The following is a 71,842-nucleotide window of genomic DNA, read 5'->3' on the forward strand; positions in this document are numbered from 1 at the left end:
TCGGGTTTGCTTGAACCTTTGATAAAAAAACTGATCTGATCTGAAACTACCCAGCTTACAATCTCTGAGGTAGTTGTCACTAAACTCGGACGTGATGTGGCACACATGTGCCGTGTGCCTTTACTTTTGTAAAAAACTGGTATCGGGAAAAGTCTTAATATTTCTTTTGATTAGCATGCAAGAAAATGTGATCATTACCTATGGACTTTCCCGCCAGCGTGGAGCTTGAATTCACAACCTTGAGATTCAGTGTTCAAGAGTCACAGAAGAGGTCGGCCTGGTCTTCAGTTTGCCAACGATAAGCTCTGGCAGTGCTCCTCTGTAAAGCAGATTGTTCGGATCGGTTATGTGGGACGGCACTTCGATACTAAGATCGTTTGCAGCACACGCATGGTTTCCCCCTTCACGCAAAAAACATAGACAAAGGAAGCTCTCTTGTCTTGGGCTGCTGACTCCCGGATTTAAAGCACTCTAGGTGCCAGCTAAGTCTCTAACAAGCACACTATAAAGACAGGAATTACACTTTGCTCACGTCACGCATGGAATGGCGAGGCTACTTGTATTCATCCAAAAATGCCAAGTTTCCCACTGGTGATACACACAAGGAAATGAATGTACATTTCCCGCCCCCCCCCAAATCAACCAGTTTAAAATCAAATACCTTCCTCCTCATCTGTAGGTGGAGAGATTAATGTCAGAAGAAATACAGGTTTAAAAGTCAGGAGCATTGATAGTCCTATTTTAAAATGACACTAAAATGCTCACAATATATTAAAAAGCTCTGTAAAATGCAATAATAATAAAAAAAATATTAAAACAAGGTAAAAAGAAATAATACACAGCTACAAAGCTCAGGAATTATCAATGGGAAGTTACAATGGGTTGATTGTGTTTCATATGATTTAAAAACAAAATGTTTGAAAAATATCCACTTACAATATGCTAAAAATGGCAAGAATACTTAAAACAGGTGTGTATTTTTTTTTACAAAAATAAATAAAACAAGTTAAAAATAAATACTAAATGCGTTTAAAATTCAGGAATGTAATTGGTCAGATGCTTACGATGAGTGATGCTGGTGTTTCGTGTGATTTAGCGAATTCAAAAAAATATTCAAGAGCAAGAGCTCGTATGAAAGTTCGTAAGTATGTACGTATACATTCGAAATTTTTCATTCTTCTCACGATGGCACACCTGTGTCTGTAAAACAGAGTGAAAGCTCTATTCACATTGCGAGTATTTCACAGCCCTGGTTTTACATAGATCTTTTTTCTTTTCTGTATAAATAAGTATAAAATAAGTTTTGCAACGCACCAAAAGTCACGTCTAGTATTCTTCCATCTACCTTTACAAGTAAGGAGCGTACATACTCATATGGCGAGCGGTCGTCAATTATTTTTCTCAGCAAGTGCTTTATACTCCGCTCAGTATCATCTGTAAAAGTATAGGCACCAAGGCCTCTGGCGATGTACAGAACAGCCGATAAAATTCGGGCTAAACTGAGACACTTATACATTTCTAATGCGGCAAACAACACATCTTTGTACTGTAACATGACCAGGGGAAGGGTCATTCATAACAGGTATTTTCGGAATGACCTACTTAAAATACTAGATATGGACCTTAGCAAAATGGCTGCCAAAAAGAATCAGCTGACCGGTAAATGGAAAGGGTCTACCCTGAGAAACAATGAGACACAGCTGAGCCGCATCAGGAACCGAAATATAAGTGCCCCGGAGGCAGTGAACAGGGCGGAAGCCGATAAGGTGAATGCGGTTTGGAGGAAAGAGGTGTATGTTAAAGATTGGGCTAAAGAATAACGGACTACTGAAAGGAGAAAAGGTTTATGGTTTTTGGATTATGGACACTGGATAAGGATACATCGCGGATTGGCTTTATTACGGACTTTTGGAACTCGGATCGGATCAGGATTAAGGGAAAGGATTACGGACTGTATTTGGAAGATAGTTGGAGGAAGAAACACCACGAAACTCAGGAAAGAAAAGTGTGGTGTGAGTACTACTTTCATTTACATAAACTTTCCCCCGGAGACACCACAGTACCCATCCGTGCACCCGACAACTAGGCATGTGTGACCCCGTTGACCTGGATGATTAATCAAACAGGCCGCGCATTCTTCAACCACAACCCCCTTAAAACAATGGTTGAAGGTGTAACATACCACCGACTTTACAATCTGATCTATAGCATCGGGCTCATTAGAGCCATCGTTAGCTAAACTAGGTTGAACATCATCATTAATCACATTTTGGCGAGCACACATGAACAGACACGAAACATTCAAGCTTGATGGTAGTTTGAAGATTGATGCGTCGACCTCTTCGTTATTCTATTAAAGGAAAAAAGAAAAGGAAGGCTTAACAAAATAAATAGGCATGCTTTTTACCTAAAATATTTACAATTGTAATGCTTCTTTTGTGTTAGAGTTTTTCGTTTGCTTCGAACTTGCTGTGGTTTAATATTTACCATTGGTAGCAACTCTTCATCAGTCGTTGACGGACCCCCAACACCTGAATCACCGTCAGAGTTCACATGACAGCCACTGAGTGCTGGGTCAGCTTTTGCTAAAAACAAGACAAAGTGTTGAAAACGAAATACGCTAAACCCAGATTGAAACGACAATTCCACTATCAGAAAAAATATTTTAGCAACCTACTTCTTCAGTTTACATAGCAGAGGAATCCGATGATTCACTACTCAAAGAAGCCATCTTCGCAGCAGTCAATATCGGGGCCTGACAGCTCAAGTGTCACACTTCAAAACCGGCAAGTTGGCTAATTTAAGCATAAACTCCAAATTTGTAACCATGCCTACATAGCTCAAGACAGTTTTCAAATGGTTGTGATGTTTTAGAACGCCCCACCATATCCCCCCGCCCCAAAATCACATGCGTTTTATTGAGAGTGAAAAGTAATCACGTTGAATTAAAATATGTAAGCTTATTTCAATGACAAATTCTCAACAACTTTTCAAAAGTTTGAAATGATTTTCCACGTACTGTGAACGTAAAGTCTTTAAACCTTAAAAATATTAACATGCAACCCAAGCCTCAAATGATGTGTGTTTCTCTAGAAAAGAAATTACATTGAATCAAAAAATGTAAAAATTATTTTATCTTTTGAGAAGAGCATTGTAGGGCGGGTCTTTATATTTTAGTGGATAGGTCATAAAAGTGTTAAAATAATTGAATAAGACACATTTAGCAGCGATAACTTATAAGCACGAGCAAAAATTGATATTTATAACGCTTATAGATTTTAACAATATAACAGACTACTAAAATGTTTACTTTTAAAATAAATATTACATCACAACATGTCAACACCCAGGCACCTGCCGTTAAAGGTTATGGGATGTAGAGATACAGTATATAAGGTTCATGATAAGAATAAAAAACGCTCATGCTAATACACAAGCACCTGTGGCTCACCAAAGCTGACAAATAAAAAGCCAAAAAGACGCACTGCACGTGTGAACAGGAGAATAAGCGAGTGAGTGGAGATAGGGTGCCTCCTGCAATTAAAGGCTTACAGCACCTGGTATTCCCAGGCGGTCTCCCATCCAAGTACTAACCAGGCCCATCCCTGTTTAGCTTCTGAGATCAGACAAGATCAGGCATGCTCAAGGGGGTGTGGCCATAAGTGAGAACAGGGCTCACTGACAGCTCCGTCACCTCTTTTATGACGCTGCTTTTTTTCCCTTCCGTTTTTCTCTTCTTCCCACGTTCTCTCTCTTCACTCTCTCTCTTCACTGCCTTCGTCCCCGCTCTATTTCACTTCAGCCTTTCACTCTTGCTTCCTTCCAATGAGGACGGAGCTGTGGGAGAAAGGGCGCTATAGAGGATCGCTGTGGAGAGCTGCTGCTGTGCTTTGACATCTGAGCTCTGTGGAAAACGATCTCAATACAATTATGAAAAACGCGACTTCTTGATCGCCAGCCGAACAAGTCTCCACAGCCAAAGCGCTGTGTCTCTTTTCAGCTGGCGATAAACCTTTCCTTGATCCTTTGCGGACTTTTAAAACTGTTCATGATCAGAATAAAAAACGCTCACGCTAATACACAAGCACCCTTGTCTCGCCAAAGCTGACAAACAGACGGAAAAGCCGCACTGCACGTGTGAACAGGGGAATGAGCGAGCGAGCGGGGATAGGGTGCCTCCTGCGCTTAAAAGCTTACAGCACCTAGTATTCCCAGGCAGTCTCCCATCCAAGTACTAACTAAGCCTGTCTCTGCTTAGCTTCTGAAATCAGACAAGAGCAGGCGTGCTCAAGGGGGTGTAGCAGCAATGCTTGTTTATAAGACAGAATTAAGAGCCCCCATCTCTCTGTTCATCTCTGTTGTGCAGCCACAGAAAAACTATTCATGCAGGCTGATTTAAAGATTTAAAGATGTTTTCTTTTGATAAGGGACAGCTCCCAAAGGGGGATGCACTTAGCTAAGCCTGGCTATCATGATCAATGGTCACCCATTGGCGCCTATCTGTCTAGGGAGTGCCAGATGGACATCTGGACTGCATTCCTAAGTGTCAGGAGTAAGTGTCTCATATCTCACCTTGATCAACCAATCAGGGACTGGTAGGGCCGAGTAACCCACGTGGGACTCTGATGCCTATGGAACTTTCAGCCAATGAACGAGCTGAAGTTCCTCCAGGTAAAAACAGGCAACACAGAGAGCCTGAGAAATTCAGGAGAATTCTGAATTCTGAATTCTGTGGACTTTTCTAAAGGGAATTCAAAGGAGAATTCCAGGGCAGGACGGCCCAGGAGCAGAAGGCTCCCAAAGGCAGGACATTCTCGCAGCGCGCCTCCTGACCATCCTGAGACTCAGCCCGGACAACCACGGAACGGCCAGTGTGTCCGAGTGCCAGAACTTTCCTTTGTTCTAAGAGTCTAGAGCGGAGGTTGCCATAGAGTAACCAGAGGATCCACCCAAGGTTAGCACCAGCAGCAGGCCTCGTGAACAGGTCAGAACTGTGGACAGCTGAATCACTATTCAGAACTAGCGCTTCTTCAGGAATGAACCGGTCCTCTTCCTGACTTGCTGGGACCCACAGTCATCTTTTCTCCTGTGCACAAACTTTGCTAGTTAAAGCCAACACTAACTAGGCATTGTGCTGCCTTTTTTATCTGGAGGAACTACGGTAGTTCAGTGGCTTAAAGTTCCGTGGGCATTCGAGACCCACATGGGGTTACCCTGCCCTACCAGTTCCTGATTGGCTGATTGAGGTGGAGGATGAGTAACAGTGACCTCTGACCTTAGGGTTGTAAACCTTGGGATGAGACTCTCCCATGGAATCTCCCAGACAGTAAGGCACCAGAGATGACCATTTATTAGGGTGGCTGGTGAATCTCAGCTTTGGGAGCTGTTCCTTATCAGGAAACTTTGTCAGCTAGAAAAACACCTTAAATGTGAACCAGATGGAATGGCCTCTCTGTATCCAGCTGCACTGAGCTGAGGGAGAGAGGGACTGGCAAGGGAGCAGCAAACTTAATTCCTGTATTTTAAATACGCCTTGCCGCTACAGAAGTGTCCTTAGAAGAAAAACATCTTCTATGATAGTGGTACAGTCCATCACGCCCCTCCTATAGCCTTTCAAAGAGAAAAAAAACTGACAACAAAGTATGTCTATGTGTGGTAATCAACCAGGTCTTACAAACATTCTTAAACCCTTCCACCTCCTTTCACTGCAAATGATTTGTACATGTTAGAAGGTTAATTTTGGCTTCTGATATTATGGTGGATTAAGAGTCCTGAAATCTTTGTAGAAGGACAAAGATGAAAGAAAGGGCAGTGTAATCATGGCCAAGAGAAGGCAAATGTTGGACTATCTGCTTGGAGTGAATGGAGCAAAACGTAGGCAATTCCTTGAGCAGAACCTGCTTCATCCTTCAGACTGGGGTTTCTGAAGATCTGTACATTTGAACTTTCAAAGTGACTAAAGTAAAGGAGTTTTCCCTTTTTACCACATAATTCCCACAGATCAACACTAACAGAGAGCCTAATTCCAGCCAGGATTCAATCACTGTCTCTCAGGCATCCCAGCAGTGGATTTCATGACTTCAGAAAGCCATCTTCACCAGTGGAGAACTCAATGCTCTGAGGTTTACTGGCAGAGTCTCACACTGGGTAATGTTAGATGTTGATAAATAATGTCCTATGGAATTCTACTACTGATAACTTCTACTATGGAACTGCGATGTGTCCTGAAAAAAATCTTTTATGATAGTGGTACAGTCCAGCACAGCCTTTAAAAGAGAAAAAAAAACTGACAACAACAAAGTAAGTCTGGTGTAATCAACTAGGTCTTGCAAACATACTTAACCTCTTCCAGCTACCAACATTACAAATGCTGTTTACTCATTAGATGGTTATTTTTGGCTTCTGATATTATGGTGGATAAAGAGCCCTGGAATCTTTGTAGAAGGACAAAAGACAGAAAGAAAGGGCAGTGTAACCATGGCCAAGAGAAGGGAAATATTGGAGAGAGCTTTTTTCATACACTTTTTATCATTGTTTTTCTAGCCCAACAAAGATTAACATATATGAGCAGGCGTCCTGTGTCAAATCCAATCTGCCTCCCTTACAAGCATACAGGAATGTCAGTGAATTAAATATTGACATATGAAAATACACAAAAATATGCAATCACACATATGCAGTTTGAGCAAACATAAGACAATAACCAAGTACCACAAACTACCAGGCATCTAGTATCATTAGCAGTTCAGGTGGGGAGCTGCGTCAGCATGTGTAGGCAGCAAAGGAACAAGTAATGGGTCTATTCCATGCTTAAAAGAGAAGAAGGAAAACACAACATTTCAGCCGTGGAGCCTTCTTCAGGTGTGAGGGCTTCACGGCTGAAATGTTGTGTTTTCTTTCTTCTCTTTTCATCTAGTGTCATTAGCCTTTTAACAGTTCCTGTCAAAATAAAATAGAAATGGATAACATTCTAGAGAGAGTTTGAAATACCAAGGTACAATTTAAAACATATCTCTTCCACTACAACCACAATATTTTGGAGAGATCGTTGAACCTCACTGTTCTGACGTGTCCGTTAGCCTCCGTCCTGCTTCAGCAATGAATGTGGCGGGGCACATTTTGAGGGAGATGAGGTCAATCAGGTGGCAGGAAAACCACGCTATGCTTTTTTTTGAGATCCTGAAAAGGACAGAAGGGCCATGTATATGTGTGCAGCTGGATATGTAATTGCAGGTGGCGTAGCAAATTCTGCTGAAGCCCCACTGCCTGGTGTGGACGGTAGCTGGGCATGTTGCAGCAGAATTGTGCATGTGAGATCAAGGGGGCATGTCATGTGTTTCAGCACCTCACTCCCTTCAGAAGCACATGATTCCCTGAGTTCTTTGGATGACCTGTGGACCGATCTTTCACGATGAAGAATTCCTTAAGAAGAATAGATCTCGGCCCACCATCCCAATGCCTCCGTCTCAAAACAGCAACCTCCCACTGCCCTTAGTCTGCAAGGCAGTCCTTGCAAGTGCGATGATGACGCCGGGACCTTCGTTGCCTGTTGTACGAGCTGAATTTTTGTGCTCATCAATTCAACGCTCTTTCCATCAACTCATCTTGTCTTTTGACGCTTCGTGTTTTGTGCTCCTTTGACTATCGGCATATCAGGTGACTGCAAACACTGAAGTTCTTGCTTACGGAGTGTGGTACTGTACTGTCATGTTGACGTCGAGTGAATCTTTCTTTGGCAACATGGGCAGGCTGACAGCAGCGCGAGCAAAAGTAATGGCAAATTTCTTGACTTATTTCTGAATGTGAATGTTCTTTAGAAAAGGGATGCGGCGTTGCTTCTCCCCCGTGTAAAGGTCACACATTCCAGACGTGGTTATGAGCGAACAGTTGCCGCAAGTGTTTGAAAAGAGCAAAAGAGGAAGCAGCCCTGCCCTGTGTAAGGATCAAACTCACGCCCTTCAGATTATGAGACTGACACACTACCTACTACGCCAACAAGGCCAGCTGCGGCGGACATGCTGGAAAGTTTGCCTCACATGGATTTCACTCGCCTGTTCCCTAATCTTGCGACACCCTCTGCTGGATGTTGCATTTGCCTTTTGATCTCACCGATACTTTTTTGGTCTGTTTGTGTTGCGAGTCTGTCTTTCAGATCTCACCTAGCACAAGTCTCTCTGGCTGAAGTGACCTCTCTGCTTCAGCATCGTGCCCTCACTCATCCATTAAAAACGTCACTCGAACTTCTGACATGCTGACATGAAATGTCAAGAGAGAGTGGCGGAGACGCTTATGCCAGAGAGAAGATGAAAAGGGGGCGTGGCTGTGAAACACTTGACAGCTGCACGATGCTCTCCATGCAAGGCGTGACCACAGGCTAAAGGACACCTTTCGGCACATCAAGCTCTAAGCACACACCTGGAGGATGCGGGAATCAATCCTGCTACCTCTCGCGTGCAAAGCAAGCGCTGTACCATACAAGCTAAGGCCCCTCGCTGGGGCTTATGCCTCGGCGTCACCTAGTGCCGCTTGTTCCCCTCTTACCGGGCGCAGTTCACTGCCCATCGTCTGCAAGGCAGTCGTGTAATTGCGGCTTTCTTGACTTATTGATGAAGGTCTAACTGGACGAGCGAATGACGCCTCTCCTCCCGTCCTCAAGCTCGCTGACAGATTGAAATGGAAAGGGCTGCTGTGGCTCGTTGGTCTAGTGGTATGATTCTCGCTTAGGGTGCGAGAGGTCCCGGGTTCAACTCCCGGACGAGCCCTTGTGTGCTCTTTTCCTCCTCGTCCACAAGACTGGGAACTGATATCCACATCACTTCCCAGCGTCTGCTTATGGCAAACGATGGAATGTGACTACTGACTGAAAGAGCCTGGTGAATACTCATCACGTGGCTCAATGAGAGCGTGCAGTCAGCTGTCCAAGGCGGCAACCTCATTGCTCGTTCAAAAGAACACGTACTGAAAACTCATTACCACTATGTCGTAGATGAGCACCGCGATTGCTTGTTGTCATGTGTCCTTACTTGGGAAATGCAGAAGCAAAAACTGCCCTCTCTCAGCCACCGAAACGTGTGCGGCTCGCCTTGCGCTCTCTGCGCCTCGCATATTTGTGGAGCTGTCTGCTCTTCTTTCTGTTGAAGTACTCAAGTTACGGGGCGTCCTGCAGCCTATGATGTTCTCACTGAGAGCTTTCAAGATTTGAAGGAAAACTACGAGCTTGATGGCTCAAGGCGAACGAATGTGATTGTTAAGCAATCGATGATCAAAAGCACGTCTTCTAACAATTCGTGAGAGTATTATCAGCACTGTTTTCACTCAGATATACTTTTCACTTGCTAAGCTGACAAATTGGACGAGAAAATGCCGGAGACACACTCAGTACAGACTGAGGTTGGGAAGGAGGTGTGGCCCTTCAACGCTTGACAACTGAAGGACGTTCTCTCCGCAACGGAGGAGCACCTGTCAGAAGTCGCAGAGGCTAAAGGAGAACACCAGGCTCCTGGAGCCCCAAACTCAGACCTGGAAAATGCAAGCATCGATCCCGCTACCTCTTGCATGCTAAGCAAGCGCTCTACCATTTGAGCTAATCCCCCTAACTTCATGCTTCTCAGCATCATGTCTTACCGCCTCTGCCCCTCTTACCGGGCACCGCCCACTGCCCTTGGTCTGCAAGGCAGTCCTTTCAAGTGCGATGATGACGCTGGGACCTTCGTTGCCTATTGTACGAGCTGAACTTTTGTGCTCTTTCCATCAACTCATCTTGTCATCTTACAGTCTGGGTAATTGGAGACTGCACTGTTCTGCTTCCTAAGGTCATATACGGGTTTTTCGCATGAAGCCGTATTAAACAGTATTTCTCGCATTGTGAACATGTGCACACAGCGGTCCCCCGGGTTCCAGTTAGTGCGTAATTACGCATCGATGAAAAACCGGAGGTTTAAAAAACGAAATTAGCTCACTGAAAGTTTGATGTAGAGACTGTGGAAATTTCCACAAGTTGCGGTCTTTAAAATGCATTTGGTTTGAAGACGTTCTGTGCTTTCATTGTGAAGATATGGACAAAACAATATTCGAGCGTGGTAAAAAAAATGTCATAAAAATGACAAAGTGAAAGCTGAGAAAGCATTCACAATGCATTTTATACACAAAGCAAGTGTTTTTGTAACTCTAAGAGATTTCGCGAAAGCACTACAGGCGTGCCAAAATCGTTTTCGAACTTCAAGCTAACTTTACCCCGGTCATAGAGAAAGGACTGCCTTTGACTTCTCTGTGTTTTCTTTCACAGCGCTGTGCACCTTTTCATTGCTCTCACTTTCAGAGCCTCTGCACAGCACACAACTCGACATCAGGAAGCACATTGAAGTGAAAGCAGAAAGCGCTGCGACATGCACTGTGCAGATCCCGCCACACTAAGAGGTGAGTGGGTCTGTTCGATCACAGCGCTAGGCGAATCCCCAAACAGTGTGCATGGCAACAAAAAAACCTGCTCTGTTTCGAACCGGGGACATTTCACATGGGAGGCTAACATGATAACCACTACACTATGGAAATGGTGGGAAATTGTGCCCAGTGGCCCAGTGCTGAGTTTCGCCAATGCTATTCAGGGGCTATTCAGGGGCTATTCAGGGGCCAATGCTATTCGATGTGAATTGAATGCTATTCAACTCGCCAATGCTATTTAGGGGTGGAAAAGGGTGGAGCCGTGTGTGTCTTTTGTTCAAAGACACCCCCATCTCAGAGCCTACAGGCCTTCCTCCCGCAGGTCCACAAAGATGTTATTTTTTAAGAAGATCCTGCGAAAGTCAGCCGTCCGCCTCTCAGCCCTGCAGTAGGCCAGGCTGAGAGAGAAGCATTCCTTCACCCTGGCAATGTACACCCTGACAAGGTCTAGCTTCAGGCCATTGTACATCATGAGGTTCCTCCTCTCCCAGACAGCTGTCCTCGCTAGGCTGAGGAGGAGGTTCACTAAAATGGCATTAACCCACCCCCCCTCAGACCCGCGGTACCCAAAGAGGAACAGCTCTTTCCAGGGCACCCCATCAAGAACAGCTCCTCGAACAGAGCGAAACAGGCCATCCAGCAGATCCGTCAAGTACGCCCTGGCTCGAGCTGGGGGAAGATCTTACCCCAGAACACCTCTGAGACCGGCACTCTGAAGCGTTTCGCCACCATCAGCCTGTAGATGCAAGCCCCGCAAGTCTCGAGGGCCCAGGCAGTTTTACCCCGGCTCGCCCACTCCCCTCCTCCTCCTACCTGTCCTCCCTCTCCACCCAATCCATCTCCACCACCTCCCCTTCCCCCTCCATCTTCATGCTCTGTAATTCCCCCTCCGCCGTCCCTGCCCCATCCATCTCCAGACACCCATCCTCCATTCCTTCTTCCACCACTTCCCCTACCTCTCCTCCCACGACCATATCCAACTCCCCTTCCTCAGTCTCTGCCAACGGTGCCTGCCCGAGTATTGAAGAGGCTCCCTCACCTGGCAGGGCGGTGTCTTGTGGCCGCTGCAGGGCAACCGGGCGCTTCCCCTCAGGCTCCTCTGGGTCCTCGGGTGTCTGTTTGTCTGGGCCTATGTCCACCTTGCCAGGTTCTTGTCGCCGTTGCCGCTGCCGCTTGGTCACACGCCTCACAGCAGCGGCTTTGTTGACCCCAGCAGGCTTCTCATCCCTGGACCCAGAAGAGGGCCCTGCTGGCTCACCGGTAAGCTGGGGCACCGCTGATGGTGATGGTGGTGGTGGTGCTGGTGCCGTCACCTCCTCCCTCTGCCTCTCTCCCTGCACAGGCTGGGGTGTCATAAGCCCACTGGTACGCTGAGGGGCCGCCTCTGGTGGTGGTGGTGCCCGTAGGATCTCAGCTGCATCACACTGCACCACCGCCTGTTGTGGAGCAACCTCCCACCGCTTCTCTTGCGGCACAGAGTGGGACGCAGCAGGATTGTTAGGGCAACGGGGCGCCTCTGCTGGTGGAGATGCTGGCTGGTCCCCGGCTCCTTTCTGCTGCGCTGTACCCAGTATTGGAGGGGTCTCTCTCTGCCTCTCCCCCATCACTGGCTGGGGCGTTGCTGGCTCACTGGGGTCCTGGGGCGCCGCTGCTGGCAACTCTCCATGGTCAGCTGCAGCGGCCACTTGTAGTCCATCTTCAACCCCCCTCGGCGTTGTGGGCAGCTGCTCCTGTGGCGGCTGGATCTTCCGGCTCCGGCTCGCAGTTGCAGCTCATGAGCGCGTGGAGGCAGTCCGGGCACTTGGCAGCGGTGCAGTTCCTGGCGCGGTGGCCGGGCTGTCTGCACTCATAGCAGAGGAACTCAGGGCAGTCCTTGGCGATGTGCCCCGAGTCCAGGCAGACATGACACACCCTTTGTTGCTGGTCGTGGAGGACCCTGAAGTACTGGTCCCCCTCTGCCGTGGCGAAGCGGGTGCTGTACGGCAACGAGGCTACATGCTCGGGAAAGTGAATCCGAACAAACCTCGTGCCATCAGCAATGGTGGTCCCAGGGTAGTGGCGCATCCTGATGTCCGAAATCACTCTCACCCCCCAGCTACTCAGCTTCTCCTTGATAGTCTCGTCTGAGATATATGCCGGGAGGTGGAGGAAGGACACCACTACCTCCTTCGGCTCCAGCCAGCGGCAGTAGCAGGGTGTGCCCTGCACATCCAGCCCCACAGCCACCGCGTCCGCATGTTCTTTTGAGTCCAGAGTCAGTTCAAACTCTTTTGGCGTCCGGGGGCGGCAGACAAAAAGAGAGCCCTCCCCACAGACGCTGTGCACTGCTGCGATAATAGCAGATGGTTTCTCCACGCCGCTCACATCCACCACAACAGTATGCGCCCTTGCAAAAACCCGCCGGGGGGATCGGTCTGAAATCCTCATCCTTCTCTTTCCTACACCACTCTCCTCCTCCACTACAATAACATTCTCTGCCTCCATGTTTTTTCCTTCCATTAAAACACAAACAGGACTCAGAAAGCAACAAAAAAGCAACAACAAAAAACCAAAAGTCTCTCCCCTCCCCAAACAGCACTAGGCTGAAGGGGAGGGCTTCAAAAATCAACCAAAAACACCAAAAAACCACAAAAATTCACAAAAAACAAAGTCTTACTTGAGACAAACAAATCCTCTATTCCTCTCCTTCTTCCTGCTCTCACGCTGACTACGCCCCTGTGACATCAGAGGGCCTGCTCAAGGGGGTGTGGCCGTAAGCAAGAGCAGGGCTCACTGGCACCCTTCTTATAGAGAGGACAGCTCCGTCACCTCTTTTACCACACTGCTTTTTTTCCCTTGCGTTTTTCTCTTCTTCCCACGTTCTCTCTCTTCACTGCCTTCGTCCCCGCTCTATTTCACTTCAACCTTTCACTCTTGCTTCCTTCCAATGAGGACGGAGCTGCGGGAGAAAGGGCGCTATAGAGGATCGCTGTGGAGAGCTGCTGCTGTGCTTTGACATCTGAGCTCTGTGGAAAACGATCTCAATACAATTCTGAAAAACGCGACTCCCAGAACGCCAGCCGAACAAGTCTCCACAGCCGAAGCGCCGTGTCTCTTTTCAGCTGGCGATAAACCTTTCCTCGATCCTTTGCGGACTTGTAAAACTGTTCATGATCAGAATAAAAAACGCTCACGCTAATACACAAGCACCCGTGTCTCGCCAAAGCTGACAAATAAACAGACGGAAAAGCCGCACTGCACGTGTGAAAAGGGGAATAAACGAGCGAGCGGGGATAGGGCGCCTGATGCGCTTAAAAGCTTACAGCACCAGGTATTCCCAGGCAGTCTCCCATCCCAGTACTAACCAGGCCCGTTGCTGCTTAGTTTCAAAGTTCAAACGAGCTCAAGCGAGTGGAAAGCTCATTGGCACCCTTTTTATAGAGAGGACAGCTCCGTCACCTCTCTTACGACGCTGCTTTTTTTCCCTTGCGTTTTTCTCTTCTTCCCACGTTCTCTCTCTTCACTGCCTTCGTCCCCGCTCTATTTCACTTCAGCCTTTCACTCTTGCTTCCTTCCAATGAGGACGGAGCTGCGGGAGAAAGGGCGCTATAGAGGATCGCTGTGGAGAGCTGCTGCTGTGCTTTGACATCTGAGCTCTGTGGAAAACGATCTCAATACAATTCTGAAATACGCGACTCCCAGAACGCCAGCCGAATAAGTCTTGAAGTGGAAAGTAAATTGATTCTTAAAATGTAGAGAGCTTTGTAAACAAAATATATTGGTGCTTTTAGATAATATATTTCAAGGATGTAATTGTTGTGCTACAGTACGTGCAGAATTTTAGAAAACAGTGCGTCAACAAAGTACACTGTTTAGGTTACTTTAGAAGACAATGTACCAAAACAATATATGCTGTCTGGGTCGTTAGAATTAGCTGAAAGTAACTGATAAGCTTTGAATAACATATCTAGTGCTTCTTCTCTCACTTTTTGATGTAATCTGTTTTCTCTTAGGGAAAGGGGAAGTTTTAGAAGGGACAAAGCGCTGAGCTTTTTTACAGCGCAACGTCTTATAAAAACCCTGTACTGCTTGTAACAAATTGAGTCTCTGGTTGCACTTTGCGAAGTGGCAGCAGGGCTCGCAATATTGAAATAAAAACCTTACTCAGGTGAGAACTCTCTCTTGTGCCTTCCTTGATAGTTATATTTCCATGACACCGGTTTTAATGTCTGTAGATTGTATCTTATTTTTATTTTTTGTTTTGTTTCATGTTCATATTATGTGTTTTCACCCAGTTGACTCCAGTTAATAACAGTTCACCCAGTTAATAGCCACTTTTTATGCGCGAAAAACGGGTGATCTTTCCATCTCGTGATCAGCTTAGTATCTTTCTGTAAGTTTTTTTCTTCTTAATTAAACGTTTAAAATACATGAATTTCATAAAGACAACACACGTTTTGAACAGAAAAAAATCATATATTCTGTTCTCTTCCTGGTATGTATAACAGATCAGCAGGTCTTATTTTCCCAATTGCTTTTTTCCACTGTATTTATCATATTGGCTAGCCAATGTCCTCTCTTAGCTAGGTAATGTTACTTGTGGATGTGCTTCTGCGTTGCGTAGAAGCACATGTATCCATAGAAAGTGTATTATACTACTATTTGAGCTACAGTACATAAAAATAATTATATCGTTATTAATTTCTTTAGGTACGTGATTCCATATTATATTCCCTATTAATCAAATTCTAAAAGTATACTTTTGTTTACTCAGATAACGAGCACATTCACAGAAAATGTTAATATCTTACGACTTTTCACAAAGTATATAAACTTAAGATGGTCAGAAGGAGCATGTAAAAACGTTTCCAAAACGTGGTAAAATCTTACTACATGTAAGACTTTGATGCTTAAAATGTTTAGGAAGAAAGTGGAATACTGGTGTGTATTTTTTCTTTAAACTACCAATACCAGCCATATACAGTTTACACTATATGTTTATGTTCCTAAATTAATATAGTTTATGGTGGTGTATCGTGGTTGTAGAGGTTTGATGGGTTTACTGAGACAATTATTAATTGTAGCAGTAATCACGAGGTTGTTCGTTGTGGCTTTTAGAAAATCAATCGTCAGAACAACTAACAACGCAAACACACGGGTTCAATACACGAGATACATAAATTGTGCACCAAACATATACTAGTCTGCCTGGATACGAGCGGCAGACCTTACTGTGAGGGTTATCAATATACAAGGTATATAATCTCGAAGAGATGAGATGCCAACACAAAGAGATACACAACAGAGAATATATGTCAATATATATCGTTCGGTTACCAAATCGCTAATCAGTGTTATTAGCCACTGTTACTCTAAACTCGGAGATAAATACATTACTCATGAAATAAATTGATAACAACTTGTGTTGAGGTACAATTGAATTCTCGAGACGCAATGTAGAACATGGGGTTTACTTATCCACTGTGTATGGATTTGGAATTTCCCGGCACGATCACCAAGCCAGCTGACAGGCTCTGTCGCAGCCTCTGTTCCAGCGGTTGTCCAATGGGCATTGTCCCGGCGTCCTCTGGCTACCGGCCAACCAGTTGAGGTACAGCTCGGAGTAGGACGGGCGGAGGAATCTGACTGCGGCGCGCAGGGCAGTCGTTGCTCCAAGGAGATTTACCAGTAGTCCGGCTGGCTAGTAGAAAGTCTCTATGCACAGAGTGTGACAGCGAGTCCTCACAAGTCACTCTTTTGCCTGGGAAGAAGCTGGTTCGTTCCCGGTCCAGCGCTGCTTCTGAATAAGCTATTTAGGTTGTCGACGAGGGTCCAACTGTAGGCTGCCGTTGATCAAGCGGAGCATTCACGTTGGTAGAATTCTGAGTACGTACGGGATCCTCGGCCTTGCGCTTAGAACAAAGTCCAAGTCCCTTTGCAGACAACAGCAGTTCTCACATGATTGTCTCTGAGGATGCGCAAAAATGGCCAAGGAGAGCCCCGATCTGAGCTTGCGTCCCTTTTTGACCAAGACACAGATGTGTGCTGATTGGTTGAGAGTTTGGCGGGCATTGGAGACCCACATGGTATTACCATGCCCTGCCAGTCCCTGATTGGTTGATCAAGGTGAGATATGAGTCACTTACTCTTGACACTTAGGAATGCAGTCCAGATGTCCATTTGGCACTCCCTAGACAGATAGGCGCCAATGGATGACCATTGATCATGATAGCCAGGCTTAGCTAAGTGCATCCCCATCTGGGAGCTGTCCCTTATCAAAAGAAAACATCTTAAATCAGCCTGCATGAATACTTTCTCTGTGGCTGCACAACAGAGATGAACAGAGAGATGGGGCCTCATTTGGGAAAACAGGCAGCACCTGCAGCACCTGGTATTCCCAGGACGTCTCCCATCCAGGTACTAACCAAGCCCAACCCTGCTTAGCTTCCGAGATCAGACGAGATCGGGCACATTCAGGGTGGTGTGGCCGCAAGCAAAAACTGTGGCGCCTGACTCGCTACTTGAAGCTGTGTGTGGCTGGGGCTCCGTGCCCCCCGAGCGGGACTGAAGGATCGTTCGTGTGCAACTCTTTGGAAAGGAGCGTCTTTCCAAATCGCATTGCGTACCTGGATGTTGGCGAATGTGCTCCCTTGTGTTGGCTTGTCCCGCACTGGAGGAGAACAAACAAACTGCACGGAGGAGCACAAGGCAAGTCTTCACAAGACAAAAACCTCCAGTGCACAGCACTCTGAAAACATTTCTGGGCTGTCGCGTGTTTATTTCAGCACATAAAGCGCACCAGTCCAACACGTCGGCCGGGCGCGCGGCGCCTCCGCCCTCTTGTGGCCTTGCGGCGTCAGAGCAAGAGGCTCCTTCTCGCTGCCTTTCCGCTGTGTTGCAGAGCCCCGAGAGGGAACCTGGAGCACACACTTTGTGGGGGGCGGGGGACCACATTCACGCTCTGCCCCCGGTCTCTTGCGCGAGTACTAAATCACACGGCGCCAGCCAGCGGCCAGGAGACAAGTACAATATCGCGGGACAGGGGGGCCTCATCATTGATTGTTACATATGAGACGGGGATTAGGAGGAGACCCCGACTGATTGGTAAAGGGGAACACTTACACCAGAGAGACACCCCCGGCGTCTCTTTTTGAGAGACGCCCTGGGATTTCTTAATGGCCAAGGAGGGTCGGGACCTCGGTTTTACGCCTCCCCCGAAGGACGGCGCCTGTTTGTGCAGCAGAGTGTCGCCATCAGGATGCTGGGGCATAAGAAAGCCACACAGACCGCAGTGTGAGCGCTCCCTACTGGTCCCAGTCACACCTCTTGTAGGAGCAGCAGCAACCTGAGCTTTTCCGGGGGGAATCTCCCATCCGGGTGCCGGCTAGGCTCACACCTGCTGGGCTGCCGTGGTTGAGCCCAGTCGAGAGTCGCAGGGTGAGATCTAGTCACCGGGGAGAAACGATACAAGCGAAGGATTACTCGACTCCCAGCACTTGAAAAGACCGACAAATGACTCATTCCCACCGGAGCTGAATGTACCTGCATGTGTCGTGTCGTCTACTTCCCCCGCCCCGCTGTGTTTGCTGTATTGTCTTTGAAGCCAGCCCCCGAGATGAGACGGGCTGTTCCTGTGCCCCAATTAACACTTTACAGGTGCCATTCCCCGGCATTGTGGCCATTGTCGGTGGTCACACGTGATAAGATAAGGTGGAGGAGAGCGGGGCATGCCCAGTGCCAGACATTCAAGGAGGGGGCTGTGCGAGGTGAGGTGAGGTGCGACACGACGCTGCTAATGCGGAGCACTTGTTGAACTGGCATTGAAAGGACGTGTGCGCACGGAGCGAGCCTTCCCTGCGGCGGAGCGTGGAAACTTTCTCCCCGCGCTGCAGGAGTTGTGTGCGCTGCAGCGGTGCCAAGAGAACAGCACAGAAGGCAGCAGGCTCTGGAGAGCGGGTAAGAGACAAACCTTGTGGGCAGGCGAGCAGGCCCGTTTTTTGGAAATTGCTGAAAAGGCTCCGGTGTTTGTTCGGTGTGTGGCAGGCGCACGACGCGAGCTTGCGTAGTGATCTGCCGGTCTGGTGTTGTGCAAATGAGGCCGAATTGCGTCCCGGGACATGCTGTGAATGCACATTGGCGACTGCAGATGTGTAGGAAACGGCGCGCTCGTTTTCTTGTTTTGCCCACCCTTTTGAGTGTTAGTGTGGTGTGTGAGTGTGCGAAAGAGTGGGCCCAGCAGGAGGCAGTGGCGTGCGGGGCGAGGAGCTGGCCTAGGCTGCGCGCTTTGTGCTGTGGGTGCGGGCCGCTTGCAGTGCCTTATACAACTTATACTTACCTGGCAGGGGTGATACCTTGATCATCCTGTAGGTGGAGTAGTTGGATTGTTTTCTTGTTTTGTGGAAGCAGTGTTTGTTTTGCAGTTTACGAAATGGCAACTTTTGGATCCTGCAAGAATGCTGTACGTTTTGAGCTTTTGGATGACCTCTTCATGGATCGCATGCAGTTCAGCAGAAAAGTGTTGCAGAAGGAACTTGGCTTTGAACCTCGGCACTTGGATTTCATCTTTGCTTTCCCAGGTCAGAAAGCATTTGAGGTTGTTTTAGCTACCTATTCTCTGTTTGAACAATGTGTGGATGTGTTTGAGGCAAAAACAGGGAAAGTTCCTGTCCTTGAGAAGATCAACTTGCAGCCTCTGACACAGAGAGAGAGGAAAACGGTGCATGTTGTTATGTTCTCGGATCTGGCAAAGACGGACATTCACACCTGCCTTAACCAGTACTGCACCGTCCACCATGGAACTGAGGTTAGAGATGTTGACGGTATAAAAACAGGAGCAAGGAAATTCGAGGTTAGCTTGCTACCAGACAATGTAAATGGAGGCTTAAGGCACCTGCCCTCTACAATCCGGCTGGGCGCCTGCAATGGCTATGTTTTTTATGTGGGACAACCAAAGGTGTGTCGGCGCTGTGGTGCTGTGGGACACCTGGCATCGTCCTGCACTGTGAAATGCTGCAAGACCTGTGGCAAACAGGGACATTTAGCCTCTGACTGTTCAATGCTGCCTGTTCTGACTGTTCGGAATGACACGTTTTTAAGAACTGCCCTCATGCCTACGCCAATAAACTCAAAATGAGAAAGGATGAGGCAGTGCTTGTTTCAGCCAAACCGGCCCGAAAATCCAAAGCAAACAACAAGTCAAACAAAGAACCCTTGTTGGACAAAGACTCTCAGCCTCCAGCCAGGATCAGTCCTGCTGTGGCTCCGGGGCCGGTGGAAGAGAAATCCACTACGCCCCCACAACCGCAGACTGCACCAGACAAGCACGAGGGTTTGAAAACCCCCGAGAACAGCGAAGCCCCCTCCCCCACTCCTGCTCCTCAGAACGAGGGCCAGTGTGGGGCCCCCCGGTGGAGCGGGTCCAGCGAGGATACCCAGGATTCAGCGGAGCTGCTTTTCTCAGACTCTGCAAGTGCTACAGATGCCCTCCTCTCCTCCATCCAGTCCATCACAGAGGATCTGCAGCAGCTGGTGGGTGAGGGGGAAGAGGAGACTGGTGCATCGGCTGCACCCCTTTCCCCTCAGTGCTCCCAGGAGCTGGACTTGAGGAAAAGGAAAAATGTCTCTGTTTTCTCCCCGAGCGAGGAGGAAGGAGAGCATGGTGATGGGGACAGCTGGAACCCCTCCACCCCTCCCTCTACCCCCTTCCTTGAAATGGACTCCGTGAACGCTTTTACTGCTGCCACCCTGATGAAGGCTCATTCAGAGGATGGCTGGCAGGAAATTGGTAAGAAGAAAAAGAAAAAGAAGAAGGTAACAGGTGAGACAGAAGAGAAATGTGTTTTGTAAAGACTGGTTCCACTTTCTTATGTAATATGGCTCTAAACATAATTTCTCTTAACACCAGAGGTATCAATGACAGAGTTAAATGCCAGTCTGTCTTTGATTACCTCCAGCAGAGAGAGGGAGATGTGTTGATGTTGCAGGAGTGTGCTTTAGCCTATCAAGAGAGGTATAAAAGCTTTGAAGAAAGGTGGGATAAAGGGCCTTCTGTTTGGTCAGGGGACAATAACAACAGAACCTCTGGTGTCGCCATTCTTTTCAAAGGATGGGCATTCAAATTGAAAAGTATTCAGAGGGTCATAGGTCAAGGATGGCAGGTTGCTGTGTGTGGATGTCTAATGGGGGACCGTTAACCTGCGTCTAATCAATGTGTATTGTCCTACTGACGTGGGAGGAAGGGTGGAGCTACTCAAGGCACTCTCCCCCCTATTGTTATGTAGCACAGACGTGATAGTGGGAGGGGATTTTAGTTGTATCTTAGAGCACACAGATAGGCAGTCTAGCTCTCCGATAAAATTGGATTCCAGCTCACTGGCCCTGCAAAACTTAGTTCAAGACTTTAAACTCTCAGACACATATAGATGTATATATCCCACAACAGCAGGATATACATGGTCATGGAGGAATAGCAGCTCCAGAATTGACTATTGCTTTGTCTCAGAGAGAGTGAAAGTTGTTGGGGTCACTCTTCAGCCTGTCTTCTTCTCAGATCATCAGGCTTTAGGGTGTAGAGTGGAACTCCAGGGCGGGACTGTCTTTGGCCCAGGCCTCTGGAAACTCAACACAAAGCTGCTAGAGAACGAGGGGGTAGTATCCCGCTACAAGGAGAAACTATCACAGTGGCTGTCCTTGCAGTGTCTGTACAGGTCAGTAGAAGAGTGGTGGGAGGAGGTGAAGGTGAGGACAAAGGCCTTTTTCATTGCTGAGGGAAAGAAGGCTGCTGCCAGACGGAGAGGAGTGCTAGCCAGGAAACAGAGGCAGCTGCAGCGTCTCTACACGAGACAGTGGCTTCGATGTGCGCGAGGATATCACCCTTTTTAAAAAGGATGTCTGGAGCATAGCGGAAGAAAGTAGTCGAGGAGTGCTGTTAAGAAGCTGAGTGCAGTTCTTGGAAGAAAACGAGAAGTGTACTCGCTTCTTTTTCAGGAAAGTGGTAGGCTCCAAGTCTGTCATGGAAAGTGTAGTTGATGAGGAGGGAAGAGAGAGTACAGAGCTGAGTGCTATCCTCTCCTGCATCGAGGCCTTCTTGTCACGGACGTCCAAGAGGACTAACCATGGGGAGCAGGGGGGTGGAGAAAGACCCATATGCGTAGCGGCGAGACGGGAAAAAGGCCCAGGCTCATTAGTGCAAAGAGTTCAGGAATGCCGTATAGAAACCTGTGCCCTCAGGGAGCGGACGTGGGGTGCCCTGGTGCTAGGCGGGTCTCAGGACATCCGAACGTCAGTGCTGAGCGAGGACAGAGTACAAGACCCGGAAATATTTAGCCCAAGGGAAAGAGAGGGACAGGAAGGACAGCAGACCATAAACTAGGGACAGGACAGAGAAGGACCGCCCTCTGGCTGCAGAGGGCGTGACACTTCTACTCAAGACTTTACAGCTCTACAGAGGTAAAGGATGAAGAAATTCATTTTTTTACCTCAAAGCTAGAAAACGTTTTGATTGAAGAAGATAGGGAAGTACTTGAGGGGGATTTGACAGTAGAAGAGCTGAGAGGCTATGGAGAGCTTACAGAAGGTGGAAACTCCGGGTGCTGACAGGCTCCCTAAAGGGGCGTCTGCTTTTACTACTTGCACGAATGAAGGCAAGAAAAAGCCAATCGATGTGAACCAACGGCGCTTTACAGAGGAGTACTGCCTGACTGGATCGTTGATGAACGACAGAGGCCACTCCGACCTCTTCTCGGGTTTCTTCAATGACTTACTAAGGATCTTTTTCACATTCGCCCATGCAGGGGAAGCCAGTTACACCAAAGCAAACGCAGGAAAGTGCCATTCAAGCAGAGACCAGGAGGGACTTGTTTACACCGAGAGTGGTCGGAGAATGGAACAATGCGCCCAGCCCTGTTGCTGGAGCCGATTCTTGATGAGATCTTGGGCTCACTAAGAAGCCCCCGCTGGATGCTAATCTTTCTGTTGTTCTTGCAGGTCCTGCGCTGCTTTTGAGCCGACAGAGCTCGTCCTGGTCTGTCAGCACAGCCCAATTGCAAATGATCGGCTCCGGGTACAGAAGGAACGTGCGTTTGGTACAAGAGTGCATGAAGGCACCGGAAATACATTGGGAACAAATGACCGGTCGCTCAATACCTCTGTGAAGTACAGGAGTGTGCACAACGAGGCTGTTTCCGCCCGGTCTCGAACTGGGGACCTTTCGAGTGTTAGGCGAACGTGATAGCCGCTACACTAGGGAAACCTGCAGGGACCGCTGCTGGTGTCTCGCTTGCGTTTCGGGCTGAGAAAGGGAAGCGTCACTTTAGGCAGGGGGCGCTGGAGAGAGGAATAAAGGGCTCGATGAAACAAAATGCCGAAACCCGGGATCCAACCAGGGACCTTTAGATCTTCAGTCTAACGCTCTCCCAGCTGAGCTATTTCGGCGGTGCACAGAGCGCACAGCCACCTGCTCCAGCCTTCCTGTGTTGCGGCATGAGCGCACCAAGAGGAGCGGGAGAGTGTTGCAGGAACGTCACTCAGAAGGAAAGCCACCCAGCTGCGCCCTCTGAGCTCTGTCCAGCGCATCTTCCTCGCATGGACTCCTGCCTGCGACGGGCAGGAAACAATTAGCAAGAACAGAACAACACCCCATGGGTGTCTCATGACCACACCTTAGGTTGTGACACGTGCAGGTGTGAGGGGTTGCTGGGCTACTTTGGAGCAGAGCTTGGGCGGAGGGGGGGCGGGAAAGCAGACAAAGAGGTGACACATTTGTATGTGCAGAGACCTGAGCTGTTGTTGCTGCGGACGCTGTCTTTTCTGTTCTCGGGGTAGGAGTGAATGTTGAGTTGCCCTTAGAAATGAAGCAGAGCACTTCAACGGCACGGGTGTGTGTGTGTGCGCCCTGGTGATTCTGGGAGACAGATCAAACCTGGGCTAAAAGAGAGGAGGCTTAGCCCTCTTCCATTTGCTACTTCAAAGTTGTACAACCCATTTGTATCTGCTAGGCGGCGCAGCCGTCGTGCACAAAGAACGCTTTGAAAAGCGTCCAAAGCAAGTCATTCCGAGTTGGTCGTTTGTGTTTTCCGTTCAGACGCGAAATGCTGAAATGATCTCTCGGCTCCTCGGTTGTCATTTCTGCTCCGTAAAGGAATCACAGCCGCGTCGCCTTCCAGCACGCTGGGTCGGGACACGATGCCGGGGGTCGGAGAGTGCGATGTCTTCCTCGTTAGTATAGTGGCAAGTATCCCCGCCTGTCACGTGGGAGACCGGGGTTCGATTCCCCGATGGGGAGTAGCTTTTCTTTTACCTCCTTAGAGAAAGGACTGCCTTTCACTTCTCTGTTTTCTTTCACAGCGTTGTGCACCTTTTCATTGCTCTCGCTTTCAGAGCCTCCGCACGGCACACGACTCGACATCAGGAAGCACATTGAAGTGAAAGCAGGGAGCGCTGCGACATGCACTGTGCAGATCCAGCCACACTAAGAGGTGAGTGGGTCTGCTCGATGCACAAAGAACGCTTTGATAAGCGTCAAAGGCAAGTCATTCCGAGTTGGTCGTTTGTGTTTTCCGTTCAGACGCGAAATGCTGAAATGATCTCTCGGCTCCTCGGTTGTCATTTCTGCTCCGTAAAGGAATCACAGCACGCGTCGGCTTCCAGCACGGTGGGTCGGGACACGATGCCGGGGGTCGGAGAGAGCGATGTCTTCCTCGATAGTATAGGACCTGTCACGCGGACCTGTCACCTGTCCCCACCTGTCACGCGGGAGACCGGGGTACATCAGGACGCGCATTGAAGTGAAAGCAGGATGCGCGGCGACATGCACTGTGCAGATCCCGCCACACTAAGAGGTGAGTGGGTCTGTTCGATCACAGCGCTAGGCGAATCCCCAATCCCCTTTTGTGCGTGGCGACAAAAGAAGCCTGTTTCCGCCCGGTTTCGACCCGGGGACCTTTCGCGTGTGAGGCGAACGTGAGAACCACTACACTACGGAAACGGTGGTAAGACGTGCCCAGCGGCTCAGTGCTGAGCTTCGCCAATGCGATTCAGCTGCTTCCAGTGCCTTTATTGGAGTGCGCTGATGGACCGTGCTCTCTCTCCAGAGACCAGCACGCCTGTCATGGACGGAGCAGGAAAGGCGGCGCCACATTCTACAGCCCTCTTCACGCAATCGACGAAATCGGGCTACTGAAGTGGAGAAAATCGCCTCTCCAGAAAGTGCAAATATCATCTTGGAGAGTATAAATCCTATTGCCGAAGGTCAGCCCTGTCTACCAGAGTAACCCTCCCACCTCCTGCAGCGATGATCAGCTCGTCTCACACGCGAGAAGTTTCGGCTGGAAACAAGCGCCCCCTCTTCTCGCACGTTTTGCACGTTCGAGTAGTTTTAATACGGCTCCTTCGTACACGGTGCTGATCTTTTGGAAAGCAGGAGGCAAAACTGACACGTTCCCATACCGGGAGTCGAACCCGGGCCGCCTGGGTGAAAACCAGGAATCCTAACCGCTAGACCATATGGGAGCGCACAACCCTGCTGTTCCGGGCATCATGCAAGCAAACTACATAAATATGAGAAAACACGCAAGAGAGTTGTCACTCAGAGTGTCGAAGGGTCGATGTATACTGGGACTCAGTTGAAATGCAACGTCAGGACTTTTCTGAATTATGTCACACGAAGAGAGCACAGCCTTTTCCGCCCTGCCACGTGTGTATCGGTAACTCGCCGTGATCGTATAGTGGTCAGTACTTTGCGTTGTGGCCGCAACAACCCCGGTTCGAATCCGGGTCACGGCAGAATAGGGGCGTCTGCTTTTACTACTTGCACGAATGAAGGCAAAAAAAGCCAATCGATGTGAACGAACGGCGCTTTACAGAGGAGTACTGCCTGACTGGATCGTTGATGAACGACAGAGGCCACTCCGACCTCTTCTCGGGTTTCTTCAATGACTTACTAAGGATCTTCTTCACATTCGCCCATGCAGGGGAAGCCAGTTACACCAAAGCAAACGCAGGAAAGTGCAATTCAAGCAGAGACCAGGAGGGACTTGTTTACACCGAGAGTGGTCGGAGAATGGAACAATGCGCCCAGCCCTGTTGCTGGAGCCGATTCTTGATGAGATCTTGGGCTCACTAAGAAGCCCCCGCTGGATGCTAATCTTTCTGTTGTTCTTGCAGGTCCTGCGCTGCTTTTGAGCCGACAGAGCTCGTCCTGGTCTGTCGGCACAGCCCAATTGCAAATGATCGGCTCCGCGTACAGAAGGAACGCGCGTTTGGTACAAGAGTGCATGAAGGCACCGGAAATACATTGGGAACAAATGACCGGTCGCTCAATACCTCTGTGAAGTACAGGAGTGTGCACAACGAGGCTGTTTCCGCCCGGTCTCGAACTGGGGACCTTTCGAGTGTTAGGCGAACGTGATAGCCGCTACACTAGGGAAACCTGCAGGGACCGCTGCTGGTGTCTCACTTGCGTTTCGGGCTGAGAAAGGGAAGAGTCACTTTAGGCAGGGGGCGCTGGAGAGAGGAACAAAGGGCGCGATGAAACAAAATGCCAAAACCCGGGATCCAACCAGGGACCTTTAGATCTTCAGTCTAACGCTCTCCCAGCTGAGCTATTTCGGCGGTGCACAGAGCGCACAGCCACCTGCTCCAGCCATCCTGTGTTGCGGCATGAGCGCACCAAGAGGAGCGGGAGAGTGTTGCAGGAACGTCACTCAGAAGGAAAGCCACCCAGCTGCGCTCTCTGAGCTCTGTCCAGCGCATCTTCCTCGCATGGACTCCTGCCTGCGACGGGCAGGAAACAATTAGCAAGAACAGAACAACACCCCATGGGTGTCTCATGACCACACCTTAGGTTGTGACACGTGCAGGTGTGAGGGGTTGCCGGGCTACTTTGGAGCAGAGCTTGGGCGGAGGGGGGGCGGGAAAGCAGACAAAGAGGTGACACCTCAAGATCTGCACGATCACAGCTCTCCGCCGCCCCAGGCTTCCGCTCGATAAGCTACTGGACACACCCGCCCCTCCTCACACAGACCGTGGAAAAGCCCCCGAGTGGGAGGGCTCTCTCTTCCTCCCAGGAGTTCTTGGACATGATGCACAGACAGAGCGCGGGGAGCCGCCGCCTGCAAACACGGCTCCAGGCAGGACTCCGCTCCGCAGGAGCCGCAGAGCAGAGCAGAGCAGAGGAGATGGGGGCAGCTTAGCTCCTGTGCAGAGACCTGAGCTGTTGTTGCTGCGGACGCTGTCTTTTCTGTTCTCGGGGTAGGAGTGAATGTTGAGTTGCCCTTAGAAATGAAGCAGAGCACTTCAACGGCACGGGTGTGTGTGTGTGCGCCCTGGTGATTCTGGGAGACAGATCAAACCTGGGCTAAAAGAGAGGAGGCTTAGCCCTCTTCCATTTGCTACTTCAAAGTTGTACAACCCATTTGTATCTGCTAGGCGGCGCAGTCGTCGTGCACAAAGAACGCTTTGAAAAGCGTCCAAAGCAAGTCATTCCGAGTTGGTCGTTTGTGTTTTCCGTTCAGACGCGAAATGCTGAAATGATCTCTCGGCTCCTCGGTTGTCATTTCTGCTCCGTAAAGGAATCACAGCACGCGTCGCCTTCCAGCACGCTGGGTCGGGACACGATGCCGGGGGTCGGAGAGTGCGATGTCTTCCTCGTTAGTATAGTGGCAAGTATCCCCGCCTGTCACGTGGGAGACCGGGGTTCGATTCCCCGACGGGGAGTAGCTTTTCTTTTACCTCCTTAGAGAAAGGACTGCCTTTCACTTCTCTGTTTTCTTTCACAGCGTCGTGCACCTTTTCATTGCTCTCGCTTTCAGAGCCTCCGCACGGCACACGACTCGACATCAGGAAGCACATTGAAGTGAAAGCAGGGAGCGCTGCGACATGCACTGTGCAGATCCCGCCACACTAAGAGGTGAGTGGGTCTGCTCGATGCACAAAGAACGCTTTGATAAGCGTCAAAGGCAAGTCATTCCGAGTTGGTCGTTTGTGTTTTCCGTTCAGACGCGAAATGCTGAAATGATCTCTCGGCTCCTCGGTTGTCATTTCTGCTCCGTAAAGGAATCACAGCACGCGTCGGCTTCCAGCACGCTGGGTCGGGACACGATGCCGGGGGTCGGAGAGTGCGATGTCTTCCTCGTTAGTATAGTGGCAAGTATCCCCGCCTGTCACGTGGGAGACCGGGGTTCGATTCCCCGACGGGGAGTAGCTTTTCTTTTACCTCCTTAGAGAAAGGACTGCCTTTCACTTCTCTGTTTTCTTTCACAGCGTCGTGCACCTTTTCATTGCTCTCGCTTTCAGAGCCTCCGCACGGCACAAGACTCGACATCAGGAAGCACATTGAAGTGAAAGCAGGGAGCGCTGCGACATGCACTGTGCAGATCCCGCCACACTAAGAGGTGAGTGGGTCTGCTCGATGCACAAAGAACGCTTTGATAAGCGTCAAAGGCAAGTCATTCCGAGTTGGTCTTTTGTGTTTTCCGTTCAGACGCGAAATGCTGAAATGATCTCTCGGCTCCTCGGTTGTCATTACTGCTCCGTAAAGGAATCACAGCACGCGTCGGCTTCCAGCACGGTGGGTCGGGACACGATGCCGGGGGTCGGAGAGAGCGATGTCTTCCTCGATAGTATAGGACCTGTCACGCGGACCTGTCACCTGTCCCCACCTGTCACGCGGGAGACCGGGGTACATCAGGACGCGCATTGAAGTGAAAGCAGGATGCGCGGCGACATGCACTGTGCAGATCCCGCCACACTAAGAGGTGAGTGGGTCTGTTCGATCCCCAATCCCCTTTTGTGCATGGCGACAAAAGAAGTCTGTTTCCGCCCGGTTTCGACCCGGGGACCTTTCGCGTGTGAGGCGAACGTGAGAACCACTACACTACGGAAACGGTGGTAAGATGTGCCCAGCGGCCCAGTGCTGAGCTTCGCCAATGCGATTCAGCTGCTTCCAGTGCCTTTATTGGAGTGCGCTGATGGACCGTGCTCTCTCTCCAGAGACCAGCACGCCTGTCATGGATGGAGCAGGAAAGGCGGCGCCACATTCTACAGCCCTCTCCACACAATCGACGAAATCGGGCTACTGAAGTGGAGAAAATCGCCTCTCCAGAAAGTGCAAATATCATCTTGGAGAGTATAAATCCTATTGCCGAAGGTCAGCCCTGTCTACCCGAGTAACCCTCCCACCTCCTGCAGCGATGATCAGCTCGTCTCACACGCGAGAGGTTTCGGCTGGAAACAAGCGCCCCCTCTTCTCGCACGTTTTGCACGTTCGAGTAGTTTTAATGCGGCTCCTTCGTACACGGTGCTGATCTTTTGGAAAGCAGGAGGCAAAACTGACACGTTCCCATACCGGGAGTCGAACCCGGGCCGCCTGGGTGAAAACCAGGAATCCTAACCGCTAAACCATATGGGAGCGCACAACCCTGCTGTTCCGGGCATCATGCAAGCAAACTACATAAATATGAGAAAACACGCAAGAGAGTTGTCACTCAGAGTGTCGAAGGGTCGATGTATACTGGGACTCAGTTGAAATGCAACGTCAGGACTTTTCTGAATTATGTCACACGAAGAGAGCACAGCCTTTTCCGCCCTGCCACGTGTGTATCGGTAACTCGCCGTGATCGTATAGTGGTCAGTACTTTGCGTTGTGGCCGCAACAACCCCGGTTCGAATCCGGGTCACGGCAGAATAGGGGCGTCTGCTTTTACTACTTGCACGAATAAAGGCACCGGAAATGCATTCGGAATAAATGACTGGTGGTTCAAGACCTCTGTGAAGTGCAGGAGCATGCAAGAAGAGGCTGTTTTCACCCGGTCTCGAACCTGGGATCTTTCGCATGTTAGGCAAACGTGATAACCTCTACACTACGGAAACCTGTAGGGTTTGCTGCTGGTGTATCGCTTGCGTTTCGGGCTGAGAAAGGGACGCTTCATTTTAGGCATTGGGCGCTGGAGAGAGGAACGATGAAGGGAGCGATGAAAAAAAATGCCGAAACCCGGGATCGAGCCAGGGACCTTTAGAACATACTCTCACGAATCGTTAGAATACGTGCGTTTGATCATCAATTGCGTAACAACCACATTCGTTCGACTTGAGCCATCAAGCTCAAAGTTTTCAAATCTTGAAAGCTGTCAGTGAGCACATCATAGTCTGCAGTACGCCCCGTAACTTGCGTACTTCAACAGAATGAAGAGCAGACAGCTCCATAAATATGCGAGGCGCAGAGAGTGCAAGGCGAGCCACACACGTTTCGGTGGCTGAGAGAGGGCAGTTTTTGCTTCTGCATTTCCCAAGTAAGGACGCATGATAACAAGCGATCGCGGTGCTCATTTACGACATAGTGGTGATGAGTTTTCAGTACGTGTTCTTTTGAACGAGCAATGAGGTTGCTGCCTTGGACAGCTGACTGAACGCTCTCATTGTGCCACGTGATGAGTATTCACCAGGCTCGTTCAGTCATTAGTCACATTCCATCGTTTGCCATAAGCTGATGTTGCAAGGTGATGTGGATATCAGTTCCCAGTTTTGTGGACAAGGACAAAAAGAGCACACAAGGGCTCATCCGGGAGTTGAACCCAGGACCTCCCGCACCTTAAGCGAGAATCATACCCCTAAACCAATGAGCCACGCCAGCACTTTCCATTTTATTCTGTCAGCGAGCTTGAGGACGGGGGAGAGGCGTCATTCGCTCGTCCAGTCGGACCTTTATCAATAAGTCAAGAAAGCCGCAATTACACGACTGCCTTGCAGACGAAGGGCAGTGAACTTCACCCGGTAAGAGGGGAAGAAGCGGCACTAGGCAACACCGAGGCATAACCCCCGCGAGGGGGTTTAGCTTGCATGGTACAGCGCTCGCTTAGCATGCGAGAGGTAGCGGGATCATTTCCCACATCCTCCAGGTGTGTGCTTAGAGCTTGATGTGCCGAAAGGTGTCCTTTAGCCTGTGGTCACGCCTTGCATGGAGAGCGTCATGCAGCTGTCAATCATTTCGCAGCCACGCCCCCTCTTCATCTTCTCTCTGCCTTAAGCGTCTCTGCCACTCTCTCTTCACATTTCATGTCAGCATGTCAGAAGTCCGAGTGACGTTTTTAATGGCTGAGTGAGGGCATGATGCTGAAGCAGAGAGGCCACTTCAGCCAGAGAGACTTGTGCTAGGTGAGATCTGAAAGACGGACTCGCAACACAAACAGACCAAAAAAGTATCGGTGAGATCAAAAGGCAAATGCAACATCCAGCAGAGGGCGTCTAAAGATTAGGGAACGGGCGACTGAAATCCATATGAGGCAAACTTTCTGGCTGTGTACTGCAGCTGGCCTCGTTGGCGTAGTTGGTAGCGCGTCAGGCTCATCATCTGAAGGTCCCGAGTTTGATCCTCACACGGGGCAGGGCTGCTTCCTCTCTTGCTCTTTTCAAACACTTGCGGCAACTGTTCGCTCATAACCACGTCTGGAATGCGTGACCTTTACACGGGGGAGAAGCAACACCGCATCCCTTTTCTAAAGAACATTCACATTTGGAAATAAGTCAAGAAATTTGCCATTACTTTCGCTCGCGCTGCTGTCAGCCTGCCCATGTTGCCAAAGAAAGATTCACTCGGCGTCAACATGACAGTACAGTACCACACTCCGTAAGCAAGAACTTCAGTGTTTGCAGTCACCTGATATGCCGATAGTCAAAGGAGCACAAAACACGAAGCGTCAAAAGACAAGATGAGTTGATGGAAAGAGCGTTGAATTGATGAGCACAAAAGTTCAGCTCGTACAATAGGCAACGAAGGTCCCGGCGTCGTCATCGCACTTGAAAGGACTGCCTTGCAGACTAAGGGCAGTGGGAGGTTGCTGTTTTGAGACGGAGGCATTGGGATGGTGGGCCGAGATCTATTCTTCTTAAGGAATTCTTCATCGTGAAAGATCGGTCCACAGGTCATCCAAAGAACTTACAAATTTTTTGGACTCAGGGAATCACGTGCTACCTGAAGAGAGTGAAGTGCTGAAACACATGACATGCCCCCTTGATCTCACATGCACAATTCTGCTGCAACATGCACAGCTACCGTCCATCAGGCAGTGGGGCTTCAGCAGAATTTGCTACGCCACCTGCAATTACATATCCAGCTGCACACATATACATGGCCCCTCTGTCCTTTTCAGGATCTCAAAAAAAAGCATAGCGTGGTTTTCCTGCAACCTGATTTACCGCATCTCCCTCAGAATGTGCCCCGTTGCATTCATTGCTGAAGCAGGACAGAGGCTAACGGACATGCCAGAACAGTTAGGCTCAGCGATCTCTCCAAAATATTGTGGTTGTAGTGGAAGAAATATGGTTTAAATTGTACCTTGGTATTTCAAACTCTCTCTAGAATGTTATCCATTTCTATTTTATTTTGACAGGAACTGGCTAATGACACTAGATGAAAAGAGAAGAAAGAAAACACAACGTTTCGGCCGTGGAGCCTTCTTCAGGTGTGAGGGCTCCACGGCTGAAATGTTGTGTTTTCTTTCTTCTCTTTTAAGCATGGAATAGACCTATTACTTGTTCCTTTGCAGCCTACGCATGCTGACACAGCTCCTCACCTGAACTGCTAATGATGCCTGGTAGTTTGTGGTACTTGGGTATTGTCTTATGTTTGCTCAAACTGCATATGTGTGATTGCATATTTTTGGGTATTTTCATATGTCAATATTTAATTCACTGACATTCCTGTATGCTTGGAAGGAAGGCAGATTGGATTTGACACAGGACGCCTGCTCATATATGTTAATCTTTGTTGGGCTGGAAAAACAATGATAAAAAGTGAATGAAAAAAGATCTCTCCAACATTTCCCTTCTCTTGGCCATGGTTACACTGCCCTTTCTTTCTGTCTTTTGTCCTTCTACAAAGATTCCAGGGCTCTTTATCCACCATAATATCAGAAGCCAAAAATAACCATCTAATGTGTAAACAGCATTTGTAATGTTTGTATCTGGAAGAGGTTAAGTATGTTTGCAAGACTTAGTTGATTACACCAGACTTACTTTGTTGTTGTCAGTTTTTTTTTCTCTTTTAAGAGGCTGTGCTGGACTGTACCACTATCATAAAAGATTTTTTTCAGGACACATCGCAGTTCCATAGTAGAAGTTATCAAGAGTAGAATTCCATAGGACATTATTTATCAACATCTAACATTACCCAGTGTGAGACTCTGCCAGTAAACCTCAGAGCATTGAGTTCTCCACTGGTGAAGATGGCTTTCTGAAGTCATGAAGTCCACTGCTGGGATGCCTGAGAGACAGTGATTGAATCCTGGCTGGAATTAGGCTCTCTGTTAGTGTTGATCTGTGGGAATTATGTGGTAAAAAGGGAAAACTCCTTTACTTTAATCACTTTGAAAGTTCAAATGTACAGATCTTCAGAAACCCCAGTCTGAAGGATGAAGCAGGTTCTGCTCAAGGAGTTGCCTACGTTTTGCTCCATTCACTCCAAGCAGATAGTCCAACATTTGCCTTCTCTCGGCCATGATTACACTGCCCTTTCTTTCATATTTGTCATTCTACAAAGATTTCAGGACTCTTAATCCACCATAATATCAGAAGCCAAAATTAACCTTCTAACATGTACAAATCATTTGCAATGAAAGGAGGTGGAAGGGTTTAAGAATGTTTGTAAGACCTGGTTGATTACCACACATAGACATACTTTGTCGTCAGTTTTTTTTCTCTTTGAAAGGCTATAGGAGGGGTGTGATGGACTGTACCACTATCATAGAAGATGTTTTTCTTCTAAGGACACTTCTGTAGCGGCAAGGCGTATTTAAAATATAGGAATTAAGTTTGCTGCTCCCTTGCCAGTCCCTCTCTCCCTCATCTCAGTGCAGCTGGATACAGAGAGGCCATTCCATCTGGTTCACATTTAAGGTGTTTTTCTAGCTGATAGAGTTTCCTGATAAGGAACAGCTCCCAACGCTGAGATTCACCAGCCACCCTAATAAGTGGTCATCTCTGGTGCCTTACTGTTTGGGAGATTCCATGGGAGAGTCTCATCCCAAGGTTTACAACCCTAAGGTCAGAGGTCATTGTTACTCATCCTCCACCTCAATCAGCCAATCAGGAACTGGAAGGGCAGGGTAACCCCACGTGGGTCTCGAATGCCCGCGGAACTTTAAGCCACTGAACTACTGTAGTTCCTCCAGATAAAAAAGGCAGCACAATGCCTAGTTAGTGTTGGCTTTAACTAGCAAAGTTTGTGCACAGGAGAAAAGATGACTGTGGGTCCCAGCAAGTCAGGAAGAGGACCGGTTCGTTCCTGAAGAAGTGCTAGTTCTGAATAGTGATTCAGCTGTCCACAGTTCCGACCTGTTCACGAGGCCTGCTGCTGGTGCTAACCTCGGGTGGATCCTCTGGTTACTTTATAGCAACCTCCGCTCTAGACTCTTAGAACAAAGGAAAGTTCTGGCACTCGGACACACTGGCCGTTCCGTGGTTGTCCGGGCTGAGTCTCAGGATGGTCAGGAGGCGCGCTGCAAGAATGTCCTGCCTTTGGGAGCCTTCTGCTCCTTGGCCGTCCTGCCCTGGAATTCTCCTTTGAATTCCCTTTAGAAAAGTCCACAGAATTCAGAATTCTCCTGAATCTCTCAGGCTCTCTGTGCTGCCTGTTTTTACCTGAAGGAACTTCAGCTCGTTCATTGGCTGAAAGTTCCATGGGCATCAGAGTCCCACGTGGGTTACTCGGCCCTACCAGTCCCTGATTGGTTGATCAAGGTGAGATATAAGTCACTTACTCCTGACACTTAGGAATGCAGTCCAGATGTCCATCTGGCACTCCCTAGACAGATAGGCGCCAATGGATGACCATTGATCATGATAGCCAGGCTTAGCTAAGTGCATCCCCCTTTGGGAGCTGTCCCTTATCAAAAGAAAACATCTTTAAATCAGCCTGCATGAATAGTTTCTCTGTGGCTGCACAACAGAGATGAACAGAGAGATGGGGCCTCATTTGGGAAAGCCCACAACACTTAATTCTGTCTTATTAACAAGCATTGCTGCTATATCCCCTTAAGCACGCCTGCTCTTGTCTGATCTCAGAAGGTAAGCAGGGACAGGCCTAGTTAGTACTTGGATGGGAGACTGCCTGGGAATACTAGGTGCTGTAAGCTTTTAAGCGCAGGAGGCGCCCTATCCCCGCTCGCTCGCTCATTCCCCTGTTCACACGTGCAGTGCGGCTTTTTGGCTTTTTATTTGTCAGCTTTGGTGAGACACAGGTGCTTGTGTATTAGCATGAGCGTTTTTTATTCTTATCATGAACCTTATGTACTGTATCTCTACATCCCATAACCTTTAACGGCAGGTGCCTGGGTGTTGACATGTTGTGATGTAATATTTATTTTAAAAGTAAACATTTTAGTAAAGTCTGTTATATTGTTAAAATCTATAAGCGTTATAAATATCAATTTTTGCTCGTGCTTATAAGTTATCGCTGCTAAATGTGTCTTATTCAATTATTTTAACACTTTTATGACCTATCCACTAAAATATAAAGACCCGCCCTACAATGCTCTTCTCAAAAGATAAAATAAGTTTTACATTTTTTGATTCAATGTAATTTCTTTTCTAGAGAAACACACATCATTTGAGGCTTGGGTTGCATGTTAATATTTTTAAGGTTTAAAGACTTTACGTTCACAGTACGTGGAAAATCATTTCAAACTTTTGAAAAGTTGTTGAGAATTTGTCATTGAAATAAGCTTACATATTTTAATTCAACGTGATTACTTTTCACTCTCAATAAAACACGTGTGATTTTGGGGCGGGGGGATATGGTGGGGCGTTCTAAAACATCACAACCATTTGAAAAATGTCTTGAGCTATGTAGGCATGGTTACAAATTTGGAGTTTATGCTTAAATTAGCCGACTTGCTGGTTTTGAAGTGTGACACCTGAGCTGTCAGGCCCCGATATTGACTGCTGCGAAGATGGCTTCTTTGAGTAGTGAATCATTGGATTCCTCTGCTATGCAAACTGAAGAAGTAGGTTGCTAAAATATGTTTTCTGATAGTGGAATTGTCGTTTCAATCTGGGTTTAACGTATTTCGTTTTCAACACTTTGTCTTCTTTTTAGCAAAAGCTGACCCAGCACTCAGTGGTGTGTGACAGTGGCTGTCATGTGAACTCTGACGGTGATTCAGGTGTTGGGGGTCCGTCAACGACTGATGAAGAGTTGCTACCAATGGTAAATATTAAACCACAGCAAGTTCGAAGCAAACGAAAAACTCTAACACAAAAGAGGCATTACAATTGTAAATATTTTAGGTAAAAAGCATGCCTATTTATTTTGTTAAGCCTTCCTTTTCTTTTTTCCTTTAATAGAATAACGAAGAGGTCGACGCATCAATCTTCAAACTACCATCAAGCTTGAATGTTTCGTGTCTGTTCATGTGTGCTCGCCAAAATGTGATTAATGATGATGTTCAACCTAGTTTAGCTAACGATGGCTCTAATGAGCCCTATGCTATGGATCAGATTGGAAAGTCGGTGGTATGTTGCACCTTCAACCATTGTTTAAAGGGGGTTGTGGTTGATGAATGCGCGGCTTGTTTGATTAATCATCCAGGTCAACGGGGTCACACATGCCTAGTTGTCGGGTGCGCGGATGGGTACTGTGGTATCTCCGGGGGAAAGTTTATGTAAATGAAATAGTACTCACACCACACTTTTCTTTCCTGAGTTTCGTGGCGTTTCTTCCTCCAACTATCTTCCAAATACAGTCCGTAATCCGTTCCCTTAATCCTGATCCGATCCGAGTTCCAAAAGTCCGTAATAAAGCCAATCCGCGATGTATCCTTATCCAGTGTCCGTAATCCAAAAACCATAAACCTTTTCTCCTTTCAGTAGTCCGTTATTCCTTAGCCCGATCTTTAACATACACATCTTTCCTCTCTTTTCCTCCAAACCGCATTCACCTTATCGGCTTCCGCCCTGTTCACTGCCTCCGGGGCACTTATATTTCGGTTCCTGATGCGGCTCAGCTGTGTCTCATTGTTTCTCAGGGTAGACCCTTTCCATTTACTGGTCATCTGATTCTTTTTGGCAGCCATTTTGCTAAGGTCCATATCTAGTATTTTAAGTAGGTCATTCCGAAAATACCTGTTATGAATGACCCTTCCCCTAGTTATGTTACAGTACAAAGATGTGTTGTTTGCCGCATTAGAAATGTATAAGTGTCTCAGTTTAGCCTGAATTTTATCGGCTGTTCTGTACATCGCCAGAGGCCTGGGTGCCTATACTTTTACAGATGATACTGAGCGGAGTATAAAGCACTTGCTGAGAAAAATAATTGACGACCGCTCGCCATATGAGTATGTACGCTCCTTACTTGTAAAGGTAGATGGAAAAATACTAGACGTGACTTTTGGTGCATTGCAAAACTTATTTTATACTTATTTATACAAAAAAAAAAGATCTATGTAAAACCAGGGCTGTGAAATACTCGCAATGTGAATAGAGCTTTCACTCTGTTTTACAGACACAGGTGTGCCATCGTGAGAAGAATGAAAAATTTCGAATGTATACGTACATACTTACGAACTTTCATACGAGCTCTTGCTCTTGAATATTTTTTTGAATTCGCTAAATCACACAAAACACCAGCATCACTCATCGTAAGCATCTGACCAATTACATTCCTGAATTTTAAACGCATTTAGTATTTATTTTTAACTTGTTTTATTTATTTTTGTAAAAAAAATACACACCTGTTTTAAGTATTCTTGCCATTTTTAGCATATTGTAAGTGGATATTTTTCAAACATTTTGTTTTTAAATCATATGAAACACAATCAACCCATTGTAACTTCCCATTGATAATTCCTGAGCTTTGTAGCTGTGTATTATTTCTTTTTACCTTGTTTTAATATTTTTTATTATTATTATTGCATTTTACAGAGCTTTTTAATATATTGTGAGCATTTTAGTGTCATTTTAAAATAGGACTATCAATGCTCCTGACTTTTAAACCTGTATTTCTTCTAACATTAATCTCTCCACCTACAGATGAGGAGGGAGGTATTTGATTTTAAACTGGTTGATTTGGTGGGGGGGCGGGAAATGTACATTCATTTCCTTGTGTGTATCACCAGTGGGAAACTTTTTGGATGAATACAAGTACCCTCGCCATTCCATGCGTGACGTAAGCAAAGTGTAATTCCTGTCTTTATAGTGTGCTTGTTAGAGACTTAGCTGGCACCCAGAGCACTTTAAATCCCGGAGTCAGCAGCCCAAGACAAGAGAGCTTCCTTCGTCTATGTTTTTTTGCGTGAAGGGGGGAAACCATGCGTGTGCTGCAAACGATCTTAGTATCGAAGTGCCGTCCCACATAACCGATCCGAACAATCTGCTTTACAGAGGAGCACTGCCGGAGCTTATCGTTGGCAAACTGAAGACCAGGCTGACCTCTTCTGTGACTCTTGAACACTGAGTCTCAAGGTTGTGAATTCAAGCTCCACGCTGGCGGGAAATTCCATAGGTAATGATCACATTTTCTTGCATGCTAATCAAAAGAAATATTAAGAAACTTTCCCGATACCAGTTTTTTACAAAAGTAAAGGCACATGGCACATGTGTGCCACATCACGTCCGAGTTTAGTGACAACTACCTCAGAGATTGTAAGCTGGGTAGTTTCAGATCAGATCACTTTTTTTATCAAAGGTTCAAGCAAACCCAAATACTTTTGCAAGAGACATTTCAGAATCCCAGTCAAATCCAGTACGATTGCTGGATCCTTCGAATTCGACTGAACTATAGCACAGATCTGCAGTCCACCATTAGAATACTGTGGGTGTGTTGTATAAGCCATACCGCCCAAAATAGTTCTGAAACAGGAGATGCATCCTCGTTTAGGAATGTGGTATAAAGTGAAATGGTCTGGGAAGAGTCCTACGTTTGAACAGTTCAAAATAGACGTAAAGGGGTATTTACGGACTCTTTCGAAATGTAAGAACAAGCTGTGCGGACCTTATCTTTATTTACCTTGTGTAATCGTTTTTCATAAAGTGTAATTGTATTATAGCATGTGCCCCTGACGATTTTCTTGATACGTTATGTGTGCTCTTGTTTGTATTTTATGTAGTTTTGTTGTTCAAATAAAACGTAAAAGACACAACTTTCTGGATGCGGCTGCTGTAAAAATAAAATGACATCAAGGGACATCATCTCGCCATGAGAGGGGAAGCATCTCAGAAAAAGCAGGTGCAGTCGGTTCCACGGTCATAACGCCACTAAGTCGGGCGACAAGAGCAAAAGCCACCCGGCTTCCTCCGGGCAAGTAATGAGACAAAGAAACAGCACACAGTGGGTAGTGTGGCCGAGCGGTCTAAGGTGCTGGATTAAGGCTCCAGTCTCTTCGGGGGGCGTGGGTTCAAATCCCACCGCTGCCAGGTGCTTCTGTCGAAACCCCCTTTCAGTTGACTTCAGACGAAAGGGAGGGAACTGCTTTTTGGCAGTCTCTCGAGAAACTAAGCAAAGTGTTTAAAGATACTTTCTCAGCTTGACATCAAGGCACAAAACAAAAACCTTCTTGCGTCCTCTCAACCCAAAAGCGCTTTGCCACTTTTTGCGTTATGCAGGGAACGACGTCTGCCCAGATCACTTTTGTGTCAATGCAAATCGTAGTGTGCCCTCCGTTTTAATGTTGGCTGTGCTGGCGTGCTGCTTCTGTCTGTGAAACTTGAATGTTCTGCTTCTTCACACCGAATCGTCGGCGGGGGTTGAGCTTGTTAAATCTTTGCGCATATCGCTCCTTTGGAAGTACTTCGTCCAAGTTCAAAAGCGATCGTGGGATTTACTTCATGCGTTCAAAAAGCATGCCTCGCACGACAGATTTAAATGGGGAATGGAGCCTGCTTCTTGCTGTTTTTCCTGTGGTTGCAGTTACAAAGTTGATCGTGCTTTCACATTCTGTTAACAGTATTCACTGGCTGAGCTTTATCAGTTGGTTCGTAAAGGAATCTCTGCTTCGGTTCCAGAAAAGTCATCTGTAGTGTGTTTTTTTCCGTGCCCATGGCAGTCTTTTAAAGCTGGTAGTAATGGCGGCGAAGGTAACCATGCATGTGCTGCAAACGATCTTAGTATCGAAGTGCCGTCCCACATAACTGATCCGAACAATCTGCTTTACAGAGGAGCACTGCCGGAGCTTATCGTTGGCAAACTGAAGACCAGGCCGACCTCTTCTGTGACTCTTAAACTGTAAATATTAAGGTTGTGATTTCAAGTTCCACACCTGCAGGAAATTCCATAGGTTATGATCAAATTTTCTTGTATGCTAATCAAAAGAAATATTAAGAAACTTTTCCCAAAACAAGTTTCACAGTGACTTTGTAGGTGACATTTTCCTGATGAGAATAAGGTTTCGTATGCGATCAATAACAGCACCAGAATAAAATACCGGAAAGAAATGACCTGTCACTAAGAGAATTCATTAAATGACGCCGAGACATAATCAGAAAATCAACATCAAGAAAATGTTAATCACTTTACATATTCTTTAGCATTTTTATATATACACATTCTTATAGACGTTCAAGGTGTTCTAGTCGCTGTACTCTTCGTAGATAATCTAAACGAAATTACAGTACAGTACAGGACACGCAGTGTGGAGCTCACACAACGAATACTCTTGAACACAAAAAAAGTAAAGGCACACGGCACATCACGTCTGAGTTTAGTGACAACTACCTCAGAGATTGTAAGCTGGGTAGTTTCAAATCACTTTTTTATTAAAGGTTCAAGCAAACCTGAATAACTTTGCAAGAGACATTTCAGAATCCTAGTCAAATTCAGTACGATTGCTGTATTGATTGTACTGATTGCGGATGCTGTAAAAATAAAATGACATCAAGGGTGCTGTACACAGAGGTCTGAAGCGTGCTCCACAGAAGAACCTTATCCAGAGGTGTTAAAGAAGTCGAGATCTTGCCATGAGAGGGGAAGTGTTGCGCCCCTGAAGAGGGAAATGATAAAATAATCAGTCACTCAACTCGTTTCCTCATCAGTGGCTTTTAGTGTGATTCTATATAGGATAAACAATTTACAGTAATACAATATAACAAAGAATATAAGCTGAAAGTTACACAAATGCTTCTTAATATTTTTCTAATTATACATTAAGAAAATATTCTGCATTATGTCTTCTCCTTAGTATATTCTACATTTCAGTAAAACACAATCTAAATCGGCGATATCACAAGACCACGTTAGTATTTCTTTAAAAACATAATGTTCACTAGCAATATAAATGTGGAGCACTTTGGTTATTATAAAAAACACCAATAAATAAAGAAAACCAGGAACAGTGAAATAATCTAAGGCCATTACCGAACATTAACTAAATTGCTAATCACTAAAACATTCACATTTCATTTAATATACCAAATACATGGCATTTATGCTAACCATGAGGATTGGTGCTACCAACTTTGTTCTAATAACTCGATATAATTTAACAAATACACTCAAATCTGACTGGAAAATACTTTTGTCAAATAAATCATTGACAAGTTTTCTGCAAATCACAATCGTGTTTTATACACTTTTTACCTGAAGAGGGAAATGATTTATAGTTACTCAACTCTTTCTTTCCTCATCAGTGGCTTTTATTAGTGTGAATGAGGAAAGGCAATGGGAGCTCCCTCTCACTGTGTTTCACAGTCATAAGTAGTAAATTATCGATTAAAACTGTAGACTCTACGGGTAGATAACAGATAAAAAGATTGAACAAAATAACATTCCAGTGAAAACTATACGAAATGACAGCGTCCATTTTACTTTTACATGTATCTATTTTAACAGCTGTGTAACTTTTAATAAACACAGTATCACGTATTCCATTCAGTTTTTTTCCAACAAGCAATGTTTGTTACTTCCAATCAGATTGCAATCAATTTTTTTTTTGCTTATCGTACTTTTGAGCACACGTTCTCTGCTATTGTGTGCTGTATTATTCTTTCTTGCCTCACCAGGGTTATAAGGTGGAAGGCAGAAGGTTATTCTTTACATTTATACTCCAGTTCTTTCTTCTATCACCCATCTAGGCTTATACTTCTGTCCTCTCCACACCTCACATTCTTCTCCGTCATCACCACCTCTCGCAGCCCATCACTACCTGTTTTTTTTACCCTTTTTGCTTGTCGCACAACCCTTCTTTTAACTTTTTTTAAAAGTTTGTCTTCTTTTCTTGACTTAGCATTGCTAAACAACATTCGTATTAATTCCCTTCCCATATTCTCATAACTTAATAACAATACTATTGCCATTCATTTAGCAGCAGCTGCAACTCACAACTGGCAACCCACTGAAGCTCAGCAGGTGTGAGCCTGGTCAGTACCTGGATGGGAGACCTCCTGGGAAAAACTAAGGATGCTGCTGGAAGAGGTGTTTGTGGGGCTTGCAGGGGGTGCTCACCCTGAGGTCCATGTGGGTCCTAATGCCCCACTATAGTGATGGGGACACTATACTGTAAACAGGTGCCGTCCTTCAGAGGAGATGTAAAACCGAGGTCCTGAATCTCTGTGGTCATTCAAAATCCCAGGGCGTTTCTCGAAAAAGAGTAGGGGTGTAACCCTGGCGTCCTGGCCAAATTTCCCATTAGCCCTTACCAATCATGGCCTCCTAATAATCCCCATCTCTGCACTGGCTTCATTACTCTGCTCTCCTCCCCACTGATATCTGATGTGTGGGGAGCGTTCTGGTACACTATGGCTGTCGTCGCATCATCCAGGTGGATGCTGGATAGTGGTGGTGGAGGGGAGTCCCCATTACCTGTAAAGCGCTCTGAGTGGATTGTCCAGAAAAGCGCTATATAAGTGTAAGCAATTATTATTATTATTATTAAATTAAACAGGACTATACTTAACATTCCAAGACTATAATGAATTCAATGCAATTAAGAAATTAATTCAATGTAGACCTAATTCATTTTAAAATTGAATAAAACTAAAAACTTTATACATTATACACATAAATTAAACTCCATGACAAAACTATTTCAGTTTTAGTTAACTGTAAATAAGAGTATAGTCATAATTTAATTGACCAGACGAACTCAAAAGTGTCTGACTACAAAGTGACTAATAGGCATCACTAATAGACATTTTGGGAACAAGTAAAGGTTTGTTTCATGCTGAAAAGAGAAGAAAATAAATGTTTCGGCTGTGGAGCCTTCTTCGGATGTCACATGCAGACGCATCTACCTACTTGAACTAAAAGACATTTTAGTTGACTTGACTGGTGACTGACCTGGTGACTAGATTGGGGTTTTTAAGTCACCTGACTGGAAAAAACTCTTCCCACACTAACTGCAGCTGAATGGTCTCTCTCCTGTGTTAATGCACTGGTGCCTTTTTAAGACAAGCGATTGACTAAAACTCTTCCTACACTGACTGCAGCTGAACGGTCTCTCTCCTGTGTGAATGTGCTGGTGCGTTATTAAGTTACTTGACCGACTAAAACTCTTCCCACACTGACTACAGCTGTATGGTCTCTCTCCTGTGTGGATGTGCTGGTGCATTTTTAGGTGATGTGATTTAATAAAACTCTTCCCACACTGACTGCAGCTGAACGGTCTCTCTCCAGTGTGAATGCGCTGGTGGGTTATTAAGTTACTTGACCGACTAAAACTCTTCCCACACTGACTACAGCTGTATGGTCTCTCTCCTGTGTGGATGCGCTGGTGCATTTTTAGGTGATGTGATTTAATAAAACTCTTCCCACACTGACTGCAGCTGAACGGTCTCTCTCCAGTGTGAATGCGCTGGTGGATTTTTAAGTCATATGACTGAATAAAACTCTTCCCACACTGTCTGCAGCTGAATGGTCTCTCTCCTGTGTGGATACGCTGGTGCATTTTTAAGTTATGTGATTTAACAAAACTCTTCCCACACTGACTGCAGCTGAATGGTCTCTCTCCTGTGTGAATGCGCTGGTGGATTTTTAAGTCATATGACTGAATAAAACTCTTTCCACACTGACTGCAGCTGAAAGGTCTCTCTCCTGTGTGAATGCGCTGGTGGATTTTTAAGTCATATGACTTACTAAAACTTTTCCCACACTGACTGCAGCTGAAAGGTCTCTCTCCTGTGTGAAGGCGCTGGTGGATTTTTAAGTCATATGACTTACTAAAACTCTTCCCACACTGACTGCAGCTGAAAGGTCTCTCTCCTGTGTGAAGGCGCTGGTAGGGTTGTGAAATTCTAGACTCACAGAAACGCTGCTCCTCCCTGTGCCATAATTGCAGTTTGTCCACTCCATCTGAGCAAGGCCTTGAGTGACTCTTCCTCATTCTCTGATCATGCTGGGGTCTCTTATTCTGCAAATGCTCCATGGAATGGTTTTGCTCTGTGTGCTGAAACTGAGATTTGTTTTCTCCACCGTGTCCTTCAGTGTGCTGTTCAGCAGTGTGAAACATCTGGGGCTCCTTCTCCAGCTCTTTGAGACTAAAACTGTCAAGTTCATTCAGTTCTTCCTCTCTTTGCCCAAGAACAAACATACTCTCCAGCTCATTAAAACTTTCAACAATGTTCTCAGTAATCAGATTATTAAACCTGGGTGTAAAGTGATCAGATACCAAGGGATCATATGATTGTTTTAGACTCTGCAATGACAGTCTCTCCACTTGAACAGAACAAGGCCTAATTATCATCATGCGCTGTAAGAGCTGCTGTTGCTCCTCCCTGTACTGACTCTTCTCTGTGTGCTGTGAATCAGTACTGTTCTCTTCACCAGGTACATCAGTCTGCTACTCTGCAGCATCAATCAACTTGGGCTCCATGTCCTGCTCTGTAAGATTTAAAACATCCAGTTCTTCACTGTGCTCTTGTACAGAGACACAGCCCAGTTCATTACAACCTTGTGTAATATTGTTTGTGTCCAGATTATTTCTCTTTTCTGTAAAATCATCACATACTAAGAGCCCAGGTGTCTCACTCTCAGGTTCTGTGTTCATCATGGGCACAGAGTACAGATCCTCGACAATCCGTCTGCTCACTGTGTGCTGCTCCCTGAGTGTCTCTTTCCCTTCTGCGGCAGTGAGCTCTGTCTCCTGCATTAGACTGGACCCCCACTCCTCCTCACTGTGTTGGTGTTCAAGAGGAGCCCTTTCCCCAGCATCAGAGAGAGCACTGGCTTCTGAGCCTGTAAACACAGGACAAAAAGACAAGACCTTTATAATAATAATAATAATAATAATATTAATAATAATAATAATAAACTTTATTTTATATAGCACCTTTAAAGGTAGCTTCTCAAAGCTCTTTACAGAAGGCCAACAACAAAAAATATATATATCAATATAAGCACGATGAGAAAACACAGTTAGACAAGACAGTAGATGGTGGTACTAAGTCCAGTAGGAGCAGAGGGGTAAAGAACAGTTAAATAAAGGCTCTTCTGAAGAAGAAGGTTTTGAGTCTGGATTTGAAGGAGTTTAGAGAAGGTGACTCTCTGATATCCTTGGGGAGAGAGTTCCAGACCTTGTGGCAAAACAGGAGAAGGCCATGTCACCCAAAGAGTGTAGACGGACTGGGGAACAAATATTTGAACACAATTAGAAGAGAGAAGGTTGTGAGGTGGGGAGTAGAGCGATAACTCAGACAGGTACTGAGGTGCCAAGCCATGGAGAGCCTTATAAGTGAGCAGGAGGATTGTTAAGTCGCTATGAAACTTGACAGAAAGCCAGTGCAAGGACTCCAGGATAGGAGTAATCTGAACACTTGCACTAGACCTGGTCAGGATTCCGGCTGCCGAATCTTGGACATGCTGGTGTTGGTTCAATGTGGATTTAGAAACCCCAGAGAGTAGAGCATTACAGTAGTCGATTCAAGATTAGACAACACTTTTCAGCCACAGTTAGTGATAACATAGAGCGTAGTCAGGCAATATTTCTGAAGTGAATGAAAGATGTTTTGACAACATGCCGCACATGTGGGTTGAACGTCATATGTCATCTCCAAGTTTTTCCAATATAGACTGAAGCTCAAGTATAAGACAATCTACAGATAGAGTTACAGCATTGGTTTTACAAAGTTGATGGGTGGTGCCAATAAGCATGACTTCAGTCTTGTCACAGTTAAGATGAAGGACATTTTGAGTCATCCAATATTTTATATTGGAGATGCAACTAAATAGAATAGAGACAGCCCCATCAGCGTCAGATTTGACATGAAACAACCGTTTCATATTGTTGTCATGTCAACAATCATATGAAACAACCGTTTCATGTCAACAATATCTATACGTTTTCTTTCCTAAGATGTTGTATTATTCGCTGATTCAGTGAAACAATTGTTTAACCTGAACGAGGTGTTTATAACCGTAACCGGACAAACACACATCTTGACTATATACAAGTCACCACACTGACCTGGCAGCTCCAGTTTCGTGTCCATTTCTTCTTTTATTCCTGCAGTGACTTCACAGGGAAGCGTGTGTCCAACACGATCTGTCTGTCTCTGATCTCCTCCTGCTCCCGACTCTATCTCCCACAGCTGCAATCTCCACTTCAGGCTCTCGTTTTCCTTCTTCAGCTGCGCCATTTCACTCCCGACACTGTCCTCCACACACTGTGTGATTTTAAACACGGCCCGTCTCACCAGGATCTGGGAGACGCTGCGGAGTTTGTCTTGAAACTCCTTTTCAGAGTCAGACATCCTGTTTCGAAAAACTTCAGACACTTCATACACGATCGATTTGAGCAAAACTTGCATGAAAGAGTCGAGCTGGGTTTGCAGATTTAACAAGCAGTCCGCCATCCTTCTTCAGAGCCGATCAGAAACAAAGGCTGATTTCCGAAGTTTAAACAGAACAACTATTTTATTCTTCACAGATTCTGTTGTCGGGGCTGTGATCTGTTCAAGCATAAACACAGTTGACGAGACGTTGAGTATTCATAACCTGAAGTTATTTAAAAAACAACAATAACAACAACTTTATTCTTTATCTGAAGAAAATGACTGAATCACCAACACGTGGGTGAAATACATGCAGGGTCGCGCAGTATGATGATGTCTTTCGTTAGCGCGGCCGCGGTTTCAAAACAATTGAGAAGCGGAGCTGAGAAAGAGGAGTTTCTGCAGCCGGATATAATCTTCACTGCACCTCCTAACGCCACCTAGTCAAGAGGAGTGAATCATCTGTGACATTCGCCGTTCATAACGGAACAGATTCATTTTTTTGCCCTTCCACAACCCTCCTCCCCAACGAAAACGTCTCAAGTGGATTTTTGTTCTAAATTTCCATATGCAGGTTTTTGGATAAAAAAAAATGCTGTCATTTTCTTGCCAGCTGGCAGAATTTCTTCTGCACTGATAAACAAGATTTCTATTTCATATTTTACAAGTGTTTGAATTTCTCGAAAAACAAGTGGTTCCAAGAAAGGAAATAAATACTTGCATTTAACAAAATCAAGCCCTATGTGATTGTCCTTAATGATACTGTAACGCCCTCGCCTGGTGGTGAGGAGGAAGCGCCCCTAGGCGCTCGTAGTACCGCTGGGCATGCTGGGAGTGGTAGCCGGGGAGAGTCTGAGGGTCAGCACGATGACCAGCGGCTGACCCTACCTGTGTAAATAATGTCCTAGTAGTTCGAGTGCCCTGTGTAGTCTTGTAAAAGTATAGTGTGTTGTTAGGTAATTACCACCCTAAAGAAGTGTACGTGTTCCGTCAGTCTCCTCATGTGCGTGTGTTTGGATATGTGTGGTTGTAAACGAATAAAGCTAATGCTTGTTTGTTAATCGCGTCTCCACTCGTTCTTGTTTTGAAAAGAACCTGCAAACGCTACATTGGTGTTAGAAGCGGGCAGAATAGACAACTCGTGGCAGACAATACCCGATTCTATTAAGCGCCGGCTGACGCTGGAAGAAACAGAACCCATCGGCAGCGCACATAGGGAGCCTGAGCAACTCCTGGGTGTGACAGGTGGCCACAGCCCTTACCAGGGCTATTCAATAGTGGTTCCGCCGGTAGAATTGGGACGAATGGCCGCTTCTCCTGGTCAGCGGGCACCCCGGATAGAGGATACTCTCCCTGCCGGAGCCGATCAGCGATTCCCACACCCATCGGCGTGGGTGCTCCTGACAGGCGCTCCTGGACGTCCCGGAGGAGGACAGAGACGAATACACGGCGCTGGCGGCGGCTCTCCACCTGCGCTTCGGTGTGGAGGAGGTGCCGGACTTGATGCGGGAGAGGCTGGCCCTGCAGCGGCGCCAACCAGGAGAGCGACTGGGCCCGATTGCCGCTGATGTCGCGTTCCTCGCCCGCCGAGGATACCCAACTTTCCCCCAGGAGGCGCAGCGGGAGATGGCTCTCCAGGCTTTTCTCAAGGTCCTCTCACCCGAGGAGCTGCGGCGCCACGTGCAGCTGGCCGCGCCAACATCGCTGGAGCAGGCCTTGGCCCTTGCTACACGGGCTGAGGCCGTGTTCGGGGTGACTGGAAGCGCCAGCAGACGCAGTGCGCCCTGCCGGCTGACCGAGACGGCGACGGAGGAATCCAGCGAGGTGGAAGAGGAGCCAGCCCGGGCAGCGACCCCCGCGGAACAGCCCCGCACGCTGATTTGCAACCGCTGCGGGAAGAGGGGACACCGAGCCCGGTTCTGCCGGGCACCCGAACCTCGCACTCCTCAATCAGCGTCGGGAAACGGGAACGGGGCGACTCAGCGTGGGGAAGGCCGCCTTTCGATCACCTCAACCCCCGCCCCGGAGAGCGCTGTTAAGACCGGCACCCCTCACGCCACCGTGGGGCGAGTCGGCTGTAGCCGGGGCCTGTACCTCCACTACAAAATCGAGGAACAACCCTGCCTGGCCCTACTCGACACCGGTTCATCGGTAACCCTACTCCGGCCGGGCGTCCTCCCCGACACCGAGGGCACCAACCCCCCAGGATGGGAGGCCTACAGCCTGCGGCTAAGGACCGTGACGGGACAGCTCGCTGCAGTCCGGGGGAAACAGGTGCTTGCCTTCCGTCTAGGTGCAGCGACGGTGCGCCACCCTGCTACCTCGCACCCATCCAGGAGGACTGCATTCTGGGGCTGGACCTACTGCAGCGAGTGGGGGCCAGTTTGGACTTGAGCCGGCAGGAGTTGGTGTGGCAGGGGGAGCGACTTCACCTGGTGGAGGGCAGGCCCAGCGAAGGCCGAGGGACGCGGGCTTGCCGGAGCCGGGAGAAAAAGAGGCAGTGGCGGCGGCAGTCGCCGGGGCAGACCAGGCCTGTGAGCTGGGGAGCGAGCGTGCCGGATCCTGCTCCCGAGTCAGCCGGGGGGCCAGACAAGGAGGCGGCTGCGGGGGCCGAGCGTTGCATGGAAGCGAGGCGCGCCGTTGAGGATCTCTACCAGCGGAGCTGCGAGGGCCTCGATCAGGACCAGCGGCAGTAGCTCCAGGAGCTACTCGCCCAGAACGAGGATCTCTTTGCGGCGAGAGATGAGGACTGCACCCGCACTGCCCTGGTCCAACACGAGATCAACACCGGCGATGCTCGGCCCATCCGCATCCCACCGGGACGCATGATTCATGCCAAGCGGACCGCCGCCGAGGAAAATATCCGGGAGATGGCCACAGCGGGGGTGATTGAGCCCTCCGCGAGCCCGTGGTCGGCGCCAGCTGTACTGGTCAAAAAAAAAAGATGGCTCGTGGAGGTTCTGCATCAACTACCGCAAGCTGAACGAGGTCACCCGGAAAGATTCCTACCCCCTGCCGAGGATAGATGACGCCCTAGACTACATCACCGGGTCGACCTGGTTCAGCTCCCTGGACCTCCGCTGCGGCTACTGGCAGGTACCGCTTGCTCCTGATGCTCGCCCGAAGACGGCCTTTTCTATCGGCCAGGGCCTCTGGCAGTTTACTGTCATGCCTTTTGGCCTGTGCAATGCCCCGGCGACGTTCGAGAGGCTGATGGAGAGGGTGCTGGCATCTGTCCCGCGGAACCAGTGTGTGCTGTACCTGGACGATCTGCTGGTTCATGCCCGGGGCTTCGACCAGGCCTTGACAAACCTCCAGGCGGTGCTGGCCTGCATCCGCCGTGCTGGCCTGAGGCTCAACCCCCGCAAGTGCGAGCTCCTGCGGCGGGAGGTGACCTTCCTGGGACATGTTGTTGGACCGCGAGGGGTGGCTACACCCAGGTAAGGTCGCCGCAGTGAGGGGCTGGCCGACTCCACGCACCGTCGCGGAGCTGCGCAGCTTTCTGGGGTTGGCCTCGTACTACCGGAGGTTCGTCCGGGACGTTGCCAGCATCGCTGCCCCGCTGCCCCGCTGCACCGCCTCACCAACAAGGGCCGCCGTATTGACTTGGACTCGGGCAGTGAGACTGCCTTCTGCCGGTTGCGTGAAGCTCTGGTGGGGGCCCCCGTGCTGGCCTACCCCGACCCGCGGTTGCCGTATGTTCTCGATACTGACGCGAGTGACTCGGGGGTGGGCGCGGTGTTGGCACAGGAGGGGCCGGATGGGGAGCGCGTAGTGGCATACTATAGTCGGGCTTTGACTAGGCCTGAGTGGAACTACTGCGTGACCCGTCACGAGCTGCTGGCGGTGATGGCGGCGGTCCACCACTTCAGGCCGTACCTGTTCGGGACCCGGTTCCGGCTGAGGACCAACCATGCGTCCCTCACCTGGCTGCTCCACTTTAAGGAGCCGGAGGGGCAGATGGCGCGATGGATAGTGATCCTGCAGGAGTACGACGAGGAGCACCGTGCGGGGTCTCGCCATCTCAATGCCGACACTCTCTCGCGGTGCCCCTGCGAGGCCGCGGACTGCCACCACTGCGCCCGGCGGGAGCAGCATGAGGTGGCTGTCCACACTGTGGCGGGGGTGGGCACCGCGGCCACGGCCCGGGAGGGGCCGCTGGGGGTGAGCCTGCCAGACCTGGCGCAGCGTCAGGCAGCTGATCCTGACATGGGGCCGGTGCTCCGCTGGAGGGCAGCAGGAGTGCGGCCTACGCGAGAGGAGCTCGCCCCGCACCCAAAGTCCGTCAAGGCCCTCTGCGCCCTGTGGGAGGCCTTGGAGGTATAGGACGGGGTGCTGCGCCGGGGGTGGTGGGTTCCCTCCAGTGGCGAGGTACGGTGGCAGCTGGTGGTGCCTCGGTCGCTCCGCGGTGCGGTGCTCCGAGCAGTGCATGGCCAGCCGGGTGTGGGGCACTTCGGTGTTAAAAAAACCCTGCAGCGTCTCCGAGGCCATATTTATTGGGGTCTTTGCCACCAGGATGTGCAGCGGTACTACCAAAGCGGGGGGGGTGTGCGTGGCGCAGAAGGGTCCCCCCGAGCGCTCCCGGGCCCCCCTCCAACAACACCAGGTGGGGGCTCCTATGGAGCGGGTGGGGGTGGACGTTTTGGGCCCGTTTCTGTGCACCAAGGCCGGGAACCGCTACGTCTTGGTGGCCATGGATTATTTTACAAAGTGGCCAGAGGCCTACGCCCTCCCAGACCAGAGTGCCCCCACGGTGGCCGATGCACTGCTGGAGGGGATGTTTGCCAGGCTGGGGGTGCTGGAGGAGTTACACAGTGACCAGGTGCGTAACTTCGAGTCCCAGGTCTTTGTCAGAGTGTGCCAGCACCTGGGGATCACTAAGACGCGGACCACACCGCTGCATCCCCAGAGCGACGGGTTGGTGGAGCGGTTTAATCGGACGCTCGCCACCCAGGTGTCCCGGCACCAACGGGACTGGGACCGCCACCTCCCCCTTGCGCTCTGGGCGTACAGGACCGCGGTCCAGGAATCCACCGGGTGCACCCGAATACCCGAATGCGAATACCGGTAGACCTGGTCTTCGGCCCGCCGCCCGGAGACGGGTCGGCACCGCCGGCTGGACCGGACTACGAGTGGGACCTGCGGCAGCGGATGCAGCGGGTGCACAGCTTTGCACGGACCCACCTGACACAGGCGGGGGTCCTGCAGAAGCGGTACTACGACCTGCGCTGCAGGGGACCTGCCTTCCAGCCCGGGGACTCGGTTTGGGTGTACAACCCACGCCGCCGCAAAGGCCTCAGCCCTAAGCTGGCGCCGTCGTGGGAGGGGCCCGCTGAGGTACTCGGGGTGGTGGGCGAGGCCTGCTACCGTGTCCAGTTGCGAACACGGGGGAGAGTGGTGGTCCTGCACCGAGACCGCCTGGCCCCCTACCGAACCCGGGAGGAGGAGCCGTGTGGGGAGGCTCTAGAGGAGCAGCCGGGGCTGGAGCCAGCCGATAGTGGGGCGTCCGTGGGTCACCAGCCGTCACCGCGGCGTAGCGGCCGCTCGCGCAGGGTTCCGCAGCAGTTGGCCGAATACGAGTACAGCCTGAGGGGGGTGTTCGACATCGGCGAGATGCCAGACGCTTCAGGTGGGGGCAGTGTAACGCCCTCGCCTGGTGGTGAGGAGGAAGCGCCCCTAGACGTTCGTAGTACCGCTGGGCATGCTGGGAGTGGTAGCCAGGGAGAGTCTGAGGGTTAGCACGATGACCAGCAGCTGACCCTACCTGTGTAAATAATGTCCTAGTAATTCTAGTGCCCTGTGTAGTCCTGTAAAAGTATAGTGTGTTGTTAGGTAATTACCACCCTAAATATGTGTACGCATTCCATCAGTCTCCTCATGTGTGTGTGTCGATCCTGTGTTTGGTTTTGTGTGGTTGTAAACGAATAAAGCTAATGCTTGTTTGTTAATCGCGTCTCCACTCGTCTTTGTTCTGAAAAGAACCTGCAAACGCTACAATATTCTTAGCGGCCTGTTGGTGAATCAAGCACAGATACCGCGGCACATTTTCACCACGTTTAACAGCTATGAAATTTAGACACCGTTGTATGCCTTAAAATAATATAGATTTTAACATTATAACGGACTAAAACGTTTTCTAAAATGTTTCTTAAAATAATTTCTACAGCCCAGTACGTGCACCCCCAACGATACCGAAGATTAATGGTTTTATGTGGGGGGGTTTCTTAGAAGAGTTTATCGGTTTGTGTATAAGTACCAGCGGTTTAACAGGCGAAGTTTTGGCTGCATTCCATTTCTTACAGTCTCACGTTATCGCCTAACTCGTCAGAATGGATCACGCCAATGGATCAAGCCTGCGGAGAGAAATCATAACGCGCCTAAAGACTTGGTGTTGGGTGATGTGCTAGATTCAGTGCGCGGTATTACACAGTCACTATCAACGGCGATTACTAATGAGGTGGCCAAAAAACGAGCTTTAGAGCGTCTAAGAGCGGTTTTAGCCGGTGTACAGACCTTGTTTCCAAAACAGATCCAGGTTTTCACCGCTAACCTCTTAGATATAATTTCTACAGAAGATGCCGCTCTAAGCTCAGGATTTCAGACCATGATGATGATATTTCATGCTTCATTGGTGCAAATCCCCGGTGATAAATGACTAAACATGCGGTCTAAAAAGTGTTTAAAAGACCGAGCGCTTGCCAACAGCAAGCGTTTGTACATAAATAAAAGAATTAAACTGGCAAAAGCATGTTTGTTGCGTCGTCAAAGATTCAGAGAGAGGCATCAGATTTCCCAAGGGCCGCCCGAACCACGCAATGAGAATGCCGTGGTAGAAAATAACTTAATGCCCGAGGGTGTTGTAGCAGAACAGGATGGCGGTAACCGAGAACCGGTTGTACTGAACGATCTGAATCAGGTTGGTGGCGGTGCAGGGGCGAATAGAGACCCCTTAGTTTTCCTGGAGCGTATACGTAGTTATAACAGGTCTTATAATAATTTTAGAGCAACAGAGCACCATGAAGAATTTCGTTTTGTTAATCTCGACAGAATAACCTCGTATGTACAGGCTATAGACGCTGTGCATGGTGCAGTCCAGAGAATATTGGATGAACTTTCTCCAAACATCGGGGGGAATGATTTTGTACAGCTGCATTTGACTGCGGGTGGTTTTAACAAACCCTTGTTCTCACGCAGGAGACACCCCGGAGAATTAAATGCTGCCGATTTTTTAAGCCACATCTCGGACCTCTTACAGAGCCACACAGAGGTTCTCACCGATGACAGCCACTGCTTAGTGGTGACGATAGTTAGGAATATGCAGGGGGGTGCCCGCCGAAGATTTAAATCCGTTCTGTACAGCCGGGTAATTGCTCAGAAAAAAGCGCACCTTATCAAGTTACATTACACGGGCGGTAATCTGTGTTTCGCCAGGTGTGTGTACGGTTTGTTGAATGAGGGTTATACCGATGGGGAAATGTTACAGGGCACTAAACGAATGCACAAAGAGTTGGGTTTTCCAGAGAATCGGAAAATTAGTTTGTCAGACATTACCGCTTTTGAAAAACATTTAAAGGTGGTCATTAAAATTTTGTACCACGACCAGGGTGATTGGAAATATTTTACAACGGGACCCACACCACCAAATTTCTAAAATACTTTTTGTTCTACTGCATGAAGAGCATTTTTATGGGGATTTAAATATGAAAGCTTTCGTGGGGGCGGCGTATTTTTGCACTAACTGCCATGCGGTGTATAGCCACAAGAACGCACACGCCTGTGTTAAAGCTTGTAAAACCTGTTTAGATCCCCAGCGTTGCAAAATTGATGCAGAAATTCAGAATTGCCCGGCCTGTAAGGTCTTTTGTCGTAGCTCTCAATGTTTGGTGAGACACTTTCGGGATGCAGCGACGGGTGTTAGTAAGTGTGAGCGCAGGGTCTTTTGTGAGAAATGTGGGGTTTATAACCTCGCAAGTCCCAAATGTAAAGAGAAACTGCTCGCGTAGTAACAACGTGATCAACACCCCAGACACACATTTGTGCTACATACCGCCTTTGGACAACCCCAAAATTTCAAACAAGTACATTTTTTTCGACTTTGAATGCATGCAAGAAACGGGGACACACATACCAAATTACGTCCACGCCCTTCATATTGACAATAAACGAAGCTGGGAATTTTATGGTGAAACTTGTCTAAAGGATTTTGTGTGTAAATTTATCGATAGACGTTTCACAAACCATACGTTCATATCACACAATGGCAAGGGATATGACAATTACCTAGTAATCAGACAGTTGTTAGCTGAAAAGATGGACGTTGAACTAATTAATCAGGGTGGTAAGATAATGTGTATGACCGTAAAAGCTCTGAACATCAGATTTATCGATTCTTTAAACGTTCTATCTATGAAATTAAGCAAACTGCCGGCCGCCATGGGGTTCCCTGGGGCTAAGGGGAATTTTCCACACTTGATGAACACTTCAGAAAACCAAAATTATGTCGGCCCGCTGCCGCCGCCAGAACTTTACGGCGTTAACTACATGCTGCCGAGCGAGAAAGCCGGGTTTTTGGTTTGGTATGAAGAATGCAGGGGAAGTGTGTTTAACTTACAGAGAGAGTTGAAAAGTTACTGCCAGTTGGATGTGGCAATTCTAAGAGAAGGCTGTATCAGGTTTCGGGACAAGGTCATGAATATGACCAGACAGACACGCGTGACTGAGTCAGGGGCCTCCTGCGTTGTGTGCATCGACCCCTTTCAGTTTGTGACCATTGCTAGTGTCTGCATGGCCATGTTCAGCCTTATGTTTTTACAGGAAGAGACGATAGCATTGCTACCCCATGAATATTACCACCGCCAGCAAAAATGATTTTATACACCCAGCATTCAATGGCTTATGTACATCGAACACACAGAGCCCGTTAAAATCCAACACGCCTTAACCACGGCAGGTGAGTTCAAGGTTGGTCCATATTTTGTGGATGATTATGCTGTAATTAGTGCCGACAGCCTTTGAGTTCAACGGTTGCTTTTTTCACGGTTGTAGCGTTTGTTATTGTGAAAACGATTTTAATCTGCTAAAAAACACTACTTTTGGTTGGTTGTACAGAAAGACGATGGTTAAAATTAATTTTCTCAAAATGAGAGGTTTTAACGTGCGTGTTTCGTGGGAGCACGAGTTCAGAGACACGCTTGTTGAAAATGGAGACTTGGGTAAATTTCTAACAGCTGCGCAGTTACCAGAGCCTCTGCAACCGCATGAGTCGCTTTTTGGGGGGGAGAACAAATGCGATTTGTTTGCATTACACAGCGCAGCCCGGTGAAAAAATTCATTACTATGATTTCACCAGTCTGTATCTGTTTGTGAACAAAACTAAAAACTAAAAAATACCCACTGGGGCACCCCCGAATAATATATAACAACTTTGGAGATTTAAAACGGTATTTCAGTTTAGTGAAGGTGAAAGTTTACCCACCCAGACGTTTGTACTTTCCAGTTCTTCCAACCAAAATTGACAAAAAACTGTTTTTCACACTGTGTCGTACGTGTGCTGTAACAGAACAGACCACTCCCTGTGAGCACAGTGATGAAGATCGCGCCTTGACTGGTGTCTGGTGCACCCCGGAATTACAGATGGCCTTAGATCTGGGGTATAGAGTGTGTAAAATTTACGAAATTAGGCATTTCGAAAAGGCCTCACACAATCTTTTTACAGACTACATCTAACTGCATCTGAAAGGGAAACGGGAAGCTTCGGGGTTTCCAGAGTGGTGTACAGATGTTGCGAAACAACAAAGATATATCAGCGAATATTATGAAAAAGAGGGTGTCCGGCTGGACCCCGGCAACATTAAAAAGAATCCGGCCAAAAGACAGCTTTCAAAAATTGCCTTGAACAGTTTGTGGGGGGAAGTACGGACAAAGAGACAATTTACCACAGACCACCATTGTGAGAAACCCCGATTAATTGTTCAGGTACTTATTTACGCCATATCATGAGCCGACCAGCGAAATCGATGCTGGACAACACATCAAGTTTGTATCAACAGGGCCCAAGTCGTACGGGTACAAGCTGTCTGGTGGGAAAGCCTGTTTAAAGGTAATAGGTGTTCACATTGAGCGTAATAATGGTGAAAAAGTTAACTTTGAGAGTCTGCGTGACTTGGTTTTTGACTATGGCGTTAACCCTTATGCTGAGTGCCGGGAATTTAAACACATTTCTATTCAACAGCCGATGATCGTGCATGTTAAAAAGGATTGGCGCATTGAGACCCGGACCTTAAAGAAAACCCAGAAGGTGGTGTACGACAAGCGGGTGCTGCAAGAAAATTTGACATCGTTGCCCTACGGATATTAACACAATGGATGTCAGGTTAAAACACCCTTTTTCATGCATTTTGTCCGAACCCTCGAATTGCGGTAAAAGTTATTTGATAAGACAGCTCTTGGAGAACGGTGATGCCGTTATGACTCGTAAACCCGAAAACATAGTCTGGTGTTACAGCTGCTGGCAACCTCTATACGCTGAGTTGCTTGTGAAATTTCCATACATTCAGTTTATAGAAAGACTACCGACGTCGTTTTCCGGCGACCAGCTACTGCCGCAGGGTAGAGTAAATTTGATTATAGTTGATGATTTGATGGAGTCTGCGTGTGAAAATAATGAGATAGAAAAAGCTTTTACCAAATACGTACACCACCGAAACCTCAGCATCATGTATATCGTCCAAAATGTGTTTTGTCAAGGCTGGAAAAGTAGAACCATAGCGTTAAATACAAAGTACATGGTGCTGTTTAAAAACCCTAGAGATAAACTACAGATTACAACCCTGTCCCAGCAGATGTACCCCGGTAAAGCCAAATATTTTTTGGAAGCGTTCGATGACGCTACTAAAAAACCTTTCGGTTACTTGTTGGTGGATTTAAATGCCGACACCCCAGAAGACTATCGCTTGCGGACAAGTCTTTCCCCCCCAGATGTACCCACGGCTTATGTATTTTAAAAAAAATTAAAAGTCAGTGATCTTGCAACCATAGACTCAGTAAAAAAAAAAACACATTCGGTCCGTCGACATGTCTTCACGAGTTCAGCGAAACCTGACTCTTACATTTTCTGGTGAAAGCCAGCCCCAGTCAGCGGAAACCTACTCTCTGTGGGGCTTCAGGTGATCTTGTACAGGCAATAGCTAAAATCACCTTGAACACCTTGAAAGGGAACATACTGTTATCTGCTTAGCAGTTTGGGACCCTGAAGAGAAAGCATAAGCTTTTAAAGACTGAGTAAAAAGGGTCTTTCTCTTAAAAGAAAGACTCTTGGTGAACCAGTCCGGCAGTTTTATCGGGACCCTGTTGAGTATTGCGGTACCATTGATTACGGGGGCTTCTACAACACCGATAATGGACCATGCTGAAAAAAAATGTACCTGTACCTCAGAAACAGCTCGATCGACTCCGAGAGCAGTCCGGCAACGAAAGCGATGTGAGAAAAATAACAACCCGCAGGTTGGATGACTAAATGAGAGACTTTTTTCAGAACTTGTATCTGCCTGAATATGAAAAAGTGAAATTATATAATCAGGTGTTACAACGGTATTTGACATTAGTACGCCAGGAGTTTTCTGAAAAGGGGATTTTAACTGTTGTACTACCCGAAAATGCACCCGCCGATCTATCACACGCATCACCACAACAGCCGTCATCGACCGACGCTGACTTTGGGTATATTTTAGACAGCGCGTCTCAGTGATTCCAGAGAAATGCCGAGATATTGTTAAAGACTATGGCACGCAATCAACTGTTAATAGCCTGGAATTAAAAAGGAAATTTTGTGTACAAGGGGGCACCCGTTGAGGGCTCTCACATGATTGATCTTGTCAGGGCTCTCACACAACAGCAATCAGTTGCGGCCGGTAAGAAGCTAAAAGGTTGGGATGTGTTCACAGGGGCAATGGCCGAAATCAACGTATCGGGCACCTTGCTAGCCAACACTGGTAACCGAGAGCTACTTGAAAAACTCAAGTCTTCCCCACTGTGGTGTGCAGCGTCTGTCAAAACTTTAAAACCCCATGTCCTGCCCCCTTTTTAACCAATGGTGTTGTTATAGGGCAGATTTCCCGCCTTCCCCCACCGAGCAGTAGTGTGATAGAGAGGTTTAACTGAACTATTAAAACAAAAATGTGAGGTACCTGACACACAAAAACACCTTTCGATATATCGATCTGTCTGATCTTATTTACTTTTATAATCATAGTTACCACATGACTATTAAACGAACCCCGGCTTCTGTTACGACCAATAACTCCCTTGAGATGTGGAGAACCGTCTATGGCGAACACTTTAAGCGAAAACCGTCACAGTTTTCATTTAATGTAGGTGATCATGTGCAGGTGTCCAAAATAAAAGGGAATGTTTGAGAAGGGGTATGAACAGACCTTCACAGATGAAATTTTCATTGTCAAAGAGCGGAGCTCGGCTCTGAGACCCTATTACAAACTGCAGGACTACGCAGGCGATGACATTAAGGGCTCTTTCTACGCAGAAGAGCTACAGAAGATAAACCCCACTGCTGAGAGCATCTATCGCATCCAAAAGATTAAAGCAGCCAGAGGGCGTAAGAAAAACAAACAGATTTTGGTAAAGTGGCGCAGACAGAGCGATAAATTCAATAGTTGGTTAAAGGCTTCCGAGGTCAGAGAAATATAGAGGTGCTGAAAAATGAACCCCAATGGTTTCTATGTGACGCTGGCCAGTAATTCATCCTCAAAGATGTTTCCAAAGAACACCAGCGCGTGCTTCACAGAGCATCTGGAAAAGGCGATTGACCTGGACGGGAGCTGGGAAGTGGGTCTGGTCGAGCTGCACTATTCGCATACGCTAAACACGTTTGATCAAGATGAAGATTTTCTGTTCGTCAACAATGAGACTATATGAACATGTACCTTACCTGGAGGGTACGACTGCAACATCGATCAGCTCATGCATGAAATGAAACGTGCTGTGGAAAAATCCAAGTTTTAATAGTTCTGTTAAACCTCTCTATCACTCTAACCTTCACATCGCTGGCCATAATGAAGTATTCAATATTCTCACATTTCAGAAAATTTTGGAAGGTCCTGTTAAGAAATTCTTTTCCCTCGTACGTTTGTAGCTTTTTAGGAGCCTCTTGAAATATATTTCTGAAAGCGCTTGTCACGCCCCCTCCAGACTTTTCAGTGGCACGGCCCAGGCATATTTAGACAACATGTCTATACGTGATAAGATGTAACAGAAACCATCGTTGAACCCACTGTAGTCTCTCATGTTCACCAAGTCGGCCTGCCACTGCCGGTCCATTTCAGGTACCAGCGTCCTGTTTCTCTTAAAGCTCACACGCCGCCACACGTGGCGCTCACACCCGGGGAAGTCGCGGCCCTCACCAGACTCCCCACGCTGCCGTAACTCCCCGCTTCCTTAGGGTTATAATAGAGCGCGCTCAACCCCGCGGCAGACATGATCGCCTTCCAACCCTCGTCGCTAATACACGCTTTCAAACACTTATTTATAAATCGAGGGGAATGCGGGAATGCGGTGGCGGGTATTTGGACCTTGAGGCTCAGGACTGCTCCGTGGGGGAAGGCGGGACATCCGCTCCACAATGACACACCATTGGCTCGGGTGGAGGGCGGGACAGCCGACCATCACAACACACCATTGGTTGAAAAGGGGGCTGGACATCCGCCCACCACGGCCTCCCATTGGCTGAAAAAGGGGGCATGGTACCTGTCAAAAAGTTTGACGAAAGGTGTCGCTTTATACTACTTACAGGTCTTACTTAATATTATTTTGATTAAAAATAGTATTTTAATAAGCAATAAATGGCACATAAAATAGTTTGAAAGTGAAGATCACGTAAAATCAACTACAAATGTGGGAACTTAAAATTTGTAAGATTATAAATTGCATGTAGCACATTAGCAACACTACAGTAATGCTAATATAACAATAGTGTAATAAAATCCTGATCCAATTCCTTTCAAATGCTGATACAAAATGTGAATGACTTCAGAGTTTCAGAAGTGGGTATTCGGTCTCCTGATGGAGATCAGAGATGAACTGAGGTGTGTGGGAAGGTGTACAGAACCGTTGGACTCCCAGTTCCACATCAAGAGGCTGAGCACAATGGATGAGTTCTGTACACACGAGCGAGTCCTTGCTGCTGGTATGATATTACTGTATATTCTCTCTGTGGTGTAGAAAATATTCACTAGTATTCTAGGTTACAGATGGGTCAAAATTTGACAGCCTACATCTGATTAATAGGATCCATCTCTGGCATACTTTCTTATTTTTAGTTTATAATGTATAATATTACTTATCTTTTAATGCCAAAATAAAGTGTTTTACATAATGTTCTATGTTCTAAAACATTACTACAATTTAACTTTGAAATATGGTCACTTTGTATTCTAAGACTTTGAGCTTAGTAAACCTTAATGGTTCTTTCTTGAGATTATATTAAAAAAGAGATTAATCATCATTTATTTGAGTACTAATATTATAAAATTTTCACCTAGCTGCAGTGCTGAAGTCCCACCCAACAACAACAGAAAAAGAAATAAAGGAGCACACAATGCTTTGTTTGAAGATTGCGTACGCAAGGCAGGGGGCCTGGAAGTCTGGACACTGAAAATGATAAGTTGCTGGTTCTAACTGTTAGGACAATGAGAGAGGGCTTTGCAAATGGTGAACAGTAAAAATTGGTCTATTCACATTGTAATCATATTTTCTTGGAAATATAGAAGTTATGCGTTTCAAAATTTACATTTGAATTGAAATGTGTTTTTGACTTAAATATTAGCATATTCAGGTAATTAGTTTGTGTTTGTCTTTACTATATATATATTGCCATGTTACAAGAATTTGTAGCTAAAGTTTAGTTGTGTCTTTTTATAATTAGCCTTTGTTGATTACAATATTGTATATCATGTATAATTTGAACTATATATTTTTCAGGTGTGTTTGATTATTCTGAAAATTAACAAATTCCTAAACTAAATCATTGGCTTGATTTACTAGTTTTTATGCCTATAAAATCTCTTTGATGTATAATAGAACTCCAACCATTTATATATAATGAACATATAATCATAGATGTATAATTGACGTATAACAATATACGTATATTAGAATTTCATTCTAGACAAATTACGGACCACATTTATACATCTAAGGTATGCGTTTAATAGACTTATATTCTACATCTTTTGCCCTCTGGGCCAATTGCTGTTCATGAGCTCCTAGCTCCACTTGTTCCCAGTGGAACCAGCCTGGAGCAGCAGAACAGAGGTTTTGTTTCATTATATTGTCTGCCATTGTAAAACAAGTTATCCCTTAGGGATAAAAACTCCCTCGAGTCATGTGTATCTCCTGTATTTGCCCCATACTCCCAGGGCTCATCTCTCAGCTGAGTGATCAAAAGCTGAACTCCAAGATACTGAATTTCACATTGGGGTACAACAGAGCCTGCTGTGAAATTGGGCAGGGGAGGGCCGGTTGTGCTCCTGAACTAGTCCCTCCTCTCTTAGTTGTTCCTGTATTTGCATCACAGTCTATGAACTCCAGCAGTGCCCTATTGCTTTTTTATTTATTTTGTTTAAAAAACAGCTCTGGTGAGTTATGTATTTAACAATAACATTTCACAAACCTATCCAAAACAATCCTGGTACAATTTTTTTTTAACTCGAAGGTCTTTAGCTTAGTGGGCAAGACCTGGGTTCGAGCCTATACAGTGAGGCACGAACTAGGGTGGGAGTGGCGGGGGTACAAGCCCTAGAACTCAAATCACTTACAATAAGAGAAGGACAGACAGTTAAATGGGGATAATTTCCAAGTTACAAATATGAGATACCATAGCGCGGTTTTTTTTCACTCCCTGGCAAGACGGGCTTCCATAGTTATGTGTATTCTTGATGTATCACAAGGGGGCACTCTCTTTACCGCACGTAGTCCCGAATACCGCGTATGGAGTTTGCGTGAGTGAGGTCAGTAACGAGCTCGATCAGACCCAATCGACTGCTTTCATCCAAAACAACCCTTCATTTAGGCTTTAACCTCCACCTGTTACCCCTCACACTCAATGTTTTAGAAAAAGGTTTTAATTTAAGCTTTGCCCAGCAATGTCTGAGCACAGAAAAGAAATAGAAGCGCTATTCACGCCGGTCAAGCACAGTAACCACTAATTCCAATAATCCACTAACAATAATAATAGCGAAAAATTCCCGGCTTCTGCTTAAAAAAAAAAACTATTGACATAATGCGTCTCCAACACTGACTGGAGACTCTGTGTGTCCGGGCTCAGCAGTTACAGTATATAGGACAGGACTCGGCGAGCTGCAGGTGAAACTCATTGCTCTGCGCTCCCCGTGTGGAATGCGCGTCTCCTCCCTCCAGACTCGTCACACCGCCTTCTACAGCGGGAAAAAAAAACTCTTTACTGTCTTAATACATCCCTCTTAAATCTCAGAAAAACAGAAACTCTGGGGTGTTTCTGTGAGTCGGTACTTGGTTTCTCTGTTCGAGGTTACAAGCAGAAACAATAAAAGCGCTGAAAGCAGGAAGTTATTTCTGCTCGTAGGCATAAACGTGTAAAAATACATTTTCTGATTCCCAAAACCTACTAAAATCCATGTGTTTCCCTTTTATTCCCAATGCACATAACTGAATATAAACCAGTCAAGTTCAGGTACTTTTCTGATGTATATGAATATACTAGTTCTGGCGCAGCTGTTACAACAAAGATACTTACATTACGAACTTTTTTTTCATGCGAGCTCTTGCCGTTTTTAAATTGAACTTTTTTTTCAATTCGCTAAATCACACGAAACACCAGAAACACTCATTGTAAGCATCTGACCAATCACATTTCTGAATTTTAAAAGTATTTAGTATTTATTTTAACTTGTTTTATTTTTTTTTTCAATTTTATACACCTGTTTTACATATTCTTGCAATTTTTGGCATTTTGTAAGTGGATTGTAACTTCAAATTGATCATTCCTGAGCTTTATAACTGTGTATCATTTCTTTTAACCTTGTTTTAATATTTTAATTATTTTTGCATTTTACAGAACTTTTTTTAATATATTGGGAGCATTTTAGCATAATATAAAAATAGGACTATCAATGCTCCTGACTTTTAAACCTGTATTTATTCGGACATTATTCTCTCCACCTGCAGATGAGGGAGGTATTTGATTTTAAATTGGTTGATTTGGGGGGAAAATGTCCATTAATTTCCTTGTGTGTATCACCAGTGGGAAACATGGCATTTTTGGATGAATTGCAATCTTTACTGCAAGGCCTTCAGACTGATATAGCAGTGACGGGAGATTTAAATGACACATTTGACAAATCAGATAGGAACAGTATAACATCTAAAATGGCAGAACCCTCTAAATTACTGAAACATTTCAGGCACATTCATAATCTACAAGATGTTTGGTGGTTACTGTGTCCTGCTACTCTTTCATATTTTTTTAATGTGCACAAATCTGTCCCACTTCTTTTACTAGTTTTTAAGGAATATTCTGAAATCTTTGATTACAAGATCAAGCCAGAAAAAAAATGATGACAATTAGGAGGAAGAAAGATACTGAGATATTGAAAATGTTATATGTTTTAAAGGATTACAAGAAAAATAAATACTTTATCTACGCAAACTAATTCGACTGAGCTCCTCTAAACTCTATAGTTTGAAGAATTGCCAAAGTACAATGTATCAATTTGGGTGACACTTAGGGAAAAGGATCACAACACTGAAAACCACAAGGCTTATTTTCAACAGCAAAAATATGCTTGAAAATATTTGACAAAAAAAAACCTTACACGCATGGAAACCAATACTTACCTGCTAGAGTAGAAAGCAGCATAGAACAGTAGGGCAGAAGGTTAGTGTAACTCGATACTGCATCACGGAGGCCGGTCTCTTCCCTGTCATTTTGCAGGCTGATTTGTTCATGATGAACTGTCCTCCAGCGATAGTCAGCTGCAATCACTGACTCAGACATGATGTTAATACTCTGACAGCACCTTGGCTGATTTGGTTAACATGTTTTCCTATTAAATAGAAGATCCTGAGTAGGCAGGGGTGCCTTTCTTCCTGTCTTGTCTTACAAAATGTATCACTATGGATGATCATGTGCTGCTTGATTTTGTTTAATGCAAGTTTTCATTTTTTTTCTGGAACAACTTGCTTTTCATGAAATTCATACAGCTTGCGAAAGATGAAATACAAATCTTGCTTATCAGTGCAAAACAAATATCACAGGCTGGCAAGACAGAAGCATTATTTTCTTTTTTTAACCAGAAACTTGCAAATGGAGAAAAGGGACACATGTGAGTCTTTGTTAATTGAAAGATTAGTGGTTCGAACCCACCTAGGAACACACTTCTCATTATTGTGATGTAAACCTCATCTCTACTTAATTTGATTTATTAGCAAATCCTTAACCCACTTGATATTTGCAGGAAATGTGATTGTTTTTGTTAAATAATTGAGTATGTAATTCAATATCACTAGGAATGGCCAATAATGACCAACATTCAAGGAAATCGTATTCAGCCATGGACTTTGATCTTCAGATGTCTGGCGGGAGAATTCATTTATGCTCAAGGGGGTCTATTATACCTTGCGAAACTTCCAAGACAACTATAACAGAGGGTCATATTTTAAGAAAATTTGCTTTAAAATAATTTGTACAATATCATCCCTCAATATCGACGTTCAGTTGAAGGATTTGAAGAAGCAACAGCAATAGGAGAGTACATTGATTTTGGACCTGTGTTTGCATCTGAACAATCCTTCCTCCTGGAAAGAAGAGAAAACAGGTCTGTTTTGAGTCTCATGATGATGCTCTTCTGGATCCCCCTAAAAATGTGCAAATTTGTTTCTGATGTATTTTGGATAAAATTTTAACTGTCATCAAATGAAATTTTCTCAGGTGAATGCAGTCGTTACTTTCGACTTTTTATATGATGACAAGACCTACATTTAGGGCTCAGTATCGATAACAATGCTGCTATTGATGGAGTAGAAATAAGTGATGTATTAGCAGTTTTATTTGAGGCAAGAAGTACTAGAACACTTCCTATAAAAATGTTAGGATTCAGAGCAAGAAATATTTTTCCACCTCACCTAATGCTATTGCATTAACGAGGCTGACGTTGTCGTCTTCTTCCACCTTAAATGCTGCTGCTGTGATGTTATGCCTCCTTTCGCCTGTAGATGGCCCTCTACAGTCATTTTAAAAGTACTAATAGGGACGGATTACTGTACATATCCTCAGTAAAGAGGAATATGTAAGTAGTGACTATCCAAATTGCAATTTTGTATGAAACACATTTCAGAAAATCGAAAACCAATTTTCAAAACTCACAATAACACAAACAAAATGAGTAAATAAGAAAAAGGCAAAACATAAGTACACTGGCACTTTCTGCATATTTACCACGACCTTGCCTTCTGATCACAAAAAGTCTTAAAATCTTGTATTTTGCGAGAACTTTTAATATAGCCTAATTAAATGGGACATTTAGAACATGGCATATGAGAATATGTGGTTAACCAAGGATGAGCAAAAGGTGATCACACTTTCTGCTTATTGCTATGAACTTACCCCCTGGTAATAAAAACGTCTCAAAATTCTGACACTGAGGTGTGAGAGACAATGGAACAGAATATCAAAATCCTGAACTTTAGGAAATTTTACTGTACCATTTTTTAAATATGACCCTCTGAACATGGCATGAGAGAATGCATTGGTAATGCACTTTCTGCTGTATTGCTATGGCCTTCCATCTTGATTATGAAAACATCTCAAAATTATGATACTGAGGTGTGAGACACAATGGATCAGGCCCTCATAATCTCAAAGTACAAGACATTTTACTGTACTGTTTTTTAAATATGACCCTGTGAACATGGCATGTCCCTCTTTCCTCATTACCAAAACATCTCAATGTCCCGACACTATGTACATTTGTAATTACAACACTTCACTGTTGCATTTCTGAGTTGTAACATTTTGAACATGGCATGTTAAAGTATATAGAAAATCTAGGTCAGAAAAGGCTAAATGCAATTCATAGTGATTTGTCATTGTCTTACTTTCTAAATGAAAAACAATATTTTTTTCAGTGATTATGACACTTCAGTATGACATAAAATATGCTTCAATGACAGAATAAATAAAGAAATAATCATGTAAAAAATACCCACAGTGGACATTCATAGTTGTGATTATAGGAATGTTATATATCAGGTGGGTAGCTTCGTCAGCATGCATAGGCTGCAAAGGAACAAGTGAAGGACTATTCCATGCTGAAAAGAGAAGAAAAGAATCACAACGTTTCGGCTGTGGAGCCTTCTTCAGGTGTGAGAAAGACAGGGCAGTAAGCAAAGATAATTTTCTTTTTATCTTTGCTGACTGCAGTTTATCTTTGATGACAAAGACGTTAAGGAATTGTTACGGCTAACAGCTCCACATCAACTTCCTTTTATAACTAACCTCATCGGATCCCTCAACTCCCAACTCTTCCAGTTTCTCACTTCAGAGAAGGATAATAAACTCAATCATCCTCTACAGAGAAAAACCATCAACACCCCTACCACCTCCACCAATCCTAACCTTGTTGTTACTGTACCCTCTGACCTTTCCCTTTCACCCCTTTGCATCCTCAGCTAACATATTTTAAAATTTCAACAAAATTACAATAGATTGTACAGTATTTATGTTTACATTTATGTTAAGATTAAGGTAAATGTCAAAATATCAAAACCCAACTGCACAGTGCTAACGTAACAATGCTTGCCAAGTTCTCAAATCAATCTGCATTGTATTTTTAAAATATTTCAGCAGAGGATGTGACGGGAGTATAAATGACGATTCGACGATCATTTTTCTTGGGTGAATATGGTTTTCTGGGGAGTTGCGATATTGGGCATTATTGGAAATTTCCCGGTGATTCTGACATGTGTTAAACGCTCTCATTTCCTGCAAATATTCAAATGGTTAAGGTTTCGCTGTGAAATCCAATCGACCTTTGCGGAGACAATGTTTACATCGCAAAAGAAATCCATCCCTGGGTGGGCTAATACCACCGACCTTTTGGGTAACAGCCAAACGCGCTAACAGATTTCGCCACAGAGACTAACGGGTGGGTCCTTGTTTTGAATCACAAGTTTCGGGTTCGCTTGCCTTTTTTTGCCAGCCAGCAATATTTCTTCTGCACTGATAACCAAGAACTGAACGCTCCCCTTTTACAGCCACTTGGACACACCGCTCTGAGACATCTGCGTTCAGTAAGCGCTGAGCCTGCTCTCAGAGCAAATTGCCTCCTTTACATAGCAGCCCCGACACTGAGAAACGAAGAGAAATGGCTTTTATCTTGCATTTTTCATGTCCAGTGTGTTTGACGTCTCACAAGGGCCACAGAGTTCTTTTGCAACACTATTTCTTCTTTTTTCTTTCTGTACGCTTTGAGAAAAAAAAAAACACCAGCAATCGTGAAATGGAAAAATGTATTTTTTTTCATACAGAAAATGTGCACCAGGAAATGTTGTGTTGAGAAGAAATGATTTAACATGATGCGTGACCTATTATACCTGAGCAAATGCTCACCCAGCAAAGTCTGGTGAAGTCAGAGAGTCTGGTGGATGTGATACTTTCACGGCGTTTTGGAAGAAAACAGTTTTTCTTTGAATTCTAAATCAATCAGAATTTCAGTGCGACACATAAACCCTTTGTCTAATTTAAAGAGATTATATTTTGAAAACACGTTTCTCACTTTAAATTTTAGACAGGGCGGTGCTATTACTAGTAGAAGCGCTGAGCTCACTATGGTGCAATTCAGGTTATGTGATATACCAGAGTTTTAATACATAACGCGTCTGATTTTGGATCATAAGGTTCTACGTTCAACTTCTACCTGGTTCGTGTAAATGTTATTCGAGATCCTCAGTAATAGATGTCCTGTATGTAATAACCCGCACCTGAAAGCAAACGCTGAGTCTGTTTCCTTTTCTTTCCAGCATGAAACAGCAAATCGTTACAAAAAGCACCAGCTTTTTTGTCCAATAGCGTTTTTTCAAATTACATTTACAGGCTTCAGACACTTTTTAATGAAACAAAAGTGTCCTGAAACTCCCTAACTTTCAGGTTTGTTTGAACCTGTAATACAAAAAGTGATCTGAAACTTCCAGGATTTCATTCTCTGATGTAGCTGTCTCTAAAGTCGGACGTGATGTTTAGCAGATGTGAACTGTGCCTTTTCTCTTGTGCTCAAGGGTATTCGCTGTGTGAGATCCTAACTGCGTGTCCTGTACTGCTCTATTTTGTTTAGATTATCTACGTTGTGTAGATAGAACTCAACTGCATGGTGTGAATTCCGTGTTCAGGACCAGCAGAACCTGAAAAACTAATAGCTGACCTCGACGTGATTTTAACATGTAGCTGGATCTGGAGTCAGACGTGCTACCGTTGCGCCACAAGGTCACAGATATCAACTAATTTGAATTCCCCAAAGGAGACTAATCAGCGTCACAAAAAAATTCTCCTGTGAGGAGCACCACTCTTCCGAAGAGAGTATCTTCTTCCCAGACTACATTTTAATTCCTCCTGCGCAGCTCTTGTGCAGGTGTTGTTCTCGATAACAGATCCAGGAACACTGATTGTTTTTCTATTTTTTTTTAACTAAGTACCAACTGGTGCAACGGTAGCATGTCTGACTCTAAATCCCGAAGTTAATTTTCAAATATATCGGAGTCAACTGATACTGATCAGGTTCTGCTGCTGCCGAACCCGCAGCCTTCACCATACTGTCCAATTCCCCAAGCCTGCTGACCTAATATGTCCATCCCTTCTCGTCAAAACTCGTATTTTCACAGGGTACCCTTCAGAAATCGCAGTATAGAATGAAAAAACTCCAATAGATCTTGGCCGCTGTTGGTGATTTTCCTTTAAAAACAAATGAATCTCCGAAACTTTTACGAAGTGCATCACTTTCACTGAGACCAAGAAGTGTTAAGCTGTACATGAGTCTTTGTGGCTCGGGTGTTAACCAAAAGGGTGGTGTTTTGAGCCCTCCCAGGGACGCTGAGCCTTTTAATGAACACACCTCCTCACTTCATTTCTCCATGGGCGGTCTTGTACAGCAAACAAATACAGAGCCTGTAGGAGGCAGTAGGCTCGCAAATATAGCTCACTGTATATAATGAAGAAGCAGAGGTTAGTTTCTCATCTGCATGTTGCAGAGCCTTACGCAACTCCTACCAACAGCTGGGGTTTGATCCCTGCACGGGCTATTAGTTGAAAGACCATTGTAAACAGTAACAGTAACATTGTAAAAAGTAACAGCTTTATCCAGCTGACTTTTATGTTTCATACTAAATTGCGATCTTGAAACCAAAATAATTAGAAATATGGAACACAACCGTTGTTCCCCAAGAAGGAAAGCTGTTTTACACTGAAATTACTCCTTTTAATATAATCCAGATTGTGAAGACAAAGGAAAATATTACACAAAAGTTGGAAAGCACACTCTTAATCCATCTGCATATTTGATTTCTGCCATCCGTTCAAGGGTGCTTGGTGCTTCGCAAGCAAATCATTTCAGGGAAGAAACTCAGTTTAGTGAACTACTGTTGTATTTTCACTCATTGAATTTGATCTTTGTACTCTCTTTGCATTCTCGGCTTAATATTTCAAAATGACAGTTCGGATTAATTGGAAAACGTCACAAGCCTTATTAGGTTAGGACTGTACAATTGTATTTTAATATCTTGGTATATTTACCTTCATTTTAATGTAGAAGTAACCATAAATGTTGTTTAGTATTTTGTACTTTTGTCGCACATTTTAGCTGAGGATGCACAGTGACTATTATACATTGTGATACATGCAAGACATCTGTAATCGAAGATGTAATTACAATAAAATTGGCAATTAACAGAAAACCACAATTTGTATGATATTATTTCTTGGTATCGATGATCAGTTGAACGATTTGAAGAAACTATCAAAGAAACAGCAGCAATAGCAGATGATTTTGGTTTTTGAACCCATCTGTACACCTCAATAATCCATTTGTCCTTGAAAAAAGAAAAGTCAGGCATGTTTTGAGTTTTGAGAGGAACGATCCTCATCTCGATCGTAAAGAAACATATAAATTTGATTGCTTCAGTAGAATTTTGGATTTTCTTTCAAAGATCTCACAAAGTATTGCCAGGATCCATATTTAGCGTTCGGTAGTGATAACACTGCTGATTTTGATGGAGTAGAAATCTATGATGTATTGACAGCTTTATCTGAAGCAAGAAGTCCTAGAACGTCGCCTATGAAGTGTTGGGATTCATACCAAGAGATACTCGTTGTTTTCCACCCAAAATGCTACTATTACATTATACATTATGCAAACATAAAAGTTTTAGTAGCTTCTGGGCGCGATTTTCCAAAACTGAAACTTATTACTAAATTCTTTAAGATGAACCATGTCCAAAAATTGTAAATCAGGACTAATTTTAATATCAAATGAAATTACTACAGAAGAAAAGGTTTAACTGAAATATGAATAAGACTATGCAAGCCTGAAAAATAGAACAATTCAATTTATAGAACTTATTTATTTATTTTTTGAGAAATGGGCTCACACACCGGAAGACACTAATGTTTCTCTTCGTTAGAGTATGTGAATAACAGTTTAACCCCAAATGTTTGCAATTGTGATTCTGTTAAAATTAAAAAAAGCATCTATCAATAGTAAGAAATTATTAAGAAAGTAAGAAATTGTGTTATTTCATAAACTGTAAGACATGAAGACATTTACAGGTTATATCCTTTGCTTTGTCTTTTAACGCAAGCGGTCAGGATCCAAGCCCATGTTCGGACGGTTGTGTTTCTCTTGTAATCATCAAATGTCATTGTTTTGTCCATCAGTTCTTTCTCGAGTTGCACCATGGATATTTTATACCATCAAAACTTTTCATGCTCTTTTGCATTTTCCTTCACATACGAAAAAAGCTCAAGGCGTTCTTGTCACTGTGCTACACAGTACAGGACACGCAGTGAGGAATTCGCGCAGCTTCAGCTCAGTGCGGAATCCAGAGGGAGGACTCGCTCGGTGAATGATCTCTCAGGAAATCCCGGGTGAGATTCAACATCCTGGGTGAGGTTTTTCTGCAACAGCCACGACAAGTGTGAAGACGTTCTCTGGATTTCCTGAATGTGACTTTAAATTAGTTCACATTCTTTGGTAGTTAACAGAACTAAATGCTTTGGAGGTACATTTAAAACTGCAGCACTTCAAGTTTAATTGTGTAAACCTGGCTCTCTATGAACAGGAGCAAAGAGTTCTCACTCAACAGAAGACTGCGATGTGAGCACAGTAACATAAAGCACTTGGAAATGCCAAGGATTGAACCGAGGACCTCATACATGCGAAGAATGCACTCTACCACTGAGCTACATCCCCAACACAAGAGGCTGTGGAAGTGACTTAGAGATGTGTAGGTGCTCACAGAACACAATCCATCTTTTGCATCTTTTAAGTGCTCTTGATTAAACTATGCATAGAAAAACAGCAGTACTGATGATTTTCATGGACTGATGCACACTTGTTCTGTACAACTCCAGTGATAAAACCTTGTCTGTAAATACTGTAGAACGTAAAAGGGTGAAACAACGCTCCAACCACAGGAATGGTAACAG

At 46.1% G+C, this 71,842-nt stretch overlaps 1 protein-coding gene, 4 non-coding genes and 2 pseudogenes across 5 annotated transcripts; 2 read left to right on the forward strand and 5 right to left on the reverse strand.

Moving 5' to 3' along the window:
• Positions 1 to 3,545: 3,545 nt before the first annotated feature.
• LOC148826045 (5S ribosomal RNA) lies at positions 3,546 to 3,664 on the reverse strand (annotated as a pseudogene).
• Positions 3,665 to 8,690: 5,026 nt separating this feature from the next.
• Positions 8,691 to 8,762, forward strand: trnap-agg (transfer RNA proline (anticodon AGG)). Its single transcript has one exon. It is a non-coding gene; the product is annotated as a tRNA-Pro (tRNA).
• An 8,033-nt stretch (positions 8,763 to 16,795) lies between these two features.
• On the reverse strand, positions 16,796 to 16,914 carry LOC148826047 (5S ribosomal RNA; annotated as a pseudogene).
• A 7,941-nt stretch (positions 16,915 to 24,855) lies between these two features.
• On the reverse strand, positions 24,856 to 24,927 carry trnae-uuc (transfer RNA glutamic acid (anticodon UUC)). The gene has a single exon. It is a non-coding gene; the product is annotated as a tRNA-Glu (tRNA).
• Positions 24,928 to 28,753: 3,826 nt separating this feature from the next.
• Positions 28,754 to 28,825, reverse strand: trnae-uuc (transfer RNA glutamic acid (anticodon UUC)). Its single transcript has one exon. It is a non-coding gene; the product is annotated as a tRNA-Glu (tRNA).
• Positions 28,826 to 38,737: 9,912 nt separating this feature from the next.
• On the forward strand, positions 38,738 to 38,820 carry trnal-aag (transfer RNA leucine (anticodon AAG)). Its single transcript has one exon. It is a non-coding gene; the product is annotated as a tRNA-Leu (tRNA).
• A 3,911-nt stretch (positions 38,821 to 42,731) lies between these two features.
• LOC148826051 (uncharacterized) lies at positions 42,732 to 44,207 on the reverse strand. The gene is made up of 2 exons (XM_088926275.1): positions 44,179 to 44,207; positions 42,732 to 43,872 (listed from the first exon to the last, which is right to left on the reverse strand). Exons 1-2 carry the CDS (start codon positions 44,205 to 44,207, stop codon positions 42,732 to 42,734), a joined length of 1,170 nt encoding a protein of 389 aa, XP_088782401.1.
• Between the last annotated feature and the right edge of the window lie 27,635 nt (positions 44,208 to 71,842).

The sequence above is a fragment of the Atractosteus spatula genome, chromosome 10, assembly GCF_055471065.1.
Source record: "Atractosteus spatula isolate fAtrSpa1 chromosome 10, fAtrSpa1.hap1, whole genome shotgun sequence".
Classification (NCBI taxonomy): domain Eukaryota; kingdom Metazoa; phylum Chordata; class Actinopteri; order Semionotiformes; family Lepisosteidae; genus Atractosteus; species Atractosteus spatula.

What these genes read in the sequence shown, in the direction of transcription:
- LOC148826051 (XM_088926275.1), bottom strand. Translation starts at nt 44,207, where the DNA reads ATGGAGCCCAAGTTGATTGATGCTGCAGA. An exon ending in AAGTTGATTGATGCTGCAGA is followed by an intron (nt 43,873 to 44,178) that starts GTAGCAGACTGA and finishes TGACAGTTTTAG; the next exon opens with TCTCAAAGAGCTGGAGAAGG.